We start from the raw sequence: 72089 nt of genomic DNA on the forward strand, positions 1-72089 counted from the left end.
CATGCGATCCTTCTCATCGTGCAACAACTGCTTTAGTTTGTTCATCACAATCTTCTTTGCTTGAAGCTATCAATTTTATTATGATGAATCAAAGATTACAATCTCAAGAACAGTTGAATCTTCTGTACAAGTGTGAGGAATATACAAGGGCAAACAAGAATATTTCTCCCCAAGCAGTTGCTGTAATTAAACAAAAGATCAAGTACGCAACAAATACTCTTTACAGAACAGATCGACAATGAAGTCAGTGAATTTGTCTGGAGTAGTCATACAGATGCAAGGTTTTTCAAACTACTGTGGGACACGCTGTATTAACAATGCCATATCATTGAAGTTAAGCTGTCCTACAGGCACAGAAACCTTGAGTGCGTTCAACTTCATGCAGAAATTGTACAACATACCAGTGATGAGAATGTAGTTCATCATTGCAAGATGCTGACCAATTCAGCTGTTCCATGTTTCATCATTAGGCTTTGCTACAAAGAACACTGGGTCACTTTAAAAACAGATGAGAATGGTAGTTTTTACCTCATGGACAGCCACCATTAGTGAAACTCATGAGTGCATGCAGATGAAGATAGTTCTTACATCAAGGAAGTGTAAATAGCCCAGGAGCTGTTTTTCAGGTGCTGGGTCTTTCAAGAGCAAGTGTTGTGGTAGGTTGGACAATACAATACCATATACATCATAGCATAAACCCCTGGTTTGGCAATGCAAATCTTTAATTATATTGAAAAAACAGTTTAAAGGCCTGTGTTGGCACCAGATTGTCTCGTCAGAAAATTTACCCACAAGATTACAATTTTAATAGAAAACAAAAGGCTATCCACCTCCATAATCCTCTTACAGACTTGAACAAAGGCGATCCCAGTGCCTTTAAGATAAACACCTGGCCAGTACAATGTTTGATTTCTATAAACATTAATTACACAAACTGATCTCAACCTTTTGCTAATCCTGCAAACGAAGGTTATACAAGTGTTTGATTGACAGTCGGTTCATATAGCCAACAGTCATTTATTCCCAACCATCAATACTCGAATTTCCTAAAAAATACCGTCAAGGACAGTGTGCTAACATTTGGTTTGAATTGGTAAATTCAAGAAATATTTAAATCAGAAAAACAAGAATGACAAAAGCAAATATGGTCTGCAACTTAGGCACTGGGGGTCATCTTTAGAAACATGCATATCAACTTCTATAGCAATGGGACAAGCAGATCCTGCATGCATAAGCAAATGTCAACAAAAAAAATTAGCAAGAGAAGCTTAACAATAAGAAAAGGAGGGGGGGGGGAAGTGGGGGAAAAATAAAGAGTGGGAAAAAATTTTCAAGGGATGTGGTAAAAAGTAATGCTACCTCATCAATCTTCTAGCCCCTACCCCCTCCTGAATATCAAATGTTCCACCCCTTACATAAGACCAGCTGGCAGGAAATGTATTTACAACCTTGGGGATGTTTTAATTAATGCTATGAGTGCTATCATTTGAATGTAAACAACACTTAAATTAGTTACAGATAGTGAAATGCCTTCCACTGTGGGGGGATTACGACATCTGGAATTATTCTGGATCCAAATTTCTCAGTTAATTCTTGTGTGTCTTACATGCAAAAGTTGCAAAAGTTGGTTCGCAATGAAAAAATTTACCTCAACTTTGTTCTCTGGATCAAATTTTACTACAAATTGATACATTAAATATGACAAAATTATGTTCACAGCCTTCGAAACTCTCACAACATATCCTGGGTTGGTGTAGGTCATTTAAGGTCACAAACTGAGAAAATTACCTAAATTATACAAATTTGGGGGGTTTCCCAACACTTTGAGCAGAAAATTTATCTAATAACATCCCTCAGGACTTTTGTACCAAATTACAAAGCTATCAGACAAGTAATTTTGAGAACAAGTTTTCTTGACCAAAAATGACAAAATTGTCTTAAAAATACAAATTTGTATATTTCAGGACAATTTTCACATATCTAACCATTGTCATCCCTGGACATCTGTACACCAAACATAAAAGCTGTCTGTCCAGGGGCTTTAAAAAGAAAATATTTTTTACGACTTTTTTACCCATAATGACAAAAATTGCCCCAAAACAGTAATATTTCAAATTTATCGTAATTTCAACAGTTAGAAGGGTAACACCCTTGCAAACATCCAATCCAAATTTGAGAGCAATTGGGTCAACGGTTTCAGAAAAGAAAAAAAATTACTTAAAAATGAAAAAAATAACCAAAAATTTCAGCAAAAATACAAAATTCAAGATATCTTCACAATATTCATAAAACTGATTTTGATCAACCTGAGGAACCTGTATACCAAATATCAAAGCTATCAGATTAGTAGTTTTTGAATAAAAAAATTTTTGACCAAAAAAATCGGAAAATTGCCCCAAACTTACAAATAAGAAAATTTCAATTCAATTTGTGTAAACTTGACTGAGGTCATCCTGAGGAACATGTATACTAACTTTCAAAGCAATCAGATGAGTGGTTTCAGCGAAAAACATTTTTTGACTAAAAACTGAAAAAATTACCTGAAAAATAGAAACATGCAAATTTCATCCAAAATTTTAAAGAACTAATTTAGAATACCTAAAGGAACCTGCACACCAAGTTTCAACCCAACCTAACCAACGGTTACAGAGTTTTAGCAATTTGCAGTGTTTTTTCTTTTTTCCCCTCATTTGTATATTTTTTACACTGACAAGTTCATTTGAACAAATTCACATCTCCATCCCTAGGTGCAACTGTACACCAAATACTAAGACAGTAGGTGCTACAGTTTAGGTGTTTTTGATGTGGACGGACGGACATACATATACATACACAGAGTTCGCGTTTACGCAAAAATCGTGCGTATTTATGCACTGAAATTGACTCTCTACGCATTTTTTTCATCGTTATGCGTTTTCTATACGCAAAGGATAACACCGAAAGCACTCCCCACGACTGAGCTTAGGCGACAACCAGACGAAATTTGTTGCAACACATTTCTGTCAATCACTCATTTTGTGTGGAAGGTTTTGGATTCTCTGGGCGTTGTCTGAAAAATCGGAATCGTAGTCCACACGTTATCACGTTAGGCACGTTATCATGTCAGCTGTGCCTATGAATTACGTTGCTAATTTTCAGGCGAGCGATAGTTTCTGAAAGTGAGTGACTGACGGAAATGTTGCGACAAATTATATAAATGCCAACCGTGCACGATTATCGCGTCTCGCTGTTCCCAAATTTTGATCAAGAACACATGCAGCATGGCGTCGAAGCAGACAAATCTGTTTTCTTTCAACTTTGCTCTACGAGTCCCTGAAAAAAATGATTCATTGGTAGAGCTCGTCGGAATCCCGATAAATTTTGAACACTGCAGAAGTGTCTGGATGGTAACCGGTCATTCAGGCACCAAGTTGTTTCGGCCCAAGTCATTTCAGCCTCTCAATTTCCGGCCCCAAGTCACTTCGGCACCGCAACCCAAGACGTTTCGGCATCTGTGTTTCGATTTTTTTGCAAACTATTTAGTAATTGACTGATCCGTCATATTTGTAAGCGTGACCTTTGCGTTCTGAGCAGTACTTTATGTGCATTTTGTGTGAATTTTGCCGTGCTGTTTCGTCACCACTTTCAAACTTTAATTTTGCCGTGTCGGCGGCTTTTGATATCGATAAACTTGTGTCACAGATTTGAAAATGATATGAAGTTTTTTCTTACGGTCTCTTCCCATGTTCTCACTAAGATTAAAGCATGTACGTGAATGTTAGTTGACACTATACTTTTTAGTACTTTACTTTGATTTGTAACATTACGTTCCAGCACTACCGTACTCGTCCGAGTATAAGCCCCTGCTCGTGTATAAGCCCCCTACTGATTTCAGAGCATTTTGGAAAATGTATTGCATCCGTGTATAAGCCCCTACCCTAGTGTAACTCAAATACAGAAAGGGTAGGAGAGTATATTTGGTCATTTAACTTGGTAAAATTACTTTAAGATAATAAAGAAACTATTAAAAGATGTTAAAACAATGGGAAACTGGAGTTCCCTTGACAGCATCGTAAGGAAAATGACACGTTTTCCCAGTACTAGCTTGATTCTTTGACCCTGCTCACCCCCATAGCCTAAATACAATAGTCTCGCTCACGTCCGCCATTGTTTATTTTCATTCACGGCCACGATGTTTTCATGCTCGAAACATGTAGTTTCTTTTGTTTGAAGCAATTATCCTTTCATTTGTGAAGACTTTTCCTGGTGACTATTACAATTTTCACTGCTATGTTGTTGTTTTCACAAGATTTAGACAGTTTGATACTGGAATATTGAGTTGCCTTTCCCATGGATGTAAAAAATAGATGCCTTTCCGTAGGCAATGCATGCCTGTTCACATTACTGTTGATCAGCAGCATAAGTGAAGTCTTTGTTTCAAGTTTGGGGTTTTTTTTCGACGCTGAAATTTCACCAAAATGTCACTTCTGTATTCAGAGATTGTACAATCAATTTCTTTGGATGTGTAAGTCGATTTTGAAAGCGATAGAAAGATCGAGTGGTGTTGAAAAAAATCGTGCATAAAATTAGCATAAATTAGGCGTCCATGGCAGATAACATGGGGTTGCTCTAGTATAAGCCCCTCCCCTAGTTTTACCGCTGTTTAGTGTTGCCGAACCGGGGGCTTATACTCGGACGAGTATGGTAGTTCCCACAGATAGCCTTCAGCGGTGCCGAAACGTCTTGGGTTGCGGTGCGGTGCGCATGTATACCCTTCACTGTTACGTTTCAACATTGTTCAAGTTGTTCGTTAAACTGTTTTCATTAAAATAATGTTACATCGTACAATCCAAATATGTAGTGTAGGTTTATTCAACGGCACATTGTATTTTGCAGTCAGTTTTTTCATCAATCGAGTGCGGAAGTGAAATTACGCACTCAAATCCAGCCATTACGCAATTTTAGCAGACTAATGCGTATGCCGTACGCGAGGATAAAAAAGTCACTGCGAACACTGCATACATACATGCACACATACATACGTACGTACATACATGTAAATCGGATGCAAATGAACTGATTCAGCTTATACGATAACCTCACATTGGTATACCAAATGTGAGCTAAAAATTGTATACTAAAAATACTTTGATACAGATGGTGCTCAATAGCCAAGAATGAGTTCCGTGATGAAAACGTAAAACCAATGTAGGCCACCATCCTTAAGTTCATTAAATGAGTCAACTAGGAAATAATCAACAGGATGTTGCAAAACATTTTTGCATACTATCCTACATGCAACCAGTTTTCAACGATTTTTTCATGTGCAGAGTCATAACTCAGACATGTTTCAACCGATTTTATTCAAAGTTGACACAAGGACATTGACCAATGTCATAGATATGCACATTGATTTGTTTTGCCATACAATCTAATATGGCCGCTCAGTGGCCATTTTTTTACAATTTTTTCATGTACAGAGCCATAACTCAGACATGTATTAGGCAAATTTATTCAAAGTTTATGCAAGGTGATTGACTAATGTAATATATATGCACATTAATTTGTTTTGTGATACGATCCAATATGGCCGCCAGGCAGCCATTTTATTACGATTTTTTCATGTACAGAGAGAGCCATAACTCAGACATATCTCAACCGATTTCATTCAAAGTTGGTAAATGGACATTGACTTATGTCATACATATACCTGTTGATTTTTTAAAAAGTAAGATCAAATATTGCTGCATGGCGGTGATTTTGTTACAATTTTCTTATGTACAGAGCCTTAACTCAGACATTTCCACCAGAATCATTCAAAGTTGGTACAAGGACATTGATCTATTTCAGATGTATGTTCTTCAATTTGTTTCACGTTATGTAGCAGTATCATGTCAATTATTGTATTGTTATTATATTGTTTGTAATTAGGCTGATATGTCAAGGAATACTGTATCAAATTTCATGAAACTTGGTACAGATGTCAGGCTCAACTTTCCCAATTAGAGTGATATATCCACAAATACAACGTCCAAATTGATGAAACTTGATACAGATGTTGATCTTATAGTGTTGTAAATAGTGCATAAAACTTTATGAAATATGGTACCGGTGATTATCTGTTAGCGTTAGCAGCCATATTTGATTGTATCACAAAACAAATAAGCATATCTATGACATTGGTCAATGTCGTTTTACTAACTTTGAATAAAATCGGTTGAAACATGTCTGAGTTATGGCTCTGTACATGAAAAAATCGTAATAAAATGGCCGCCTAGTGGCCATATTGGATCATATCACAAAACAAATTGACATGCATATGTATGACATACATCAATGTCCTTGTATCAACTTTGAATACAATCGGTTGAAATATGCCTGAGTTATGGCTCTGTACATGAAAAAATCATTAAAAAAACAGCCGCCTGGCAGCCATATTGGATCGTATCACAAAACAAATTGACGTGCATATGTATGACATATGAAGTAATATTTGTACCAAGTTTGAATGAAATAGCTCCAGGCATCTCTGAGATATCTGCATGAACGGACGGACGCATGCACACACGCAGGCATGGACATGACCAAACCTATAAGTCCCCCTGGACAGTGTCCGTGGGGACTAAAAAGAATGTTGATAAAAATTATCAGTTCAATTTCATTTCAAAATGAAAAAATGCTGTTATCAAAATTCAGAATTTTTATCAATTGTCCCACATTTCATATCATTGATGAATGAATGTTTCATTTCAGTGTCGGGCCAAGATGCGTATTTCTTATAAAGCTTATACAAGAAATATACAGGTAAAATTTGGTTAGAAAATGGTTTTGAATGTATCTTACCAATATGTACAGTGTCATGCAAAAACTTCGACATGTATGTGTTCACATTTGTTCAAATTATGCTGAAATTTGCATATTTGTATTTTTAAGGCAATTTTTGTTGTTTTTAGGTCAATAATTTTTTTAAAATCTTCAAAATTAGAGGTCTGATAGCTTTGATATTTGGTACATAGGTCCGTAGAGATGACCTGTTTTAGATCTGTTCAAATTGTGCAAAAATATGCAAATTTGTATTTTTAAGGCAATTTTTGTCATTTTTGGTATTAAAGTTTGTTTCATCGAAACTGCTTGTCTGATAGCTTTGATATTTGGTATATACAGGTTTATAAGGATGAGCAAAATGTGATATATTCAAATTATGATGAAATCTACCATTTCGTATTTTTTTGGCAATTTTTGTGATTTTTGGTCAAAATGTATGTTTCTCAAAATTACTGATAAGTTTGAAATTTGACATTCAGATTTCTACAGATGAATTAAATGAATACATTGAAATTATGGTGATATCTGCAATATTTGGGGACGGGCAATATTTGTTAATTTTGGTCAAAAGATGTGTTTTTCCAAAACTACTTATCTGGTAGCTTCAAAATTTGGTATGCAGGTTGCTACAGATGAACTTAATGATGTATATTGAAATTATGATAAAATCTACAATTTTGAATTTTTGTGGTAATTTTTGCCATTTTTGGTCAAAAAATTTGTTTCTCAAAAAACTGCATATCTGATAGCTTTGATATTTGGTATACAGGTTCCAAGGGATTATTTAATATGATACATTGAAATTATGATGAAATCTGCAATTTTTAGTTGCTAGGGTAAATTTAGTCAATTTTGGTCAAAAAACTACTCGTCAGATAGCTTTTATGTCATGTTATCAAGGCCAATATTTGAACTCAATATTTTGGATTCGAACTCTACATTTGGGATTCATATTCCCAATTTTCAACTATTGAACTCAATATTTTGGATTCGTAATCAACATTCTGGATTCGAATTCATATTCCCATGATTCATATTCCCCATTTTCAACTATCGAACTCATCGGTTCCCCTAGAGCACTAGCCAGCAAACACAAGCCAAAATGAGCATACGAATAGTCAAATGCAACTTACAAAAATCGTCGGTGTAATTTTACATGAAACTATACTTAGGGAGTCCTAAACACGTAGTGATCTTGCAGTTAATTTTGAACATGGACGACACAGAGTTCATTCGTGACCACATCAATGATATATATTTTATTGTCTAGGCTGCTACATGACCTTGACCAGCCTGACAGATGGGGAGATGTGTCACGTAGGTGTGAGAATCATGTTAGACTTTTGTCACAGTTAAGTGCCATTGGAATGTGTGGGGGGCGTATTGTCCAGTAAATGCAATGAGACCGCTCAACGTGAAATACCATCCATAGTGATCATGGAGGTGAATCATATCAGCCTGGGGTGTTGAATGAAAGTAGAAGAGGTAGGCCTTAATTCCTTTACATACCTGAAAACCAACTTAAGATTTTAGTTGGAATGGGATGACTGCTCCCAAGATAGCAAGTATGTTAAATGTGGGTGAACGCACAGTACGCCGCTGAGTGAAAATGTACGGAATAGTTATTGGTGAGACCTACACTAATGTAACTGACAAGGAGTTGGACAAGCACGTTCAGGAAATCCTTGCTGATTTTCCCAACTGTGGTTACAGGACAATGGGTGGATTTCTGCTTCACCGTAATTTGCATGTACATACAACAAAGCAGGATTGGACATTCTCTTTCTAGAGTTGATGTGCATGGCATTCTGATGCATGCTCTTGAGCTGAGGCGGATTTGTAGGACACCCTACAATGTCCACTCGCCGCTGGCCTTATGGCACATTGATGGCATCACAAGCTTATAAAGTATGTTGGTTTATTTTTGGTATATTTTCAACGTTGTAGGGAGACGTTCAAAGAGTTACATCTCTTTATGGTGTTACTTTTAAATTGCAAAGCTGCCACAACTACATATAATGGTATGTCCAAAACTGACACCAAGTTAAACCAGCATTGCAGTGACGTAGACAAATAGGGAAGTTTCCAAACAAAAACGTATAGCAAGAAACCTGAAGCATCAGATATGTACATCTGTTTTAAAGCTATTCTAACAGACTTTCAAAGCATCAAACCAGGGATTTGTGTAGAAGCCATTACTTGACTTACAATATGACAATGGGAAAAAAAATCCTTTCAAATAAAAATTGGAACATTTTTTCACACAAAATTGTCATATTTATATCAACAGTTGTAAGAGTTTGTAACTAATACCCTGACCTTGTTGGATTAAGCAGCAAAGTTTACTGACTATTGTTACGACCACAGGAAGTCGGCAAGGCAAATGCAAATGGCCGTCTAAAATTGTCTTTAGCAAAGTGGTACAATCCCAAGCAGCCCGCTGGCCGCAACAAAAGATGGTCAAATAAATGAAGCTACACGCAAGTTATTGAGAACATTTCCTTATTCTTATTGAAGAACGTCACGTAGTGACAGCAAGAAAAAAACTTTACAATATTGAAATTATCTCTACTCTAAGCGTGACCAAATAACAAACGTATTAGTTTTAGCTTTTAAATAAATAACAGAAAGTGTCCTCAGGCGCGAAGACGAGAGCTCTCTAAACAAAATACCGTCAAGGACACTATGTGCTCACATTCGGTTTGAATTGGTCCATTCAAGAAATATTTAAACCAGAAAAACAAGAATTACAAAAGCAAATAAGGTCTCCAACTTAGGTACTGGAGGTCATCTTTAGGAACATGCATATCAACTTCTATAGCAATGGGAGAAGCAGATCCTAAATACATAAGTGAGCAAATGTCAACAACAAAAAACAGAGAAGGCTTGATAAAAAAAGAAAAGGTGGGAGTGGGCAAAAATGCACAAGGGATCTGGTAAAAAAGTAATGCTGCATCATCGATCTTCTAGACCCTACCCCCTCCTGAATATCAAATGTTCCACCCCTTGGTATTACATAAGACCAAATGACAGGAAGTACATTTACAACCTTGGAGATTTTTAATTAATGCTATGAGTGTTATCATTCTAATGTAAACAGCACTTAAGTTAGTTACACATAGTGAAATGCCTTCCACTGCGGGCGGTGATTACAACATCTGGAATTATCCTGGATCCAAATTTCTCATCAGTTCTTGTATGTCTTACATAGAAAAGTTGCAAAAATTGGTCCAAAATGAAAAAAATCACCTCAGCTTTGTTTTCTGGATCAAATTTTCCAACAAATTGGTACCAAATATGACAAAATTATGTTCACAGCCTTCAAAATTGTCTCACAACATATCCTGGGTTGGTGTAGGTCATTTAAGGTCACAAACTGAGAAAATTACCTAAAATATACAAATTTTGGGGTTTCCCAACACTTTGAGCAGAAAATTTATGTAATAACATCTTTCGGGACTTTATACCAAATTACAAAGCTATCAAACAAGGGACTTTATACCAAATTACAAAGCTATCAAAGAAGTAATTTTGAGATAAAGTTTTCTTGACCAAAAATGACAATATTGTCTTAAAAATACAATTTTTAGCTACTATAGACTATAGTCTATAGAAGCTATTGGGATGGGTATCCGTCCGGCGTCCGTCGTCAGTCTGTATGTATGTATGTATGTATGTATGTATGTATGTCCGTTTGTGAGGCGTCCGTCGACTCAAATATCTTGAGAACCGCAGTACTTACTGATTCGATATTTGTTGTGTAGATTAAAAATATGATTTTGAGAAACTAGTTTTTTTAATTTTTTGATATTGTTGAAAATAGGCAAATTAATGCCAAAAAAGGTGTTTTTGATAAAAAATCTTCTTCTTCATAACCGCTGGTCAGACAGCTTTGTTATTTGGTATACAGGTCCCTAGGGGTAATCCAACTTAGATTTGTTCAAATTGTGATGAAATATGCAAATGTGTATTTTTAACGAATTTTTTTGTTATTTTTGGTCAAAATTTGACTTGCATTGTATGTAATTCTTGTACTGTATAAACCCTATCAATTCACCCAGAAAAAAATAATTAATATGATTTTAAATAATTGAATTAATTAGGAAATCATCAAAGCCAAAATAATTTTATGTAGAATTATCAGAAAGTTCAACCTTTTTTGACAGTTCATAGTGAAATGCTTACCATCTTGGAGGATTAAAACATGTAAAGGCAACTTTCCTGAATCCCAACTTTGACATATTCTGAACCGTCATTTATTGTGCCCTGTATGTTATCTAAAAGAAATTGCTCAAAATAGTCAATAGAGATAGAGATAGAGAAAGTTCTAATTTCCATTTATGGTTGACTTGGCAAGGATAAAATAAAATTACTTTTTGAGGAAAAAAATAGAGTGGTCAATTAAAAGAGTGGTCAAAGTGATAGGGTTTTTATGGTAAAGCTTGGCTGTAAGATTCCTCATGTGCTATTTATAGCAATCTGTGCAATCTGTGTAAACAGTGCAATGAAAGTTACATGATTCCTTATAATGCTTTTGATGACCTTGAACTTCTTAAGTTTCAAACATTTGTCTCTTCAGTGTGCTTTCTCTGAGTATGTACAGTCTCAACTTATTCAACAGAACTCACTTACAATGTTAATGAAAGATATCCACCTTCTTCATCAATACATGTGTCACAAAAGGTTATTCTCTACATATTACACAGCAGAGCTCTGTCAACTGTTGAGTTGCTTGTTTTTTCAAAACCGCTGGTCAGACAGCTTTAACATTTGGTTTACAAGTCCCTAGGATGACCTATTAAAGTGAGATAATTTCATACAGTCAGGAAATACTTAATTTTGTATCCATGTCTATTGTAGCTTCAGGGACTTTGGCCCTATGTTTTATATTTCAGGACAATTTCCACATATCTAACTATTGTCATCTCTGTACGTCTGTGTACCAGATATGAAAGCTGTCTGTCCAGTGGTTTTAAAAAGGAAATACTGTCTAAGATTTTTTGACCAAAAGTGACAAAATTGCACAAAAATAGTAATTTTCCCAATTTTGTCATAATTTCAACAAATTAGAAGAGTAACACCCTTGCAAAGAGACAACCAAAATTTGAGAGCGATTGGGCTGGCGGTTTCAGAGAAGAAGAACTTTTACTGAAAATGAGAAAAATCACAAAAAAATTCAGCAAAAATACAAAATTAAGGATATCTGCACAATATTCATAAAACTGTATAAGGTTCACCTAAGGTACTTGCACACAAATTTTCAAAACAATCAAAAAAGCGGTTCTTGAGTTATTAATTCTTAACCATTTTCACATTTTGTAAGCTCATTTGCATAATTTTGGCAATGCAGACTTCATTTGAACAAAATCCCATCTATAGCCCAGGATGCATCCACACACCAAATACCAAGCTGAAACGTGCAGCGGTTTGCGTGTTTTTGATGTTGACGGACATACTGTACATACATACATACATACATACATACATACACACATACATACAGACGCCATCGACTTCAGCCTATACGATAAACTCACATTGGTAAAACCAAATGTGAGCTAATAAAACACGCTGGTCCACAGTGCCAACTCCGTCCGGACGCATCAGTCCAACGAGAACAGCCATGTAGCAGCTCGACGCTCAAGTACAACCATCTTCGTAGAAAGTCATAGCATGAAACTCCCACCACTAGGATGTTTCCAAATAACTGTAATGTACTCACAGGAACTCTGGAATCAGAACTTCCTCAAGCGTCAACAGGCGCACAAAGTTTCTAGACTGCAATCACAATTTTGGCACCAGCGGGAAAAAGTCCGTAAAGTCGGCCTCGGTCTTCAAAACTGGGAAACTCAGTGGACGTGGATTTCCGACGATCCCAGCACTTGCGGAAAGTCAAAGTGACGTGGCAATGAATACGTTTATATACGATAAAAATACATTATTCACAAGTCATTGACAATGACATAGTCCCCACTTGTAATAGGAGTATTAGTTTGATGGGGCAGGGAAATGTGGTCATTAAGAAGTATCACTGGAGTGTATATGTTGAGATCTATGGGCACATAGGTCTATTTCGTTGTTCCCAATTTGAAACACATGAGGCATGTCTATGTTATGGTTCTAAATTGGGGAAAAAGATCAGACCTCTAGCTGTATTGGCCAGCCAAGAAATATAGATGCGCATAATAAATGAGGTACAAGATGTGACATTTTAAGGTCAATATCCTATCAAAATTGAAGGGTATAGAACTTGTGGTTACTGAGTTATGCATATATATGTATAATCAAGGTCAAAGGTCGAGGTCACATGACATTTTGAAAAAAAAAATGTATTGCTAATTAATCCCTATATGCCAGAAAATCAGATCTCTAGCTCTATTCGCTTGCCAAGAATAAGATATGTGCATAATTAATGAGGTGAAGTGTGTGTTGTCATAAGGTCTCCCATCCTACTAAATATAAAGGATATAGAACTTGTGGTTACTTATGTATTGACATAAACGTATATTTTAGGTAAAAGGTCATCGAGGTCACATGACATTTTGTCAAAAAATTTCTATCCTATAGTTATGCCTATATTCCAAAAATCAGACATCCAGCTCTATTGGCTTGCTCAGAATTAGATATGTGCATAATTAATGAGGTACAGTATGTGACGTCATAAGGTCTCCAATCATTCTAAATATGAAGGGTGTACCACTTGTGGTTACTGAGTTATGGACCAATATGTATATTTGAGGTCAAAGGTCATCTAGGTCACGTGACATTTTGTCAAACAAAATTGTATTGGTTATTCCTATATACCAAAAATCAGACCTCTAGCTCTATAGGCTCGCTCAAAATTAGACATGCACACAATTAATAAGGTACAATATGTGGCGTCACAAGGTGTCCCATCATACCATACATGAAGAGTGTAGCACTTGTGGTTACTGAGTTATGGACAAATATGTATATTTGAGGTCAAAGGTCACCAAGGTCATGTGACATTCTGTCAAAAAAATTGTATTGCTAAGTTATCCCTATATACCAAAAGTCAGACCTCCAGCTCTATTGGCTTGCTCAAAATTAGATATGTGCATAATTAATGAGGTACAATATGTGGCGTCATAAGGTGGTCCCATCATACCAAATATGAAGGGTGTAGCACTTGTGGTTACTGAGTTATGGACAAATATGTATATTTGAGGTCAAAGGTCACCGGGGTCACGTGACGTTTTGTCATGGACACACAAATGGACAACGAACGGACATGACCCAATCTATAAGCCCCTGGACTTCATCTGTGGGGACTAAAAACTGTCACTGCATCCTTTTTGCAATATGAATACGATGAGAAACTAAATTTTTATTTTTCTTGGCCTTATACATGGGAGTCTATGGAGTTGCCTTATACATGGGAGTCTATGGAGTTGCCTTATACGTGGGAGTCTATGGAGTTGCCTTATACATGGGAGTCTATGGAGTTGCCTTATACATGGGAGTCTATGGAGCTGCCTTATACATGGGAGTCTATGGAGTTGCCTTATACGTGGGAGTCTATGGAGTTGCCTTATACATGGGAGTCTATGGAGTTGCCTTATACATGGGAGTCTATGGACTGCCTTATACATGGGAGTCTATGGAGTTGAAAATTAAAAGTCCTCTAACATGGCCAAATTTGATCGCATTGTGAAACAAATGGACGTGCACCTGTATGGGGTAGGGTACTATCCTTGTGCAAAGTTTGAAAGAAATTGACTGAGGCATGTCTGAGATATCTGCGTGAACCGACGGACACACGCACGGACGGACGCACGGACGGACGGATGGACATGACCCAATCTATATAAACACCTGGTCACGCAAATAAGCAGACGAAAACAAAAGGGATTCAAACTATGTTACCTGGTCACTAGAAAAATGATAGATGGCGTTTCCCTCGTAACACTATACAGACGACACTTATCATATACTTATATATTATCCTGCGTCTTGAAAATGAAAGACTGGTTGTATTCAAGATCTGCATACCATAACTTCTTTTCGATTCACTCATAGCGACTTCCTTGCAACACTTTTTGTACATTTTGGCTGCTGCTTTGCCAAGATAATCTCACCAATGTTTATTCACAAAGTTTTCACTTTTGTTGCTCAGTAGCATTTTAGAAACCCTAACTTCATTTGAACAAGTCATTGTCAATAACATAGTCCCCACTTGTTCAAGGGTACTTTGATACTTTGAGAGGATATAAGAGTCCTGTTCAAAAGGTGGGTCTAGATTAAAATCACTGTGATACAGATTGGGGTTGCAGACAACTTAACAAAGTATAATGTCTTTGTTTTGAAGTTGTTTCTTTATCAGTTTCAGCAAAGGTTATGCATATATATGTATAATAAAGGTCAAAGGTCACTAAGGTCACGTGACATTTTTAAAAAAAATTGTAACGCTAATTAATCCCTATATGCCAAAATTCAGACCTCTAGCTCTTTTGGCTTGCCCAGAATTAGATATGTGCACAATTAATGAGGTAAAGCATGTGTTATAATAAGGTCTCCCATGCTACTAAATATTAAGGACACAGCACTTGTGGTTACTTATTTATTGACATAAAAGTATATTTTAGGTAAATTGTTATCAAGGTCACATGACATTTTGTCAAAAAAATTCTATCCTATAGTTATCAATATACCAAAAATCAGACATCCAGCTCTATTGGCTTGCTCAGAATTAGATATGTGCATAATTAATGAAGTACAATAAGTGGCATCATAAGGTGTTCCATCATACCAAATATGAAGGGTGTAGCACTTGTGATTACTGAGTTACGGACAAATATGTATATTTGAGGTCAAAGGTCATGAAGGTCACATGACATTTTGTAAAAAAAATTGTATTGCTAAGTTATCCCTATATACCAAAATTCAGACCTCTAGCTCTATTGGCTCGCTCAAAATTAGATATGTGCATAATTAATGAGGTACAATATTTGGCGCCATACGGTGTCCCATCATACCATATATGAAAGGTGTAGCACTTGTGGTTACTGAGTTATGGACAAATATGTATATACGTGTTGATGAAGGAGGAAATCTTTGACAGCCCACTTCAGGTCAGCCAGACCTAAAAAAAAGGATACCAACTTTCAAAGCAATCGGACAAGCTGTTTCAAAAAACAATACTTTTTTACTAAAATCTGAAAAAATTACCCAAAAATACAAACACACAAATATCATCCACAGTTGTACACACCTCTATGATAAGGTCTCTTTAGTATACAAAATGAGAGTTAAACATGGAAATCCATGAGTTAACATTTACTATTGGCTGGCCATACAGATATCAGCTTTTCGCCGTCTATATGCAGCCTCAAAGAGAGAGCTTTGTTGGGTGACTTGCATCCCCTCTTGGAGACAGTTGCAGTTATTAGTTTTGTGCATCTCACTGAATGTATCATATAATTAAACGTACAAATTAACATCTTTCTGATACATTTTATGAGGTGTACATTATGCGAAGATGATTTCCAGTGCAGTTATCAGAACTCAGCTTTAAGTTATTCACTGTTACTATTTGGTATGTGAACAAGAACTTGTTTTCCTTTTTTTTTAGAGTTCACTGGATGTTGTTGTTGATAGCTAGAACAACATCACAGTCACCATGGCAAGTTTTGCTTAAGGCAAAGTTGCAAAGAACAACAATGCCATTTCCCTTTGGCAAGTTTTGATTTATAATTTGCTTTAATATTCGCATAAAATGCAGCGTTTAGATCCCTAGTGCTGCCATTCATCACCTTAGTGCTTGTAACATTCTCTTGATTGGTACAGTCTCTCTGATAAAGTCCAGGAGACATGCTTTGACTGATAGCAGAATTCCATACAATTCCATACAATACCATTATATAAAAAATAGCGCCAATGGCACTTGATCACAACTGGCACATTGTGAAACTACTCTATCTCTGGGTACACCTGTACATGAAATACTGAATGGGTAGGTGCTGCGGGTTTGGAGTTTGTCAGTAAATGCACACACAAAACAAAGTCCCGAAGTAGCGAATTCCAGCCATTTTCAAACCACACTGTTTGTCAGTGGGGTAAGCAATATTCACAAAAATCACATTTCCAGGCTAATAGACTATGTTTTACGTAATCACACGTCCTTATCACAAAATAAAACGATCTTTGTCTTTAAATCAATGCGCCAGTAAACAGGTCCAGCAGCTAGTTATGTCATCAAGTCTGTAATGTTAAAGGTCATAACAAATGTGAGAAATCTAAAACATTAAATATGTTGTTTTTTATCAATTTTATTACCAAAAGCGCATGAAATCTCTGATACTTTGAATCAGCCATCCTGCATATTTCTAACATTCATCAAAACCTCATTTCTGTTCCACAACTCATTAAATAGTCCATAATGCAGGATTGGTGTACATTCCAAAACTACATATATGAAAGACCCCTAAAATCAATTAGTTAAAGGGGGGTTAGAAATTTCCCAAAACTATCTAACCCCTGCTCCGTTTGGCTCCATTTTTCGGAATCGGAACTTGGGAACCAGTCTGAATATCTGTACCAAATATCAATGCAGTCTGTTCAGCGGTTTTTGACTTTTTGTCGTTTACGGAAAATGGACACTGAGTCTGTCTGACACCGGTTGAAGCTAACCCTATATCACAACTTCCAGATGTGATAATGACCTATGGTCATTATGTTAAAGAATACCGCCAATGGCGCTTGGACATAATGACCGCCTAGTATTATCGGCATTTATCAACAACCACACTCACTGTGAATTAGACAGACCACGAAGTCAATGAGCAACATATAGCTGAAAGACTATTTTTCACATTGCGATTTTAAGCTCATTTTTATGAGAAAAGAGACATGTATATGTATATGGAGAAATAGCAGAAGACATATTTGTAAATTGTTTGTTAAGTGACAATCATATATGCATCTCTTGAAATTTTGTGGTTATAAGGTATAACACTAGTGTAAGAATAATGAGGTTAGAATAAGTTAGTAAAGCTAAGTTGACAGTAATTAAGATTACAAAATTATACACTAAGCTGGGGAAATCTGATTGAAATAAATGTTGAAAAGTAGCAAAGTCATGGTCATCTTTTGTCTAATACCTTGTGTAAGTTCATGAACTTTACATAAATCTTGCTGTAGATTTGTTGCTAATGGGCAATAACTGTGTTTCAGATCATTTGAGAGCAATCCATCCATGACAGGTTTAAATTGTAATATACTTCTATTTAAAGGAGAGAAACTTCTCAAATAATTTTTTTCCCTGTAATTTGCTGTGAGAACACATGGACAGATGCTCAGGACTCTATGCTGGTGCTACCTTGATAACTACATGTAACCTACAACTTGTAACGTCATTGTCTAACCTGTTCACCCCAATTTCCTGTAGACAGGTCCACACTCTCCATTGATAACAATGGGTTTGGGCCATACCATTGTAGTGAAAGACTGTAACATGTGAGGTTGTGGACACTTAATCTCTGGAATGTCAAAGTCTGTATATTGACTCAAGGATGTTTACTTAACAAATGCCTACTAGTAGGGTCATCTCAAAAGTGAGAATGTAAACTATGAAATATGTTTTTTTTTAATGCTTTTGATGCCCAAAAGAGCATAGAAATCTCTTATACTTCGAATCAGTCATCCTGCATATTTCTAACATTCATCAAAACCTCATTTCTGTTCCACAACTCATAAAACAGTCTACAATGCAGGATTGGTGTACATTCCAAAACTACATATATGAAAGACCCCTAAAATCAATTAGATAAAAAGGGGGGTTACAAATTTCCCAAAACTATCTAACCGCCACTCCGTTTGGCTCCATTTTTCGGAATTGGAACCTTGGAACCAGTCTATGTATCGGTATCAAATATCAACGCAGTCTGTTCAGCAGTTTTTGACTTTTTGTCGTTTACGGAAATGGACGACATCAAACACCGGTTGAAACCACCTCTATATCACAACTTCCAGTTGTGATAAAAATAATGTTGACGTAATCTTGTTTTATGAAATGTTCCAGCCCTTGATTTGACCTGTTCACCCCCAATTCCCTGTAAACAGGTCCATGATCACCATTGATAACAATGGGTTTGGGCTAAACCATGGTGGTGAAAGGGTTAATACTTTATTGTCATTCATTTCCTACCATTTTCCATGATTGCTTTTTCCCACCATACATGCCAATTTTATGTATATAAGCAATATGACATGTGTGTATGGAACTTTTTTTATTATTTTTCAGGATCCTTGAGTGTATGGACAGTATGTGCAACAGTGCAGATCCAACAAAATATACTCAGTTTGCACGGAAACTCACAAAATCTGATAATATATGTGGTGTACAGGCTCAGGTAAGATATTGCAAAGCTTGTACCGTTATATTGTATTGTACCTCACAAGAACGATGACAAGCTTTCAAAATTGGGAGCTCATTTACTTAACTAACACACTGATGAAAGACCTCTAAAGATACATGTGTCATGATTGCATAGCATGTGATGTTTGTCAATGTAACAAATGTTTTTCAGAATCAGACAAGTAATTTTCTCCAGAAGCATACCAGTGGCACAGCGAGTAAAATTGTTATATGCTATTCTTTACCTTAAAAAGTTCATGAATTAAGACACAAATTCTGAATATTTCTACACTTTAATTGTGGTCAGTAATAAGTAAAAATATCAGGGGTACATGCAAGAAGTTTTTCCATGTTATGCTACATTGTCTTTGGTGTGTTTTTAGCAGTCAGCTCTTTTGGACTGTATATGACATTCGACTTACATCAAGTAATTTCAAGCAAAGCATATCAATAAAATGTTGAAGATTTCATTTATTCAAAATGAATTCTGTGCTGTATTCTATAAAAGTGCTTAAAACACTTATGATTTCAAGTTCATGAATCATTGGTTTCTGAAAACAGATTCTTATGAAAGCTGATAATGTTTTCTTATAAATATGTTTTAATGATATGTAATAAGGTATTTGCTTTCTCTGTTCCAGAGCAGACCAATGGATATGATTGTTGCATTCATGTTTGTATGAATATACTGAATATCGCATCATGGATAACTTCATTCAGGTAATAATCCTAATTGATTACCTTATTTGATCATTTCAGTCACTGATTGCCCTGTATATAGACAAGCTCAGTAAGTGATGTATTGAACGTTGCCATACGAGATTCAAATACATCACTCACTGAGGCTAAGTTCATACATGCTCTGTAGTATTTTGGTTACAACACTATTATTATACATCTTTCTTCATTAAACACCTAATTTTACATTAACTTTGTAAGACAAAAGGGACATGCCCACCGGCGATGGTTTGTGGCTTGAAAAGCAGGGCATGGTGACTAAATAGAACTTTCTTTAAGATACGTAAATCCGTGTCACCTATATCGTGACTCTGCATACTGTACAAATATGAAGAGTTGAAGGACAATAGGATGCCATATTTTACAGCAACATAGGTACATAATAATATTGGTATTGGTATTTTATTCTCATTCCCAGATTCTTGCTAAAGCAGGTGATCATGCTCAAGAGGTGAAATTGGATATGAAATACAGAAATGCAGCTGTATTCCAGGCAGTTGTCAGGGATATGCTGTATTATTGCCAGTCCTAACAAGCTCTAACGTTTGACTAGTTTACAGGTTTTTCATCCTGGGCTTGTGCAGTTTATCATGTGCAGTTTCTCAATTGATCCATGCAGCATCGATGTAATAATATCCATGAGTATTGTAACTTCTCATCACAGTACGCAGCTGCTTATTGTCAGCGTGGTAATGTGAAATACTTATTATGAAAATGTAATCTAAAAATTATTTGTGAGTATTCAAGAATGTCATGTTATGTCCAGGGGACTCTGATTTACTTGTGTGAATTTAGAAAAGTCAATGTTCACTCCTAGGTTGGGAAGAGCATAAAAAATAAAATACCTTGCTCAATGAAATACATGTTGCACTGTACGATAATTTTCCCACAACGCACTGTGATTTGTCCTCACGCAGGTTGAGTTGCGCAGATAATAATAAAAAATAGCGTCAATGACACTGTAGCTCCCATCCTGGACTATTTAGTGTTTGTTCTCTGGTCAGATATTTGAACATGTGTGAAAGGGATAAAGTGCATGAAGTGAAAATACTTATATGAAATGTACTGGAGACAGTGAAATATGTTTAATGTAATTATTCAGAATATAAAATGGAAAAAATACAGAATGAGATATATCGAATACTGTGATACAAACATTAACTCAACAAGTCATTTACAATGACATAGTCCCCACTTGTAATAGGAGTATTAGTCTTGATGGGGCAGGAAAATATGGTCATTAAGAAGTATCACTGGAGTGTATATGTTGAGATCTATGGGCACATAGGTCTATGTCGTTGTTCCCAATTTGAAACACATGTGGCATGTCTAAGTTATGGTTCTAAATCGGGAAAAAGATCAGACCTCTAGCAGTATTGGCCAGCCAAGAAATACATATGTGCATTATAAATGAGGTACAAGATGTGACATCTTAAGGTCTAATATCCTATCAAAATTGGAGGGTATAGAACTTGTGGTTACTGAAATATGCATATATATGTATAATCAAGGTCAAAGGTCATCGAGGTCACATGACATTTTGAAAAAAAAAATTGTATTGCTAATTAATCCCTATATGCCAAAAAATCAGATCTCTAGCTCTATTCGCTTACCCAGAATTAGATGTGTACATAATTAATGAGGTAAAGCGTGTGTGGTCATAAGGTCTCCCATCCTACTAAATACAAAGGACATAACACTTATTTATTGACATAAACATATATTTTAGGTAAAAGGTCATCGAGGTCACATGACATTTGGTCAAATAATTTCTCTCCTATAGTTATCCCTATATACCAAAAATCAGACATCCAGCTCTATTGGCTCGCTCAGAATGAGATATGCGCATAATTATTAAGGTACAGAATGAGGCGTCATAAGGTGTCCAATCATACCAAACATGAAGGGTGTAGCACTTGTGGTTACCGAGTTATGAAAGGTCACCGAGGTCACGTGACATTTTGTCAAAAAAAATTGTTTTGCTAAGTTATCCCTACATACCAAAAATCAGACCTCTAGCTCTATTGGCTCGCTCAAAATTAGATATGTGCATAATTAATGAGGTACAATATGTTGCGTCATAAGCTGTCCCATCATACCATACATGAAGGGTGTAGCACTTGTGGTTACTGAGTTATGGACAAATATGTGTATTTGAGGTCAAAGGTCATCCAGGTCACGTGACATTTTGTCAAAAAAATTGTATTGCTAAGTTATCCCTATTTACCAAAAATCAGACCTCTAGCTCTATTGGCTCGCTCAAAATTAGATATGCGCATAATTAATGAGGTACGATATGTGGCGTCATAAGGTGTCCCATCATACCATACATGAAGGCTGTAGCACTTGTGGTTACTGAGTTATGGACAAATATGTATATTTGAGATCAAAGGTCATCAAGGTCACATGACATTTTGTCAAAATATCCGAGATATATGAGTGAACGGATGGACTTACGGATGGACGAACAGACGGACATGACCCAATCTATAAGCTCACTGGACTTCATCTGTGGGGACTAAAAATTGTGTCACTGCATCCTTTTTGCAATATGAATACGATGAGAAACTAAATTTTTATTTTTCGTGTGCCTTATACATGGGAGTCTATGGAGATCTGCCTTATACATGGGAGTCTATGGACGTGTAAACTAAAAATATGCAAATTTCACCACGATTTGCCCAATTTGGGAAAGGTCACTCCTATGCACTTCCATACCAAGTTTCAAATCAATCGGACTTGTGGTTTCAGAGCAGGAGATTTTTTGACCAAAAATGGGAGAAAATTACAAAAAAATTCATGAAAAATAGCAAGTCCAAGATACTGACCCAAGATGTGCACAATCATTTCATGTCAGCCAAAAGTACTTATATGCTAATTTTTCATGTAATCTGCTCAGTGGTTATTGAGTTTTTTCAATTTTGACTATTTTTACATTTTTTCACTTAATTTGCATATTTTTGGCAATGACAACTTCATTTGAACAAAATCTCATCTACAGCCCATCATCCATGTACACACCAAATATCAAGATGAAATGTACAGCGGTTTTGGAGTTTTTGATGTTGACGGACAGACATACAGACATACAGACATACAGACATACAAACGTACAGACATACAGACATACATACATACAGACATTTCCCTAGCCTATAAGAATAGCTTCCATTGCCATATATACATATGGCTATGGGAGCTAAAAATGACCCCGTCTGCGCATAGGCTCAGTGCATGCGAGCGAAGTGAAGGGAAGAGTCGTACATTGTGTTGTCGTGATCACGCGAGTGCTCAGCAGCTCAAAATCCTCAAAATTATTGAATTATTCTTGAAGTTTCGACATTTGCTACGTAACTGTGTATTTTCCAAACTAGTGGTATTGCCACTCACAAAACAGAACGTTTTCAGTCTGAACTGCATGAGTTCAACTCAAGTACGATCGGTATCACGATAAATTGACCTGGCTTTCCGACTTTTGAATTTGATTTTGCGGCATTGTTTCAGTGAAATATAGACAGAATTCACAAATTTTCTTAAAAAAATAATTTCAATACAAGTTTTTACAATGTGTAGTACTTTGTTTCCAAAAGACGACTCAATTTTTATGCACAACAGCCACTGATCAGGAATAGCAAGTACGCGTATGCTACAGTGGAATTTGATTGAGTGTCCGGTTTGCCTTGCAGAGCTCGACCAGTCTACATGTTGCTTATCATTAGAAAAGTAAACATTTGCAACAAATTCAGTCTTCGTCTTTGGTTGGTGTTAGATTACAGCGCGCAGCAAACGTTTCCAATACACTGTCTCGTCACGATCACTGCAGTCGTTTCAGCATGTCACTCACAACAAACATAACACTGCACTACATGCACATCACCAGTTTTCTTTTAGGTGTTTACTTTTAAATTGGGAACTTTATGAAGAAACAAGTAAATTCTTTTTTTAAAACTTTCTTCTTCTCTCGATGTCAGCAATCACGGCAACAGTTCCTTCAGCATGCAGTCTGTAGCATTGCCAGTGCAGTCTACTCTATCAACAAGTTTGACACCATACAACACTGAATATTGTCAACCAGAAAATGCTAAACACTCCTAAATGAAACTTTAATCCCGCTTTCTCTTTTGTCTCAGCTAAATGAAACTTTCTCAGTTGACACTTCTCTCTGAATTGACACTTCTCTGAGCTACAAAATAGACTTGAAGAAAAGTGTTGATTTTGCACAGGCAAGTGCAATTCAATCAACACGGTACATTTTGTGCCATTGAATAATACACCAAGTGTTTCTGAAATAATTCACCGTATTTTGGCACTTAATTTCCCGCACGGCATCATACACGGCAACGGGTTAGCATGGAGGGGACGATGATATCTCTCTGCCTTCAAAATATTCTTTACCTTGCTGAAAAAATACAATGTTTCACTGTAATAAAACGCCGAGAGTCAGTCCGGTTGATGTTGAGGACTTTCCTCGAGATATAGATCCGACACTCGAAAAATATGTCAGTGAGTTTTGTCTGAGTTATATTTCCCAAATCAAAGTACACAAAGCTGTAGCTGAAAGAAAACTTTGATGATGTGCTATAGCTATAGTGCGGTGTCAAGCTTGTTGTGCATGAGTGGCATGCTGAAACGACTGTCATTATTGTAGACGAGACAGTGTCTGGGAAACGTTCGCCGCGTGCGCTGTAATCTAACACCAAATACTCAATTTGTTGCAAATGTTTACTTTTCTAATGATAAGGAACATGTAGACTTGTCGAGCTCTGCAAGGCAAAACGGACACTCGATCAAATTCCACTGTAAAGCAGGGAAAGTAACTGAAGACAAAGTGCAGGGAAACCAAAGGACAGCTGAAAACAAAGAGAGAGAAAACATACAGGATAAATTGAATGAGATTGGTCAGGTAATTGGTTGTTGGCATGGAGTTGTTGGTAAATAGTTGATGATGTAGGGGCATTAGGTGGGATATGGACCCAAAGAACCCAAAAGATGATTAAATACATCAATCAAAAAAATTCTAAGCTACAGTATAAACTGCCTAAAGATAGTTCAATGTGAAAAAAAAAGTTAAATAATTCAGAAATAAGAATTAACAGTCCAAAATAGTAATGACGCACTTCCCTACTGACCTGAGTGCATGTGAAATACACAACGTGGCATCTGTAAATTAAATGTATACCAAGTGATCATTTCCAGTCACTTTTAACTGTTTTTAATGGATTTTCCAAAGAGTCCTGTGGAAATGATGAAAAACGCTTATCTGGTCTTGTGTTTGTAAAACCTCATGGCTGATAATTGTCATAGTATTGAAAAAAAATTGAAAGTGAAGAAATTACTGTTTTTAATAGGCATATTTTCCTTGAAATACATGACCGTGTAAAGAATATATGCTAAAAGTGTTTAAGAGTAAATTTCTTTTCAAAAAATAATTTAATCTGTGACCCAAGGATTTTTATTCTTTGAGTTTACAAATTCAAACATTGCAATTTGTTCAATCATCTTGTTCAGTGCAAAATTTATAAAATGACTGAAAAATAAAAAAAAATGGCAGAATTACAGTCTTTGTGATGTAAAATTATGGGTTGACATCACGATAATTGTTAATCTGTTCAAAGTACTACTATACTATAATTTAAAAAAGAAAAGTTCATGCAGAAACGGTAACATATATTGTCCGCAATGTAGTGTTAATTTTGACTTAACATCAAAATATGCCTTTGCTGGATACCAAATATATAGGGCGAAATATTAAAATCAGCCATGTTCAGCAAAATCCACACAACAGCATTGATCCTTTTCTAATTTGATTTGCTTTGCTTATGTTATCCTTGTATGACAGTCAGTACAATATTGAACTTGAACACAACACAGTGAATAAGTATGCTGTAAATGAAATGGTGTGGCTGCATCCACATGCAGCAATAGGAGTGCCTTTGTCTCTCACCCCTCATTTCCAACCTGTCCCATCCCTGAAAAAATAGTTTGGTCTTATATTTATAATATTAATAATTTCTGTATTTGTTAAAATGTGCGCATCTCAAAAAACTTTTGATCATAAACATTTTCATTGTTTTTTATGGCTGACCAGTCAGTTAACCTGTTTATTTTGAATATTTGCCCATTTTTCCTCAGTATTTGACATTTTCAGAATACCTTCTTATTCAATTTGTCATTTTCTAAAAGTTAAAATGCTCCATTGTGTGGTCAAGCTTTCCACAAGCATCAAATGTGGTACTTCATATAGGAAGGTCTGCCTCTAGAGGGCGGGCATCATGAACAGTGTTTGTTAGTTATTTCCTCCACATAAACTTCTGATTGTACTGTAAACATTGAACATGGCCGACGTCCGATTTTCCTGTCTAAAACTTTCACTCATTTTCGTTCATATGACTCTGAAACTCCAGGAAACGATTGGGAAGAAAGAGTTATCTTGAAATATTGAGGTACTCGCCGATATTTTGCAAAATTTAATGAGAAAAAATGCAAGGAAAATGCCGACAGGCTTACACAATGATGGTTGTCAGACTCAGAGGCATATGATCATCTGCAGATTATGCAACAGGCCCATATCATGTGAGGCCATGAGGGATATCCACGCAACTCAGTACCAAACACTAGCGCACACAGAGTGAGCAAACACAAAGTGAGTACCCCTAACGTCAGCTCAGTAGTCTGTAATAGATCGTAGTCAACTAAGAACCTTGGAGAAAGGCTTAACACTGTGGCTATGCCGCTAAGTCCCTTTTGATTTTTGTCACAGCTCAAAATCGTTCTCCTGCACCTCAACCTGAACCATGAACACCCCCACCAGTTTATGATATGACCCATCACAATGGCATGACGTCAACGGATCTTGACAGACGGAAGTATTGACAGACGGAAGTAGTTGACACCAGCATACTGGTTTTTCAACTCTAATACCTTCTCTGTCTATAAATAGACACGAGAAGGTAAAAACTAAACAAACAGTACAATTCAAGTATTGAAGACTTTCACCAACTTTGTGAAATGTTTGATCAAATATCAAAACAATGGCTGCGTTGCATAACAGCACATCTTCCACATGTCACACCCACACATTACATGCACTTTGTTGCCCATCATGGTAAATAGCTTCTGCAGAGAGATGGGGGGATCAACATTCATAGCAGCTAAGGGATTGAGATGGCTCATCAGCGCATGAAAATGGACGTAAGAAGACATTTGGGGGGGAGGTCACTGGGCCAAAACACTGCTAGGAAGATGGCTGATGAGGACAGACAAGGAAATTTTAAAAAATACTCCCATTGTTCAGTAGGTAATGGGTGATTATGGCTTTGCTATAATCATTGTTAACGTCTGGAGGGACACGGGGAGAAGGGTTTAGACCTTGCTAAGTATGGGTCACCATGCACCACTACTTCTACTGCTTGCTGGATGCACTGGAGACGTAACCTTATCTACCAACCACCTTCAAATTTACCGTTATCTAAACAACTTGCGTCACCCTTGCCACGTCATTATCCATGCGCATATCAGTATGATCAAAGCCACAGATCGTCCATTTCAACTTCTGCCACGCTCAAGTTCACACCACAAAATTCACCATGCCAAAACCGAAGAAAAGCAGGGGCCGCGCACAGGCGGCCACCCGTACATCGGCGAGGGCGAAGAGACGCCCAGCGCACCTCGGCAAATACCTAGTACCCCAGTCAGTACCGACGGAAACCACACCAACCAACCCTGCCAGCGGCGTGCTGACAACCGCCACAGCGGCAGCCAATCCAGGTATGTCAGACCACGTCGCCAACTAATAGAAACCGGCATCGCAAGCGCCATTGATTCAATCCGACGGGAACTACGGCAGCCAACTACAAACTCTACGGCACCGGCGCCTATCCCGACGCCCAACCTGCAAGTCCAGCCAACTGATACAGTCGTTGGTGCACTATCACCTGCTTCACTCATCGCCGCCGGGCCGACGACGCTCGCCGCTCCGTCCAGCTCGGTGCTTACTCAAGCCCAACCAAGTAATCATCTCGCTAATCGTAATGGATATCAACTCGCCATTACAGCTGCCCCACCCGAATCGACCACCAGTGGTGGCGCTGCGCACATCACCCTACCGATGGCGGCGCACCTCATAACAACAACCTGGACAATATGGCTGCGCCCTACGCTCAACCCGCCCAGCCAGCCGGTCACAATGCACCACCATGGCGCCCACCACCTAGTGCCGGGCCAACGGGCAAATCCTCTGCAGCAATACCCCCAGCCGACATGCTACTGCCATACGTCGATCAATCAACACTCAAAGCCTTGGCTAACCTCGGTAAGTTCATCGAATTTGGTGACTTACACCCGGATGCCCTAGATCCCAACTCAACCCAGGCTACCAAGACACAAGTAGCTTTTGATCCAGACAACCGTGGCGTAGCCACATTCACAACCGAGGTGAAGCGGAAAACTATCGACGACTTTGACACCTGGTTACAGTGCTTCCTCGTCTTTTTCTTATATCGAACATTCTACTACCCACATTTGGCGATCCCCATGACCACCTACCTTCGTTTCATCGCCTCCAAAGCTGCCGCCTACAAGCCGGAGGCCTGGCTCACGTACGACAATTCTGCCCGTTACCCAGACAGGGCCAACTGGAGCAAGCCAAACCCAGACCTCAATTTCCAGCACTTCCCCAACCAGCCAAACCCCCTGCGCCCTTCCTGCTTCGCCTGTGGCCAACATGGTCATGTGAAGACCTACTGCCCAAACCTACGCAGCAGTGATACCAACCCATACTACTGGGAGAGCTCAGCGAACAAGAAACAGTACGACGAACCTCAGGTATGTCGATCTCTCAACCGAGGCTCATGCAAGACCCCCTGCCAATATGGCAGGCTACACAAGTGCTCCGTGTGTAACGCGACTGACCGTAATGCTTTGCAACACCACCAAGGCACCAGACAAGAGACCCCCCAGCACTTTCGAGGGAGCGACCATCCACACAGCGACAATCGCAATGCTACAGCCGACGACACCAATCAACCTCACTAAGCTTCCAGCTGCCCTGCACGACCACCAGCATAAACAATTCACAGCCAGCCTCATCCACGACCTCACCCATGGTGCCGACATCAGCTCCAGTGGAAACCAAACACCGCGCTACACCCGCAACGCCAGTCAGCAACGATCAACCCGGATACCGTCTCCACCGCAATAACAAACGAACTGCACCTGGCCCACACAATTGGCCCATTCGCCGTGCCACCTCTGCCATGGGATGGCAAGAGAATGGAAAGAGATGTACCCAATATTAGTTGCCTGTTCAATTTGGGGACACGGCTTCCGCGGTGGTGCCGCCACAACCACCGCTGATGCCGGCTTACCTGGCTGGCTCATAAAGACACTGGGCAGATGGAGGAGTGACGCGTACCAGATCTACATCACGACACCATAGGAGACCCTCGACGTAGTACCGAAGGTACTCGCAACTTGCCAACAATTTGACGTAGGACTCTGTTCTCGGTGGACAATACCAACGATGTAGGAACAATGAACCAATGAACATACACTATGAGAAATCTCCCAATGACGCATGGTCACCACGGGGGGGCGGCTGCTTTACTGCCGCACCGCAGTCATGCATGCCAGCGGTTTGGTCATAATTTGGGGGGTACTGTCATGGGTCTGCTGCGGGCGACTGGTAGCACGTTGCCCGATGCACGGTACCAATAACCTGGTACCGCCATCCAGGCCGCTATGACGCCTCGTTGCCCCCGCCATGGCAGTACATGCATAACCCCGGATTTCAGCCAAACACTTGTCTCCGTGTCGTTCCTTTGCGTTAATGGGTGATTATGGCTTTGCTATAATCATTGTTAACGTCTGGAGGTACACGGGGAGAAGGGTTTAGACCTTGCTAAGTATGGGTCACCATGCACCACTACTTCTACTGCTTGCTGGATGCACTGGAGACGTAACCTTATCTACCAACCGCCTTCAAATTTACCGTTATCTAAACAACTTGCGTCACCCTTGCCACGTCATTATCCATGTGCATATCAGTATGATCAAAGCCACAGATCGTCCATTTCAACTTCTGCCACGCTCAAGTTCACACCACAAAATTCCCACCCACCCTCCACTAGAAAAAAAAAAAAAAAGGCTAGCAGCTCACAATAAAAGATACTGTATGTCTCTATATCGCTAACTTTACATAATAAAGTTCCAGGGGGGTACTGTCATGGGTCTGCTGCGGGCGACTGGTAGCACGTTGCCCGATGCACGGTACCAATAACCCGGTACCGCCATCCAGGCCGATATGACGCCTCGTTGCCCCCGCCATGGCAGTACATGCATAACCCCGGATTTCGGCCAAACACTTGTCTCCGTGTCGTTCCTTTGCGTTAAAAAGTAATAACATTCAAAAAATCACCTGACAAATGAAAATTAAAAGTAAATTGGCAGTCTCATACGGAGGTCTGAAAAAAAAGAGAAATGGAATTAAACTAGATCAAGCAGTCGTATGTTTGGGTCCCTGTGAGGTTCTTGGTAATTGTTACTTGTCGTTATTTTTGTTTTGAGGAAGTTTTCAAAACTGAGACGCTGCAGCAAATGGATTGCAATCTTACATACAATTGTACAGAACTAAGCAGTGTACTTCACTTTAATCAAAGTTACTGTTACCAAAGAAAATGTACCCATGAGTCCCCTTAACATTTATGCAAATTAGGCACTGTTGCACCCCTTGGATTTTATTAGACTTTTAGTATGTTATTTCTAGGATCTTTCCCAAATGCATGGTAGAGAAATAATTTCTGTTGCAACTAGTCCCAGGATGACCCCTTTTTTGGCTTAGATTGTTAAACAGGTACTGGTCAGTACATACAGAAAATGAAACATTTTTGCCAAAACCTGTCAATCAAACATTTAAACTATGTTCTATGGTCTTCTCAAGTTGCATAACATATAAATGTGGTTTTCACATCTGTGATGCAGTGGCATAGCCTGTTAAGTGTAAACTGATATAGAAAGCAAAGGTGACCCATCACTGAAGTTCATATCAGGCTAATCAGGACTCAATGTAGGTTACCATTTCTTTGTTTTGGTAGCCCTATAGAGATGTTGGTAGTCTGTTGACACAGGAATACCACTAATTCAAGCCCTAAAATGGGTGAAAGCAAAGTGTTCTCCCCATAATTTTTTTTTCCTGAGTGGGCTTATTTGCATAAAATAAGAATTTAATTTACATATTGTTTGCATGTGACTGTCATATTGAGTTCAAAGCTATGGAAATAGTGTGACATGATGTTTACTTTGTTATTGTTATTTGCAATGTGTACTGGACATGACTGGTGATGTCTTAAAATTTCATCAAGGTTACTTCAAACAAATGTGTGTCTCCCCGTGTTCAAAGGCTTTTTAGCAGTTGTCATCAGCTGCTAGGATTTTCTGACATTTTATCTTTACATTTTAACCACTTCCTACTTTGACTTAGTGTTACAGCTTTGAACTGGAGGTTAATGTGGGACAGGTGTGACATTTAATTTTGACATGTCACATTTGTCATACTATAATGGTAGTTTGACCATATGTACATATACAGGTATATTTCTTTTTAAACATTGAATTGGGTGTGTGTACAAAATGTTTGTCTATTTTATGATGTCCTCTTTTTTTGGGAAAATTTTCACTTCTGAATTTATAACGAAGATGTAGATTACGGTTTGGTTTAATCTTTTTACTGAATGATATCCAATATATTTTTAGTATTGATGCAACAGAAGAACCATACAGTCGGAGGTCCCCGGCTAGGGAGGTTAGTAAACCACGAGCGGAAAAATCCAAATTCTAAGATGAAACCTTTGCTGATTAAAGGTCGCCCACATCTTGTTCTGTTTGCACTAAGAGCAGGTATGTAGGAGTATCTCAAACCATATACTCTGAGTTCCAAAACCAAGTCAGACTTGCAAGTCTGTTGCATACTCCGAGTAACACTGCTTAGTCGGACTTGTATACACTAGTACATGGCCTATACTCCGAGTACATGGCCTACTTAGACTTGTATACTCCGACTACATGGCCTACTTGGACTTGAATATACGCCAAGTAATACGTGTTCCTAGAAATGCATATTTTGCTATGCTGGACAAGAAACGATCTGTCGAAAAAAAGTATATAAATTATTACTCACAGTTTACGGCTAACACGGATTGATATGTTGAAAATCTGCTCTTTTAAAAAAAATTCATTTTCACGATGTCTTGAAATCTGTTGCGCCATGTATATTTAACCACGGTCCCTCCACAAGGAGAGACTGTGATTTTACCCTCAGAAGATAGCTGCTGCCACGGCCAGCGGCAAAGTTTTTTGAAAGATGACTCAGACGTAACATTTACAGTAAAACCAATAAACTTTAGCAAATCCTGCCAGTAACTCAGTCCGATGATTTGCACAATTGTTCAATTAGAAAAATTAATGCATGACATCACAGGTCAAGTCATGTCATTATTAAGGTAGTGACTCAGGTTCCTTTGTAAATTTTAGCGATTTTGTGATTATTTCATATTCTGAACCCCTGAAATATGATCTTTTTATTAGAGAAAACTGTGAGGTAACATTGTACTGGAAAATGTCTTAAATTTTAATGAAAACATGGCCTTCTAACCACTGCGCGAGTTATTATTTTCTTTTTGTTTTAACGGTCCGGATTACTGTCAGCTTTATCGTTATACCTTGAGGAGATTATGTAAATTTTTACGCACCATGTTGCGCATGCGCGCACGTCTTCATAAGAGACGCTATCCAACATGGCTGATGACTGCCGGCAGTATAAGCAGTGTAGAAAACGCAAACGGGGGCCGAAGAAGCAAAATGGAAAGCTGATGGACGCGATGTTGTGTGTTGGCCGCTACAGCTAACACACAGCATCGTACGCAGGGCTAGCGAGAGAGTTGCCGACATCGACGGTTATTTACGAAAAGTGAATAAAAGACTGGCATTTTTGGAAGCGATCTATCCTTGCGTACGATGCTGTGTGTTCCGCTACAGCTAATAGCCCCGCTCACCACACTATTAGCTGTAGCGGAACACACAGCATCGTACGCAGGGCTAGAAGCGATCGAGTAGCTGAGGTAGGCAGGGAGACGACTTGGGCCCAAGAACGCTGAATTTCGACAGTAATTTGGCTTTTTACGTCAAGTCCCAAAATGGATTTGAAGTCACCGACCCTATGTACGCGTACGGGTCTTTGCAGGGCTGTGGTGAGTGGGGCGATTAGCTGTAGCGGAACACAGCATCGTACGCCGGGCTATAGATTACACTGCCGTCCAAAGAGAATCTATTTAATCTTCAATGGAAAATATGGTTCTATAACAGCAGCCCATATCTTGGACTTAGTTTGTCCATGGATGTAGGAAGCATGGTTTGTCCAATTTGTCAATCCGACACTGTTATGTCGGTCTAGAGCACAGCACAGCAACGTACGCGAAACGTCGCTTCACGATCGTTGCCGGTCAATTTCTATCTGTGGTCAAGAGAGTGTCGCTGGGTGTCGCGATATGTCGCCGTTTCAATTTTACAATGAGTGAATCTGTCGAGTATCGCCTCAGTCGTTTATTTTAAGTCATGAAGAATCGCTTTTACGTGTAGGCCCTAACTGAAGTTGATTTTGGTTTCATACCCGAGGCCATATTAGTACATGTCACCATGGAGGTAGTAGAGAAAAGTGAAGTTACAAGGAATTTAAGTTTTTCATTCTCAAAATCTTGGTAATTTTAACGTCGTTTTTTATATACTTTACATTCGATCGCAGGAACCTTTCCTTGTTAGAATGAAAGTTCTGATCACGAACTTTTCAATCATGTACTGAGTATGGTGCAGCGGACTGCAGCACTGCCGTGAGCGTGGGTTAAACTTGTAGCGTTTCCCGGGTGTTTATGACGCGACGCCAGCGACGCCATAGGCGACGCTTTGTTTCAATGCATCGTACGTGTTGTTTTTATATCGCGACCATTCATAAAAGTCATGGATGAAGCAGTGAAAAGCTATGCTTTCTTATTTAACCTTATCATTAATGCCAGTACAACATGATAAAACACGGCAAGAACCAAGAACTGGATTTGGAAAAAGTTGGCGTGTTAACAATGCTGGTCTACGATGTTTGGCATTTTTTGTGATCGCAAGCTATCATCAACTCAGTCTTCGCGCCTTTGCAGATACAAAAGCTCCCTTCCTCAATTATCTGTTCCTCGACCTCTTTAACATCGTGTACATCAAAATCAGTGGAATGACTCGAACTTCCCGACGCGACGCTGGGACACGTGACGCCATGTTTGAAGATCTGTCAACTGCCGAGGGACGGCCGAAACACCCGAACGACCCCGAACGAACTTAATCTTGTTTACTAAATCCGAGAAAACGCATTCGCAAGTCCCGTTGGTGCTAATGGAGTAGTTTGTAAGGCAAACAGCGGCAAAACACATGGTCCCTTTGATCTCCGCCTAGTTGTGACTCCTTCTCTACTACCTCCATGATGTCACAGTGGAAAGCGAAATAGCGCACGAAAACCCGGTCATTTTTTATGGTGAGCAAAAGGACTGCAGCAGATCACATGTGAAAACCACAAAAACAAGTGCGACTTTCCCGCATTCCTTGAACTTCTCAACTACAGATTTTTTTAGAGCATCGAGAGTTGGTCGTCTCATCTTCGAAAGCAAGCAAGCAAGCAAGTGACGTCTTGTACTATAGGCACAAAAATCGGCACTAAAATGAACTGGGCAACCATTTCACACTTGGTACGTGCATAAATTACGGGCTGTGAGACCGGAAGTCGAGCGCTTGCGAGAGAGCGAGCGCGCGTCGTCGGCAGAACGCAGACCTGTAAACCATTCCGGCTGTATGATTTTTTAAAACTTTTCTCGTCTTGTAACCAGACTCTAACCGTTACCAAACAGTGTACAGTTAATATATTGAAAGCTAGATACGTATTTGACAAACAGATTATGCCCTGAATTATCTTTCTAGTGTTTATCGTGTAAATAGTACCCACCGCTTACGCTGACCAGCCTCACGTTTCTATGCACAATTTTCATCATTTTTAGGCGAACTAATGTTTAGGACTTGTCAGAAATTCTCTAACCTGATGCCCAATATTTAACCTAGACCCAGATCGAATGATTTTTTTTTGAAACGCACAAAAATCCGACTTTTTTGGCGATTTTGTGTGAAAAATGGGACGTTTACACAAATCGTCGATTTTCTCAGTTCCGATTTTTGCTATGTATGCACACCTTCAAATGAGTGTAAGTCGGCGACGCGTGGGCGGATTTCCCCGATTTTTCGCATGCTAACACTTCATGAATAGACCTGAAAAACCGTGTCTTAGATTTTTGATAAACCCCCCTGAAGTGACGATAACTTGACAAACGTGAACAAAAGCCGATAATTTATGCGAAAATCCGACAGTTCACACTTCGAAGGCTCACTGTGCAGAAACAAAAGCGAATTTCAAAAATCCAAAACACGGTTTTTCCCCCTGTATATCCAGCTGTCTAGTGCCGTTAACAGATCACTTAGGGGTGCTGCCAATTCTTACTTATACTCTTTTAAGTGAAAAAATTCAAAATCACATGTTTTAGACTTAAACAAACATACCAATGCATGTTTTGACAACTAAACAAAATTTTTACCTTCTTCAAATATAGACCTATTAGAAAATGTACCACATGTTGGGTGTGAGACCCTGTTTTCTATGTGAAACTTTTGATTGAAAATATGTGTCAACGAAACTGAGTCACTACCTTAAAACCAAGTGGTCAACTTGCACTTGGTTCATACCATACACGAGGGCACTGTGCTCATTTTATTTTGAAAAATAAGTCAATCCTCGCACGTTCGTCTCAATGCTTCTGCGCGAATTTTTTAGTGAAGTCAGAGCGCAAACTTTGTAAAACTTGGTGTCCGCGCCATAACATTGCGAACGTCGGAGGATTGCTCAAAGTCAAGTGTTCAAAGGTCACGGGGTCAAGTGAGATTGTATGCAACGTTATTTCAAAATGACCGGTGTAGGTAGCAAGTGTCCAGATGAAGAGCCAAGATATTTTGAGGTCTAGATGTGTTATTAATTCCCGTTTTCCAGGTAGCAAAGTCGTTCATTAAATGTCGGGGGACTAAAGCCATCAATCGATGTCATTTATTTGGTCACTTTTAAAGACTTTGACTGTTTTATCACGGCAAACAACTTTCCCAGAGGGGCGAGCATGTCTTGCCTTCCCTTTCTACTATTGACTATGCAATATCATTTCAACTATGGTGGTGCCTGTGTGCTATGCTAGCAAACCAAGGCCATGACGTCACACGTCGACAGGTCATTCCAATTATGGCGTCCGTGTTCTGATAACTCGCCATGCTGCATTGCGGTGATCATGAAACGTGGAGTACGAGTTGACATGTTGCATCTTCACTGTTCTGATTCCTACTTCCATATGGTCCATCCTGATTATGTCAAACATCCCTTTATTTATACTTTGATTGATATGTATTTAAAAATATGTCTGTGTATTTCTTTTCTAGATTACGTTAAAACACGGTAGAAGACTGATACAGGAGAAGTGAGGAAAATCGTCAAAAGTAAACTTTACAATGAAGAAAAATTAATGGAAAATGCAGAATATGAATATTAATTAATTATATTTTTCAAATGCTTAATTTAAAAATACCGTCAAGGACAGTGTGCTTACATTCAGTTTGAACTGGTCCATTCGAGAAATATTTCAACCAGGAAAAACAAGAATGACAAAAGCAAATAAGGTCTCCAACTTAGGTACTGGAGGTCATCTTTAGGAACATGCATATCAACTTCTATAGCAATGGGACAAGCAGATCCTAAATACATTAAAGCAAATGTCAACAACAAAAAATAGACAGAGGTTTGATAAAAAGAAAATGTGGGAATGGGTAAAAAAATGTACAAGGGATCTGGTAAAAAGTAATGCTACCTCATCAATCTTCTAGACCCTACCCCCTCCTGAATATAAAATGTTCCATCCCTTGGTATTACATAACGCCAGGAAATATATTTACAACCTTGGGAAGTTTTTAATTAATGCGATGAATGTTATCATTCTAATGTAAACAGCACTTAAGTTAGTTACAGATAGTGAAATGCCTTCCATCGTGGGTGGTGATTACAACATCTGGAATTATCCTGGATCCAAATTTCTCATCAGTTCTTGTATGTCTTACATAGAAAAGTTGCAAAAATTGGTCCACAATGAAAAAATTCACCTTAGCTTTGTTTTCTGGATCAAATTTCCCTACACCTGGAAAACGGCTAACAGACGAGGTCATCAATCACAGTATCAGCAATTTACAGGTGTTGATGGATTGCAGGATCTTGGGAGTGGTGACAACTGGCATTTTCGTGAGAACACCTAAAGAGCCATTCATCCAAATTATGAACATTAACCAAAACCATTGAATAACAATTTCAAACCTCAACTGCACACCAGAAACAGTAAATGTGTTCGATCTTTTTCAATACAGCGAATTATCATATCAAGTAATGAATTTTATCACCAAGCTGCATTTATATCTATGAAGTATCAGAAATAGGAAATGGTAATATATTAACATGTTTACAGTACAAAGAATTGTCATTTCAAATATGATGAATTGTATCACAATGCTGCATTTACATTACAAAGTGTCAGAATTTCAACCAGGTCACCATGCAGTCACACCTGTTATTAGCATTCCACCTGACCCCTGCCACTTTCTGATCCCGAACGTTCTGTTTTATTCTAAACTGTTGAAATTCATTCCTCTCTGTAACTCAACTGATGAATTCACATCACGTCACAATGTGCATTCTTTCTTTTGCCGTTACTTGTAAGAATTTTTTTTATGATGATTCAGCAGCCAATGGTTCCCATAATGGACTCAACCCAATTACTTTACCAACATCAAACGTCAGTCTTTTTGGACTCCCCTTTCAGGACGTCACCCCACACTACATCTCTATACATCAACATCTGTCAACACAGAATTAATCGCTTGATCTACAACACCAGTAAATCAAAAAAACATGCAATATCTCTAAAGCTGAAGGCTCTGTGCGATTTATCTCGCAACGATAACATAGTTATTAAGCTTGCTGATAAGGGAGGGGCTGTGGTAGTATGGCGTAAAGATTTGTACATTGCTGGCACAAAGGCACCTTTCTGACACATCCTTCTATAAATATCTTGACACCGACATCACAAATAAACACAATAATATCATGAAACGTACTATCAGTGACCTAGTTCATGATAACCTTCTGCCCGACAATGCAAAATCATTGATCATCCAAAATCCACGCAATTAAGTCTTGCTTTTCCTTATTACCTAAAATCCATAAAACCGGTATCCTGGTCGCCCCATTGTCTCTGCATGTTCCTGCCCCACTTAACTTATCTCAACATTTCTTGACAATATTTTCGCCGGTATCGTGAATACCCTCCAAACTTTTGTCAAACACATCTCATGCCATCAAGATCTTCAACAACTTGAAGTTTACAGGTACCCATACGGCACTGGAATACAAGGTCGGCAACACATTTTTCATGCAGTCAGATGAGCTCCAAACTCATCAACATCCCATCACTTGGAGACACAAGAAGATTTATTATTGAAGACAGGTTTCATTCACAAACAAATCCACACGTCTCCTTCGTGTCCATAGTAGTCAATAGTAATCGAAAAGCACAATGCTTAAGAGGCTCATGTGCACAGTTGATTAGCACCCAAATATTTTACAATTACCTCATGGATTTTTATCATTAATGAAGCAATCGTCAAGAAACAGTATCAGTTGTTAAGCCAAGATGGTTATGAAGTAAAGAGGGGATTGTACCACAGTTTGGAAAAAATCACCATGTATAGATTTTGTAATGTTTATATATACTACATTATGGCTATTTCATAAAGGGATTCTGTCATTGGAACTGTGCTCAAAAGTCGCATATGACCCAGACAATCAGTGTAAACACTTTATCTGAGGGACCCTGGTGATTGGCTGAATGCGAGAATAGAATTTGAAAAGCACAGACTAGAGGCTCATGTGTGCAGAAGATCACATATTTTACAATTACCTCATGGATTTTTATCATTAATAAAGCAATTGTCAAGAAACAGTTAATTGTTATGCCAAGATGGTTATGAAGTAAAGAGGGGATTGTACCATAAGTTGGAAAAAATCATGTATAGGTTTTTGTGATGTCTATATTACTGTAACTAAACCCATTGATACTACATTATGGCGATTTTTTAAAGGGATTGGGTCATTTGAACTGTGCTCAAAAGTCGTACCGGACCTATACAACCAATGTTACTACACTTTATCTGAGGGACCCTGGTGATTGATGAAAGTTGAAACATGTCTGTCATAACCTACATCATAAAATATCTATGTTGCAGCTATGATGATGAAATGCATCTAGATATCTTGCAAGAAATACATTGTTTGAAAACAAGAAACTAGCATAGACGCAGTTCTGATGACAATGTCCTTTTAAGATGTGAGTTTTGTGTAGCCTTTGTGGCTACTGAGTTATTGAGAAATATGTATATTTGAGATCAAAGGTCACTCGGGTCACGTGACGTGTCAAAAAAAATTGTATCCCATAGTTATCCCTATTTACCAAAAATCAGACCTCCAGCTCTATTGGCTTGCCCAAAATTAGATATGTGCATAATTAATGAGGTACAGGTTGTGGTGCCATAAGGTCTCCAATCATACCAAATATGAAGGGTGTAGCCCTTTTGGTCACTGATTTATGGACTTATGTATATTTTGGGTCAAAGGTCATCAAGGTCACATGATATTTCAGTGTAAAAAAAAATTGTATCCCATAGTTATCCCTACGTACCAAAAATCAGACCTCTGGCTCTATTATTAAGCCCAGAATTAGGTATGTGCATAATTAACACAGGTGGCTGGTCATGTGACATTTTGTCGAAAAACTTTGCTCCCATAACTATCCCTATGTACCAAAAACACATTAGAGTTGACAGCCAGTTAATGGGCCCCCACCATTTTATCACATAACACATGGACATACTAATGGAAGTTAATTGGCCAAGTCTTGACAGAAGGAAGTAAACGTTGACGCCACAATACTGGTTTTCAATTCTAATAGCTTCTCAGTATATAAAACTGAGGAGCTAAAAAACCCAAATGTGTAATAAGAAAATGCAACATAACAGAAGGCTATACATGGCAATTTTTGCCTGTCGATATATATACATGGAGGATTGGAATATGATTATGGTATCCATGAACTGCCTTTGGAAACTAAGTAAAAAATGTTAAAAGAAAACAAAGGCTTAATATGGAAGGTGAAGAATGCATGGCAAAGAAGAGACAGAGGCAGACGAACAGTAATTTTCCAGATGATACAAGAGAAACAGAAATTAAACAAAAACAAAAGTGTGATATAGATGGGGATATATTTAGGAAGAAACAGGATGACCCTATTACTGCTGTTTTCAGACAATTTGTGACTTTGCTACTGTAAAGTAAGTATCAGAGGGAGAGATTGATTTACTCAAGGCAATACTGTGATAGATGGCGACACATTTAGGAAGAAAGCGGGTTGTCCTGTTACAGCTGTTTTCCTCACAATTGTTGGTGATTCAGACAGATGAAACAGAAAAAGAAACATTTACTGAAAGCAATAGAAGTTTAAGAATTCAGGAAGAAACGGGATGACACTGTTACTGCTGTTTTCAAGACAATTGGTGACGAAGATTCCGATACTGTACACACATTTACAGAAAGCGATAAATTGATAGATGATGACAAATTTGTGAAGAAACAGGATGACATGGTTAACTGCTGTTTTCTGGAGAAGTGAGACTGTACTCATATAGAGGATAATGGGACACTGGTAAACAGAGATTCTGGTACAAAGAAGATATGCAAAGACAAGAGTATGTTTCTGATTCAGAAAGTGATGATGACGACAATAATTGACTTGTATCATGCACTGACCTCAAAAAAAAAATAACTCGTCAATTCTTACACTCCTTACACAGATGTCATATAAAGATGACTGCGTATAAAATCAGACCCTCAGCCTAGCAAGAAGGCAGATGACAGATTACAGTCACCCATTTGGTAAATTTTAGCATTAAGAGTCATGTCACTTCAGGGTTTTTCAGGTTATAGGTTAACAAGCCGGGATGCTGCTGTGGACAAAAGTTCACTTACTTCCTCTAGGCCTGAAGTATCTGTTCCTGAACCAGGCAGCAGCAACATATAGGCATCAGTTGATGAGAATTTTGCCCCTTTAGTCAAATCATCGTTCGGCTCATTTATTGCAAATTTACAAAGTTATTACTATAGACATTTTGCTGTTATTTTGCTCTAACTTCTTATTTCCATTAACTTGTATTTGTATTATTTCATTAAAATACTAACCTATGAGTTTCCTTACTTTATTTTATTTTTTATTACATTGTCCTTTATATTATTTTTTATTACATTGTCCTTTATATTATTTCTTATTACATTGTCACAAAGTTTTGAATTTATAATGAATAGCAAATTAAAAATAGAAATTCACACAATTCAGTTTCTTCCGATTACTGCATATGTTATCAGCGCTAGCGATGACATCTGAAGGTGGGTGCACCGGTAATTTTGATTTCAAATCTAGATTTTTCAATGGTCTGCAAGGTAAAGTTGTCACATTAGGTGAAGACAAGACATGGTGACAGTGAACTTCCCATACAATAGACGATCAGCCACACTGTCAAGGCATGTATTTTACATCTACTGTGAACAGAAGCATATTCGGTCACAGCAGCAACCAGAAAGCAGTTCCACCTTAAATTGGAATTACGACCGCCCATCGTTCTCAAGGTATAACTCTTGATAGGGTTAAAGTAGACTGCAAGGAGCAAGAAAGGTCTCTGTGTGATCAACTTTGATCCTAGTCTAGTGTCGCCTCAGCCATCATTCATTGCCCTTGCCCTTGTCTTCTATTTCCACAGTATTATAATAGGACCTTGTGTGGATGGTGATTACAATAGGTCAATAGATGCCAAAGATGACGGTGTACATTATTTTATATTTTATTTTTTGGTGAAATCAAAATTTGTACCAAAAAAGTGGTTTGGTTCTCTAGACCACAGATCTGTTTGCAAGAACTTAAAAGTGTGGAAATGATCTTCGAATTTTGGGGTCATGTACCATTTGGTGTGGAAATGCCCAGGTGCTACAATTGCCTTTTGCTTAAATAATACACATTTCTTTTTTACATCTTTTGTAGATGTTGATCTTTTGTAGATGTTGATCTGATTGAGATATACGCCCCTGCCAGAGCTCTGTTGACTGTTTTAAGCGTGTTTTAAAGACTCACTTTTTTTAAAAGCATTATCACTAACGTATTGGAAGGGTCACCATTTTACAGTAACCGTTGATGCATAATTTGTTAATATCGTTTTTCCAATTCTCATCATATCATCCACATCTGTGATAATATATATACTTTAGTCACTTTAACATCTGAATTGATTTCACCTTACTGCGGAAATTTGTAGCAGTACCTTCTACAAACTTGATTTTGCTAAAAATAACTGTATACAATAACAACTGGTTAACTTTTAAATACTCACAGATACCAAGTCAGGAGAACCTCAACACCTACAACTACACGTCAATTGACCCAGTTCCTGATGAGTTATCCGATGATTCTGATAGTGATACAAGGTAGACAAATGGATACATACAAACGTTGACCTCCCTGGCTAAAACACAAGAGTGTGGAGCTCCACAATGCCTGGGAGTCATTGGAGACAATGACAGGTACGTGTATACACCCTGAAGAAGCCCCAAGCATTATAAAGAAACCTGGCATACTGCGGGCTTAAATATAATTATAATAATGTCATAATATAGTTCTCCCCTAAGCCTTGTGGATAAGAACTTGCCATTAATATGCAGGGATGTGATCCACACTTATAGACCACGATTGGAGTCAACAAGGGGTTTTTCTTTGTTGTGTGGCGTGGGCCAAAGGGAAAAAGAAATGCTTGTTGCACAGGTGTAGGTGACGATGAGAAACACACAGACCGTGTGTTTTATTAGAGCTTGATTATGAAGCTTAAAGACAACTAATTTGTGTTTATTGTGATGATTGCATATGGGGAGCAACAGATCATAGTAATATGTTCGTGACAGTAAATTTTCAATTAAACAATTATTTAATTCTGGTGGCTGCAGCCTCGTTGTGAACAAATTTTGTTGCACAGCATCTTATTCAATAGATCACAATGACGAGTTCTGGTGACAGCAACAAGTGTGGGTATATTGTACAAGTGAGCCCGCTGAAAACATTGGCGAGAAATTACAAATACTTTAACGGTGTCTTGCAGACCGAGAGGGAAAGTTACCAGGATGTGGTATGTTTTTCACCAGAAAAACATGATGTATTCAAGTCTGTTATGAAGGCGCGCAGTCCAGTCAGACCTGACCAAGTTACCTTCATGCCTGGCAGAGCCGAAATTGGAACAAGCAATATTCAAATATCGAAAAGATCATTCAGTAAATGCCTGTTCGAAAAATTTACTGTTTTCAGTTAAATTACCGGATGGGCCAGGAGTCACTATGGTTGTTGAAGTTTGTGACTAGAATAGAATAGAATACCCCTACATCCTTACTTTAAAGGGTAAAACAAAGATTTGCAAAATGACACAGTTCTGTGAACAAGGAGCTTCTACAACTTTAGTTCTGTTGCGTCCAAAAACTAAGCATCAGATTATCGGGAAGTCAAAACTTCAGGTGGGATATTGGCGAATTCAGGGGGCGTCTCCCAGACAATTACAACTTATCAAAGCAAGATGAATACCTAAAGACAGCTGCTAATCTTCTACGTGCATAGATGAGCTATATGACCTTTGGCTGACACATGCACCGTGGGTATTTTATGTGGAGGAAAGAGGAGTCACAAAGGTGTGCTTTTTTGACCATGTTGTTAACGCTGGAGTTATTGCAGTGTATGTTTGGTGTGAAAGTGTCCAAAGAAATGTTATAAGGAACACAGAAAACCATCAAAAGGGCAAGGAAGTGCCAAAACCATTCCGCCAGCACTTATTAAAGATATTTGTACAAGATGGTAAGATTTTATTTCTGTTTATTTAGATCCAATTATAAATTTAACTAACTTGCCTGATATTCAGACCAAATAAACAGCTTTGAGATGTAGGAAGTGGAAGACTGATGAAGTGAACTTCTATATTAAGCTTATTTGATCAAAAAGTGTTATCATGATCAAGGCATGGCAATATGAAAAAAATATACATTGGATGTTTTCAATATTATTGAATATTCCCTTACGAAAATAGTCTGTAGATATTCTATTGAACTCTGATATTCTATAGAAATTCTGTATATTTTATGGAAATCTGATGGAAATATGCTTCCATTGAAATTCAATTGAAAATTTTCAATACAATTCTGTAGAAAAATTTAAATTTTATAGAATTTTAATGTGTATAGAAACTTTAAATTCTATTGAAGTTTGCTGACAATTTTCTGTAGAAATCTGCAGAAATTAAACATATTTTTTATGGAATTTTTCAGTTCCATAGCTTTTGTGGAAATTTTTTTTCTGTTTTTTTCCCTCACAGTTTACACTGTTTCAGACTTAAGTTCATGTTTTTGCATGTTGGCATGAGCTTTGATAAGAACTCAGTGACTATATATAGCTGGTTTCAATATGGAAAAGGTAGTGACATATACCTATGGAGAGTTCTAAGCACATTCTCGTGTACCCTTTAATTCTGAAGAGTTATTTTCATTTACACACACGTGCCAGGAAAATGTATACAGTTTCAATTGTACCATTTCTTTTGTACATTTCATGACTGTACACAGACCAACCTGACTCTCTTTGTTAGATCCTAGGTCAAGTGAGCTGACCTGTGCCTTTGCTTTGTTATGCAAATAGTTTCCTGCCTTTACAATGGGCTGATTACATAATAGTGTAGCCACGCATTATTCATTTGAACTTGAGGCAGTCCACAGTGCACATGGCTCTTATGAAAAGTACTAAAGTTCAACTCCAAATTCCATGGAAAATTAGGATCCAAGGTCCATTAGCAAGATTCTAACAGTGTTATGGAGAAGGGAGCTCACTAATATGTCACAACTGTAAGGATCCACATTGCAGCATCAACTGAAAATTACGTGAGTTAAGATACACAACACTTTAATTATGCACTTGGCTGAGTTGACAACTCAAAACGCTAGACTGGAGAGGTAGGCCTTGCATTCATATGTGTAGGTTGCTTTATATTTTGTAGTCCCTGTATGTTTCATCAAGTTTCGAACGATTGTTAATCATAATTCTTTTAGAAATAAACTACATGTTTATAATTTACTTGCTGCCTGATTTTTTGTGAGTTTTGCAGTAATTCATTGCTTTTGTATCTATGGCAATATCATAAGGTGGTACTCCTTACTTAATAAAAGTTTAACACATATTGTTGTCATACTTTCTAAGAGATTGAACTCGTATAAGACAAACAAACTTCTGTAAAAGAGTGCAGAAATTAAATATAGTTCTACAGAAATTCTACATAAAAATTCTGTAGAATGTGGTATAAATTCAATATAGTGCTACAGATATTCTGTAGAATGTGTATCGAATTTACATAGAAATTCTGTAAATTCTACAGAAATGATACAGAAATTCTGTTGAATTTCTACAGAAAAAGGGGGCCAAAACTCCATTAAACTCCGTTAATTTCCATAAAGGTTCAGTAGAATTTCTGTAGAAATTCTGTATCACTTTAATTGAATTTTGTCATCAATTTCAATAGAATTTCTACAGAAAATTTTCATAAGGGTTGTTATATTGTATGGAGTTTGCTTTCAAAATATTGTTCATAGCTTATACAGTTTTATGGTGCCAATGAAATATGGGGTGTTGAGCGTAGCAGATGCATACAATAGGTTCATCAAGTTCCATCCAAACATCACAAAGGACAATTTTGGTAAGTACATGTATGTGATGTCCACATTCCCAGGGACGGTGAAAACAAGGAGGAGGATGAATGGTGTACGACAATATCCTTTTTTATTCGTTCAACATCTACAAAAAATATACAATACTCATGTCTCGGCAAGAATGGTGGGAGTACTCACTATGCAGAGACTGTTGAGAAAAACATGTTTCATTAATCAATTCTCTAATCAGTGTGTAACCAGAACTTGTAAGTTTTGAGAAATTGATGTGTGCAATGGTGCAGTCTGATGCAATCAGAAAAGTGTTTTCCATTTGTTTTTTACTGAGTGAAACTGTTACGCCACCACAACGGGGAGAGTATGGATGGGTTGTGTCCCCCATCTTGCATCGAAAATTTTGAGAGGTGTTTTCAATTTTATGTTTACTGCGTGAAACTGTTAGAACACTGCAAGGGAGACAAGTACAGGAGGGGGTGCCCCCCTCTGGCACCGAAAATTTTGAGATTTTGAGCAAATCGACGCTATCACCTTGGCCTTGACCACGATCTTCGCTGTCGTCATCGCTGGTACATGTGTGTTGGTCGGCAAGCTCTGCAAAGGTTGGTGAAGTTCTTTCAGGTAATAACAAATCGCTCGACTTGACGCAAGCTCCCATACGCTTTTTATGTTCATAGTAGCCAGACTTTGAAAGGCTTGTCTTACAATAATGACATATTTTCGTAGCATATTTCCTGACGCTGTCAGCCGCCATGTTGACAAGTCATCGTTGATGACACAGTCCCCGCTTGTCCATTTTGTTATAATCTTTGGTGTCTAGGTAGCTGTGGTCTAGGTAGCTGTGGAATGACATTGATGCAACGGGTGCATCAGGCCTGTGACTTGCATAATAAAGTAATCTGAGGAACGTTCAATAAATGACTCATCTCTGCCGGTAATGACCACTCAAGAAACTTTTGATTACATCACAGATAACGATGCCTTTACTGCCTCCAGTGTCATGATGGCACATACTATACACATAATTTGGTGGAATTTTTGAAATGGTATGGGATCGGGTATATTGTTGTAATCAGCCATTTCGGATCATACAATGAAAGAAATTAATGTGCACAAAAATGCAGCCATAGTATTTTATCTTCGTATCACGTTTGAACAAAATCAGTCCATTGAGGGACAGTGACCTACCGGTATGTTTATGTTTCAAAGACATAAAAAAATCACACCAAAATTTAAATCAAATGGCTGTCTATTGACCATATGGATCATAGCACAAAATTAGTAGACATGCATATGTATGCCATAGTACTTTATCTTTGTACCAAGTCTCAACAACATTGGTTAAAGAATACTTGCATATTATGATTAAGCCTCAAAGACATGAAAAAATCCAAAAATGACCATCTGACAGCGATATTGGAAAAAAATGACAATCTGGCAGCCATATTGGAACATGTCACGAAGTAAATTGACATGTATGTATGCCATAGTGCTTGATCTTTGTGCCAAGTTTGGACAAAATGGGTGTAATGACCTTTGAATTACGATTCAAAGACATGTACAATTCCAACAAAATGGCAGTTCTGCAGCCATATTGGATCCTATCACAAGCTTAATTGATACATGCATATGTATGCCATAGTGCTTTGCCTTTGTACCAAGTTTGAACCAAATCGGTTCAAGGATGTTTGAGTTATGGTTCAAAGACATGAAAAATCGCAACAAAATGGCCGCCTCACGCCCATATTGGATCGTATCGTAATATAATTCAACATGCATATGTAGGACATAATATTATGCCTTTGTGTCAAGTTTGAACAGAATCGGTTCAAGGATCTTTGAGTTATGGTTCAAAGACACGAAAAATCGCAAACAAAATGGCCGCCTCGTGGCCATATTGGATTGTATCACAAAATAATTTGACATGCATATGTAGGCCATAGTGTTATACCTTTGTGGCAAGTTTGAACAGAATCTGTTCAAGGATGTCTGAGTTATGGTCCAACCCTTACAAAAAAGTCCTACAGGATCCCTGTAGGACCCAAGGATCCCTGCAGGAGTCCTATAGGGCTACCTCCATCCTATAGCACTCGTCCTATAGGACAACGCCTGTGCTGTAGGATTTATGTGTCATGTCTTATGGGTTCGTACTAGTCCTATAGGCTCATATTTGTGCCCTATAGGACACCCTACAAGATGATTCTGCCTGACTTTTAGGACTGTAAAACTGAACAAGTAATGTTTGAGTAATGTTTATAATTATAATTATTCCCTTACGAAAATAGTCTGTAGAATTTTACACATTCTCATATACCCTTTCTCAAAAGCTATTTCTATTTACACACACATGCCAGGAACATACCATATTCCTTTTGCCGTTTGTACATGTCATGGCTGTACACAGACAAAGACTCTATTTGTTAGATCCAAGGTCAAGTCAGCTGACCTGTGCCTTTGCTTTGTTATGTAAATAGTTTCCTGCATTTACAATGGACTGATTACATAATAGTACAGCCACGCATTATTCATTTGCACTTGAGGCAGTGCACCAGTGAACATGCATGGCTCTTAAGTACTAAGTTCAACTCCAAATTGCATGGAACATTAGGATCCAAGGTCCATTACCAAGATTGTAACAGTGTTATGGAGAAGGGAGCTCACTAATATGTCACAACTGTAAGAATCGACATTGCAGCATCAACTGAACTGACCTCTTAATTACGTGAGTTAAGATACACATCTATTCAGTTAATAATGCACTTGGCTGAGGTGACAAGTCAAAGGTAGGCCTTGCATTCATATGTGTAGGTTGCTTTATATTTTGTAGTCCCTGTATGTTGCATTGATTTCTGTTCTGATTGATTGTTAATCTTAATTCCTTTAGAAATAAACTACATGTTTATAATTACTTGTTTTGTAAGTTGACTGACTTTTTGTGAGTTTTGCAGTTATTCATTGCATTTGGTACCAATAGCAAAATCAGAAGGAGTTATTCCTTACTTAACAAAATTTCTGCACTCTTTTACAGAAGTTTGTTTGCCTTGTGCAGTTCAATCCTTAGAAAGTATGATAACAATATGTAAAGCATATTCTGTACCCTATAGGGCTGCCTACAAGACCCCCTATAGGGTTCCCTATAAGATCCCCTATAGGGCTGCCTACATGACCCCTATAGGGCTCCCTGTAAGACCACTATAGGGTTCCCTATAAGACCCCTATAGGGCTGCCTACATGACATCCTATAGGGCTCCCTGTAAGACCACTATAGGGTTCCCTATAAGACCCCCTATAGGGCCCCTATAAGACCCCCTATAGGGTTCCCTATAAGACCCCCTATAGGGCTCCCTATAGGGTTCCCTGTAAGACTGCGTTCCAAAATCCTGTAAGACTACTACTGCCTGATGTCCTATAAGACCCTACATGCCTCTACCCTATAGGACTGGTATAGGATATTTTTGTAAGGGAAACACATGAAATATCGCAACAAAATGGCCGCCACACGACCATATTGAAACATATCGCGATATTATTTGACATGGATATGACAGCCATAGTGTTATGCCTTTGTGCCAAGTTTGAGCAGAATGTGCTCAAGGATGTCTGAGTTATGGTCCAAACACATGAAAAATCGCAACAAAATGGCCGCCACGCGCCCATATTGAAACATATCGCGAAATAATTTGACATGGATATGAAAGCCATAATGTTATGCCTTTGTGCCAAGTTTGAACAGAATGTGCTCAAGGATGTCTGAGTTATGGTCCGAAGACATGACAAATCACAATAAAATGGCCGCCTCGCGCCCATATTGGATCGTATCACAAAATAAATCGACGTGCATCTGTAGGTCATAGTGCTATGCCTTTGTGCCAAGTTTGAACAAAATCAGTTTAGCAGTGTCTGAGAAACTGTTGATGACGGACGGACGGACGGACGGGACCCAATCTATAAGTCCCCGCCGGACTTCGTCCGCGGGGACTAAAAAGTCAAACCCATGATTCATTTTGTACTGGCATGTAATGGTGCTTACATGAACTACACAGGGCGCAGGGGTCATTGCACAGAACTCTGTAATAGCAAATTTTTTCAGCGATCAACGATCTCTACCACAGCTACAGTTGTCAACAGTCAAAAGAGCACCCCGGCAAGCACGTGCCTACGCCATAACAATGTATTTCTGGTAACCCATGGCCCCTAAGGGTAATAAACTAGCAACAGTTGATTAAAATTGCAAGGAATACAATAACAGTTCAAGAAATCAAAAGGAGATGTGGTCAAACTGAGTCTCTTCCTGCCATCTCACTCCTGGGAATACTTCATCTAGGAAATTTAAGGCCCCAAACATGAACTTTCAGACTTCTTGAAAGAGACTGGTATACAGTGTACACAAAGAAGTTGTATTTAAAGTGTCTTTACCATTTATTTCAGAGAACAATGGAAAGATACTTCTCAGTTTGTTTATCTGTGACATATATGATATGACATCTATGCATGAGTTCATGAGATGAACACCTTTTTTGTTGAAACAATTATGCTACATTGCCATTAGGTTGTAACTGTTACAAAAGCTGCTATATAGACCTACATAAACACATACAGCACTGTGTATTTCTGACATGATTACATGAACAGTTACTAAACACATTATGGCACCGTTCATTTCTGATGTGATTATATGAAAAGTTACATAAACACATAGTAATTACGGCATTGTTTATTTCTGATGTGATTATATGAAGTTACATAAACACATATGGCACTGTTTATTTCTGATGTGATTGTATGAACAGTTACATAAACACATATGGCATTGTTTATTTCTGATGTGATTATATGAACAGTGAGCGTATAGGTTTATCAGTTTACCCGTTGCTGGTTTATCAGTTATCACTTGCAATTATCATTAATTTAAAAATGCTTTTTTTTTCATTTTTAAATAAATTGCAGGTACTCATAAAATCATTTGCTTTTGTTTCAGGTGATGTAGACATGATGGTATAAAGCGATATAAAGGAACTATTTGTAAAGTTGGTGCCTGTTGACACCATAGCTGAAGAACACAGGCAGACAACTGATAATTCTGCAAGGCTACACGGTGAACTGGATGCCACCAGGTACAATTCAGAGACTCTATTTGCATCTTTTGCTGTACCTTTCCAATAATCAAAAGGTAATTTAGCAAAACATCTGCTCCCATCCATTTTTCAGCAATGCTTGGAAATTTTTATTTGATTCAAGGATTATAGTAGACAGCTAGTCACTTCAATAATACTTATGCATGTCATCTTGTAATTCTTTTGTTTTGTATTTCATTTTTATGCCAATATCACGTATGTGTACACAGCTAAGTAAATAAAATAAATAAATACATGCTTATACAGTGAATCTCAAAATACCACTTATTGTTGGAATGATGACAGATGATGACAGATGATGGCAAGTCATTCAAATATGAATGGTTTATTAATATTTGCTAATTTTTTTACATAGAACATATTTACAAATATATCATTTTGTTTAATATTCAGAACAACTCTACACCAACTAGCAGCAGCATCAGCAGAATATCATTCAATATCACTTGATCTTGTTACCCATGGTTTTGCCATCCCTATAATCAAATTTTTGGTGCAAGTTTTTGACGACATCTGTAAGGCTGAAGAAAATAATAAGTATTACTGTTTGTGACATAGGGAATAGCATATTGGTAATCAGTTTTCAAGGCGCATGAAGTTTGAAAAAATGGATGCTTACTGAATCACAGGATGGAGGTCTTTTGCATGTAGGTCCTGCACTTTCGCAGAAATAATGTTGCAACTACCTCATATAAACCAGCTAATTTGTTGTTGGTGAATGATCAACTAAAAATTCAAAAGTGTCATTTTAGTAACACACCTTTTTATCAAAGTTTCACCACTTGAACAGTCAATGGAATTCATGTTTAGCAGTTTCTCTGAAATGCTCTATTGTTTTTGACAGATGTCTGTTAATATGCAAACATGGGTCAAACGTGTGTTAAACTCATTCAACTAATTTTATTTAACTATAGAATGACAAATATGGCATAAAATGCCATAACTTTTAATTTCATTTGTTATTAGCAGACACGCTACACTATTACAGTCGTATCAAACAACAAATTTAAACCAAGAAAGTTAAGACTGCCTTAAAGGTTTCTGATAAACTGCATCATGAAATGTCTCAATTATTCCTTTTTCTAGTCTCTGCTTCTTTTATTCCAGCATTCCTTTTTTTATTCAAGTATTCCTTCTTTTCTTCCAGTATTCGTAACAGAAAATTCTGGGCAAAGAAACACCAAAGATGAACATTAAATGAAAGAAGCTATGGAGATGAGAGGAGCTCAGTTACAAAGAGACAATGAAGTTATTGCCCTAATAAGTCAGACACTAGGAAAACAATCACCTTTACCTGACAGTGAACAGGGCAGGTACCAGGACTAGCAAACATTCTTCTGAGACTACTAAACCAGCTGGAACAACATCTACATGTAGAAAACCAATCCAACCATCATCAAGTATCCAGATGTACTTCAGTACTCAAGATAAACCTCCTACTGCAGTGAAATGGGCAGTTCCCATGAAATAACACTGGGCATGGGGGCACCGACGTCCTTTGTACCTCCTTACTGTTTATTATTTGCCATAATAGTCTGTGGGCCAAAACCTTGAAAAAGGCTCTAGAAATAGCATTCAGTTATTTATGGTCTTTGAAATACTTGGCGTGAGCTTCAAATATTTGTTAATAATGTGTGTTTAGAGAAAAGAGAAATTTTTCCCAAAAATATTTGGTAACAAGTGAGATTTTTGACCAAAAATATGATTTTTCACATATTTTCACTGAAAAGAGGGAGATCCATGCAAGTGTTTCATCCTTGATACGTAATGAAACTTTTTCTGAATATTGTTTTCTAGATATCAACAAATTATTTTGAGGAATGTGAAATATTGACAAAAAGACTAATTTTTTAACAAAAACTTGAAATTTCAGTGTTTTTTCCCCAAATTGTAGATATCAGCACAAGTGCATTGCCTTTCACTCAATTACCAATGTTTTATACTGCAATATCAAATCTACTCATTGGCAATGTAAATCTAGATGACACATTTTATAATTTTGTACTAAAAACTATTTATTTCTTGGTTTTTACCCCAAAATTAAGATACATGTGCCAATGCATTGTGAGCAATGTAATTGAAAGATATTTTTGAATGGTCTATTCAAAGTTGTTAGCAGGTGATTTTCTTTTCAGGAAATTATGTATTATGTACATGTATTATGAAATTATGTACATGTATTTTTGACCAAAAATTGATTTTCTTTCTCAATTAGTTAAAGTTAAGATGGTCATGCCAATGCATTCTGTTGTGATGCTCATTGAAGGATTTCCCATACCCGTCCCGGTATACAAAATTAAAAATAAGTTCTTTACTGTGCAAAATATATGAAATTTTCATTATTTTTTTCTTATAAAGAGTTTTTTCCTCTTCACTTGCTGGATAATGACCATACAATTTTACTAGTTTACATTAATTGAAGATCATTAAAGATGATAAAATTAGTACTGATTGTGGTTTCATCTTTCAAAGGCAATCTGTCAGTTCATTCACTGTCACTGTCAATGTCTGAAGCGCTGTCATCTCCTAGTCCACTTTCCTCATCGTTCTCTAAAGTTTGAACATGAAACACATTGACATAACTCTGTGCATAGCAGGTCCTCCTCTCTACAAGAACATCTTGACGAGCATCCAGACTTCTTGCATTTACAGCTCACAAAGTTGATAACAGAATCTGGTGCAGTGGGAAGTGTCATCCACTGGATTGATACATCTGAGTCTTGCACTATCCATCCATGTCCATGTGGGCTTGGTGCATCCATTTTGGCCTGCAAACATCTCCTATTGATTGCTGTTTGGTAATTTGCACGCTGTGTATGCAATTTCAGACTATCTCTGTTAGGAGGGAGGGCACCATCACTTTGTAGGCCAAGACGAAAGCAATTGCATCTTGCTTCATTTACATCACTGCACCTAATCTGGCTGTACACATCACACACAAATGATTCTATTTGTGTGAACAGTTCATCAAGAAGTGTCCATGCTGCCCCTAGTTCTTAGCATATAGTTGTATAGGTATCATCAGCCAGCAACATATTTGCCATCTTCTTCTTTCCCTTGCCTATGAAAGCACGTACACTGTCACAACCTGAGAACACAAGAAGTCCAACAAGAGCCTGTGCAGTTCTGTCTCCCAATGCATCTGTTATTCTGTTGATTGTATTATCTGACCATACTTGTAGGTTTGATGTAGAATCAGCTGGCTCTATAATTGATGAGCACAACTCACAGCTAACATGAAGACATCTGTATCAGGACTGCGAATGACAATGTTGTCTACCTCCCCAATGTATGATGCATGTTCAGAGTCAAGTAATAGTCTTGTGTCAGCCTCTTCATGGTCACATTGCAATTCTGGTACTTCAGTTACATCCATGACACCATTTGCTGAACACAATCTGTAGCATAACTCACCCTTGGTAACATACATGGTGATACCCTGCAGGCATTCTGATTCATATTCTTTCCATGATTCAAACAGAAAGAGTAGGAGAGATTCTTTATTTACCAGAGGCAAGATACTTTTTTAATTGCCTTGGCATGTTCAGGGATGGACATGTGATGCGAATCTCATTAACCCTTTTCCTGCCGAGCGCCCCTGTCCGTTATCCTGCCAAGTCGGTCAAAACCGGCCCCCTTTTCCGTGTCTACAGAAGATAGGCTCTCCTGCACGCTTTCCTGCCAGGCATTTGGCGGGAAAATACCGCATTTTCGGGGTACGATTACCGACCATATACGTGTTAGACTTCAAAAATTTTTGCATGCCCGTATAGAGGGGCAACCGCTGATGAGGTTGTGTCCAGAAAATAACGAGGTCACGGGCGTTGTTTGCCCCGGGGGACGTGCACTTTTATGCCCTTTTCTAGCTTACTTTCGCGGAAGTAAAGCTCGTTCGCCGGCACGCACGGCCACACCGGGGAAACGTCACCTCTCTCGTGGGTTAGTAGAAGACCCAGGGGTTAGTGCTATGGGTGCGGGAGCACCCTCAAACCTGTCCTGTTTCCCCTGGGTTGTGTCACTTGGCCACGTACTTTGAACGACTTGGAAGAGTCGCACAGTGCAGTCTGCTTTGACGTAGTGTCAACGACATAGTTCCGCCATTGAAGGAAGGCGTGTACGTAGTTTGGCCAGTTCAGTGAACACTTAGCTCGTTAGTGTTACCGTTTCCTAACACGTTAGTTGTGCAGTTGTTACTAAGGTGCAGTTTTGTACCACCTTAGCTCTGGACAGTGCAACTGCTCTATGCACTAACCCCAACGACAGATGGTTGGTACAACGTCTACGTCGCACGAGCACAGCCTCCGTTGGGCTGTGCCCCTCCCACGTGATACAACGCACGTTCATCCATTACTATAGTGTCCTTACGGATCTGCCAAAAACGAAAGTGGGGGTAAAAACAAAACAAACGAAAATATGCGATCCATAGAAAGTATTTTATTCGGGAATAATTTACATTATGCCGAACAATAAATCTCGGAGTCTGTCTCGACGTCCGAGTGCATGGTCCGTGTTTCAAAAATTACAATCGGGGTGGCAGATCCGTGTTTCAAAAATATAATAGGGGGAATTGTACAAAATAATCCGTCTAAACAAAACAAACGAAAATATGCGATCCATAGATAATTTTATTCGGGAATAATTTACATTATGCCGAATAATAAATCTCAGAGTCTGTCTCGACGTCCGAGTACATGGTCCGTGTTACAAGATTACAATCGGGGATTGTACAAAATAATCCGTGTTTCAATTTACAATCAGCGGGATCGTAAAGCACAAACAAACGGCACAACCGTGCTCAAAATGTGATCATGGTCCGTGTTCAGAATACAGTCAAGCCACTGTTAGGCGAAGCTGTCCCCTGTCCGTTATTTACGTCGGGTTCTCTTGCTGATGGGTGTCGTCGGGGCTGTGTGAGTAGAGGTCTGCACGCCAATGCTCCTCTTACCTCGTAGCATCATGCGATGATGAAAAGCCGCAAAACACTCGCCCTCGTGAAGATGAACCCCGCACAGACTACATCCTTTGGACGTCTCAGACAGTCGTCCGCTCGCAGTGGTCTTACCCTCTCTGCTACATACTTTACAGCATTTCTGCCGCCCCTCCAAACGGCTGACAACGTGCATCGGCTGATTTTGTGGATTGATGTACGAGGCAAGAGAAACAGTGGCCTCGACCTCTCTCACACTGGGCTGCGATCGCCCACAATAACCGCCAATGAGTTGTTTCCCGACACGCAGATGAAACATCTTATGGGTCAGCTTACTATCAGGGTGTACATGCTTGAAGCATATATATGCATTTACCAGGGCAACATCAATCAGGTAACATGCCAGATATGTCCACCATCTGTGGTTCTTGCGCCCAGTGTGAAAGTACTTGCGCTTCTGGTTGGCTCGGTCGACGCCTCCCATGTACCGGCGATAATTATACAGCGACAGAGGCACTTGTCGCCGCTCGTCTCCCTCCCCCACTGGCACGCACTCCAAGGGTGGATAGACCGTATTCAAGATCAGCACCTGAGCGTTACTATCCTGATAAGCAGTGATGTTAGACGAGAGTCCGTTCTGGTCGTGGCTTTCATATCCCCAACAGACAGAGGAAGGCGCTTCCTCTTACCCGGCGGAATTAATTGAGGGGGCATGGTGCGACGATTACGGCGGTTTAAAACACCCGCCCATGTAGATCCCGGTCTCCATCAGCTCTCTAGCAGTAACGACCGTGCTAAACAGGCTATCACAGAATAGGCTGTGATTATATCCACAGAATGGCTGGACCAGCTCCATCGTAATTCTTTTCACCACACCTCGCTCCTGCCGTCTCCCATCAGTCCGATCCCGATATTTCACACCTAGGTACGGTGCAAAGTTAGCTATGTATGCAGTGGTGGAGTCGCACAGCTGCCATATCTTGAAACCGTCTCGATCAGGCTTATGCGGTAATCTCTGCTTAAATTAGAACGGCCCTTAAATCGCACCATGCCCTCGTCGATGGAGATCTCTCTACCCATCTTATAATTATTTACGCACCGGTCAACTATGGGCTCCATCCATGGATTGATTTTATACAGGGGATCCTCCTGACACCGACGTCGGCGGCGTGCCTCATCAGGATCACGACGTGGATCGTTCTCTGGGTCTGCCAGATGAAAGTATCGCATAAGCTGCTGAAAGCGACTGCGGGTAATCACAGTAGAAATACCCTGGTTTCTCAGAAAGGGATCGCTAGACCAATAATCCTCCACTGATGATTTACGGTCGATACCCATACAGACTAAGACGCCAATGAACGCCTGCACCTCTCGGTAGTCAGCGTTACGCCAGTATTTATCTATTTTCCTAGCGATATGTCGCTGGTGGAATTTGGCGTATTTATTAGTCTCGTCCTTGGCCAATCTGATCAGTGTAGCTGGAATAAACTTAAAAAAGTAATCGAGCTCACGGGCGTGGCTGGCAAGGTGAAAGTCGGTCCTCTCTCATGGTCAAAATCGGTCTCCTCAAATATATTAGCATCGGTAGTCTCCGACATACGCCAGACAGGAGGGGTGTCGTCCTCCGCCAACACAGCAGCAACGTCATCATCGTCGTCAGAGCTTGCCTCACCTACATACTGCCTGTCATAAAAGTCATCGTCCTCTGCCGCATCCTCGTCAACCTCCGAGTCGGACTCAGCGGTGATATCACCGTCGTCTGGGCGTCTGGCCTGAACTCGCCCGTAGCGGCATCAAGGATCATATCTGGCTCAAAATCAGGTGGGCTATCCTGATAACGAACCCTCCGCACTATCTTTTTCGGCGGGGACATCGCAGCACACGAAACTATGGCAGGAGCGGGCTCGGCAGCCTCTGCTGATGACGAGGACTCAAGCTCTTTCGCACTGGGCACAGGAACCTCTCCTGACGCAGGATGAGGGCTCATAGTAGCAACAGGTGGTGTCTCTCCCGGAGCAGCCGGGGGAGAACCAATGGCATCAGCCGTCTCATTACTCACTGTCTCACTAGCAGCAGCAGACGTAGTCTGTGCAGGTGAAGTATCTCCCACAAGAGCAGATGTAGTCTCTGCAGGTGAAGTAGTCTCTCCCGGAGCAGCCGGGTGAGAACCACTGGCAACCGGTGACCCGTCATCATCCTCATCGGCAGAACGATCGGTCTTACGTTTACGCTTACCACTAGGTTTTTCAGCCGGAGATGGCTTCGCCTTACGGGAGCGTTTCTTGCCCGACTTCTTAGAACGTTTACTAGGGACATCACAACGATCGCTACCACTACCGCCCGGAGACTCTGCATCTTTGAGCTTCAGTCGTCTGCTCGCCTTCAGAAAACTTTTGCGGTCCGTCAAGCTCATGTCTGGAACAGTGTCGACAGACTAGCAGGTCCCTCCCTTTTAAAGCCACAGAAAAAAAAGCCCTGGACATGATTGGACGCAGGGGTGTTAATATATGCATCCACCTGTTATTATAATGGACCTACGGCAATCAGTCCACCAACCGGCGCTGACATTCCTACCCGTCATGTAAATTGCCTGTCCGCACCATTTGATATGCTAATAATACTCATTTGCGATGCAAATCCCTCGAGCACTTAGCATAACATAGTCAATGTCATTAGCATCTCAACTTGACATTCCGTCCAGCTGGGTACGTGGCATGCGCACCTGCCACCCAAGGACGTTGGCCCAAGCCCATGTTTAGTACGGGTGGGAAACCCGTATCTTTAACCTCATGTCCCTTCTAAGTACGCCTGCGCAGGGCGTATTGTCATCCAAGTCGGTGACAAGCCAACCCGACAGATTGCCCATTAAGCAGTAATGGACTGGCCGTCTCGTTCTTGTACGGCAACGAACAGTGCTTCAGCGGCTTGTTTAGGTCATAACCGTCGCCTGCCGAGCGGCTTACCCAACTAAGGCGGTCAAAGATGAAGGATGCCAAAATTGTCAACGGCTGTCTCGGCCTCGTCCGTTGGGCAAACATGGCTCCTTCAAATAACGTGGCCAGCACGTCTACGTCATCAGCGGTGATGACGACCCGTCATTGACGCCCCGAGTGCGTAAAACTCGGAATATACCGACAGGTACCTCTACCTGAGTCGGTCATACTACGGTATAAACCAAACACAGGTCTGCCAACTCCCGTTAGACTCGGCCGTTAGCCGAACTTCACAGGGACAACATAGGCGTAACAAGTCGGTGAACAACGGTTCACGCACCTAACCGCAGCCGCCAAGTCGGTGAACAATGGTATCAAATTTTGAGGCCATGTTCCTGAATGGCAAGGCTGAGGCGGTGTGTTTCGTTGCACGGCTTGAACGTCTAGAGCCAAGTGCAGCCGACAACGTCCGACATCTGAGTGGGTAGTCTTTTCGAGAAGGTAACAAGTCGGTTAAAAGCGGTGGTTACCCTTCACAAATGTCGCTCAAGTCTGTTCGGATCAGTTCCATGTCAGGGACTAATCAAGCCGAGTCCGTCAAATCCGTCCGCACTTCCCGTCAATCAGGACCAAGTCCGTGATTTTCGTCTCGCACCATTGGCAAAAAATTGCACCGCCAGCTGAGGCGGTCTTAGGCGGTTGCCTTAGAGAAAGCCGAGTCCGTCAAATCTGTCCGCACTTCCCGTCAATCAGGACCAAGTCCGTGATTTTCGTCTCGCACCATTGGCAAAACATAGGGCCAAAGTCCCTGAAGCTACTATAGACATGGATACAAAATTAAGTATTTCCTTACTGTATTAAATTATCTCACTAAGGTCATCCTACGGACAAGTAAACTAAATATTAAAGCTGTCTGACCAGCGGTTTTGAAAGAACAAGCAACTCAACAGTTGACAGAGCTCTGTTGAGTTATGTAGAGAATAACCTTTTGTGACACATGTATTGATGAAGAAGGTGGATATCTTTGATTAACATTGTGAGTTCTGTTTAAAAAGTTGAGACTGTACATACTCAGAGAAAGCACACTGAAGAGACAAAGGTTTGAAACTTAAGAAGTTCAAGGTCATCAAAAGCATTATAAGGAATCATGTTACACTTTCATTGCACTGTTTACACAGATTGCATAATTGCTATAAATAGCACATGAGGAATCTTTATACAGCCCAGCTTTACCATAAAAACCCTATCACTTTGACCACTCTTTTAATTGACCACTCTATTTTTTTCCTCAAAAAGTAATAATATTTTATTTTATCCTTACCAAGTCAACCATAAATGGAAATTAGAACTTTCTCTATCTCTATCTCTATCTCTATTGACTATTTTGAGCAATTTCTTTTAGATAACATACAGGGCACAATAAATGACGGTTCAGAATATGTCAAAGTTGGGATTCAGGAAAGTTGCCTTTACATGTTTGAATCCTCCAAGATGGTAAGCATTTCACTATGAACTGTCAAAAAAAGTTGAACTTTCTGATAATTCTACACTAAAATTATTTTGGCTTTGATGATTTCCTAATTAATTCAATTATTTAAAATCATATTAATTATTTTTTTCTGGATGAATTGATAGCGTTTATACAGTACAAGAATTACATACAATGTAAGTCAAATTTTGACCAAAAATGACAAAAAAATTCCTTAAAAATACAGATTTGCATATTTCATCACAATTTGAACAAGTCTAAGTTGGGTTACCCCTAGGGACCTGTATACCAAATAACAAAGCTGTCTGACCAGCGGTTATGAAGAAGAAGATTTTTTACCAAAAACACCTTTTTTGGCATTAATTTGCCTATTTTCAACAATATCAAAAAATTAAAAAAAATTGTTTCTCAAAATCGTATTTTTCATCTACACAACAAATATCAAATCAGTAAGTACTGCGGTTCTCAAGATATTTGAGTGGACGGACGCCTCACAAACGGACATACATACATACATACATACATACATACATACATACATACATACAGACTGACGACGGACGCCGGACGGATACCCATCCCAATAGCTTCTATAGACTATAGTCTATAGTAGCTAAAAATTGCACCGCCAGCTGAGGCGGTCTTAGGCGGTTGCCTTACAGATTAGCGTTGCCGAGACGGTCAATTTCGGCCGCAATCTATGTAGTGCCTCAGAGCCAAGTTAACCCAAACTCCGCTAGAATACGTCAACGTGCTAACCTGCCAAGTACGCTACTTGTCCCCAAAAAAAAAACCAATCCCCCACCGGGGTGGGGGACTGGCTGGGTAGCTTCCGCACCTTTCCCTGTCGTTGGACTCTCTGTGAACCCATTTCGAGAGCAAACGCCGTTCCTCGCCCAAAACCTGTCCTCGAAAGACCCCTAGCGCGAGCAAGGGTTTGCTACACGTAGTTCCGTCGACTAGGCAGGAAAGGGGGTACCAAAAAGTAGCCCGATTTCCACCGCCTTGGCAGGATAACGGCCGTGGCTGCTCAGATTCTAGCTACACCGAATTTCAAGCGGATTTTCACCGACTTGGCAGGAAAAGGGTTAAAGGTACCTGTATTTGCTCGACGCTTTCTTCCTCCATTCTTTATGGATGGTTTGATGTACTAATTGTCGATGTCTATTCATGTGGCGCCATACTTTGACGAAATTGCTCTCAACTGGTAAAATATGCCGGCTGCAAATTGTCCAAAAGTAGCCTTCACTTTATTTCTTTGCGTCTGTATTAAGGCCATGGCATCGAACAGAACAGCACACTTTCTTTTGAGATTGTGATCCACAACTGCATCTGGAAAGGTGGATTGAAGATGATTAACCAGGACAGCCTTGTTTGTCTTCGTCACTGTTTCATCAAAGTTGGCTAACATATGGCCAAGGGTATAAGTCATGACCTCACGAAGAACAAGGTGATGCACTTCTGCAATGACCAGCATCCTCCCAAGAAGATTAAGGTTTTCTTTCAGTGATAGCGAACTCATGGTAACTTTGGGTTTTGCTTTCTTGGCAAGATCTGTGAATGTCTTACCCCTTAGGACAGATATTTTGTCAAACAAATCTTTTGATCCTTGTGTTACACGCTCTTTATTAAATTGTTGGTAAGCCTCTTCACCTTTGAAATATGCAGTGGTGAGATTTGTATTGATTTCTTCACCGGCCAATGTACCAGCTGTAAGATGTACAAGCAGGTCAACACTATCACCAGCAAATGGTGACCCCATCGACAGCAATGTTGATAGCACCTCTTGTACATCAGACTCATCTTTCTTCTTTCTAGACTGTGTCAGGTCTTTATAGTCTGACTGCTTGTCTGTCTTACCAGATTGGATGAAGCAACCTGTTGCAATAGCAAAATGTGCTGGATGTGCTGGATGACCGAGAATCCATCGGTGGAGGAATTGGCTGAAGAAAAAATGCTTAATGACTTTGATTAATGTTGTATCATAGTATCTTTAATGTATAAGGCAAGTTTCATCAACTTTGGTCCAGGCAATTCAAATATATATCCCTAATAAGCAAAGTCAATTAAATATGTAAATGAGGAATTGGCTGAATTCAAAATGCTTATCGATTTTCAATAATGTTGTATCATAGTATCTCCAATACATGTAGCAAGTTTTCACAACTTTGGTCAGGTCAATTCAGATATATATCCTTAATTAGGAAAGTTAATAAAATATGCAAATTAGGAATTGGCTGTAGAGAAAATGCTTCATGACTTTCAATAATATTGTATTACAGTGTCTTTAATGTACATAGCAAGTTTCATCAATTTTGATCGAGTTAATTCAGATAAATATCCCTAATTATGAAAATTCATTTAATATGCAAATTAGGAATTGGCTGAAGTAAGTCTTTTGACTTTCAATGTTATATCACAGTATCTTTGATGTATACAGCAAGTTTCAACAACTAAAATCCAGTTAATTCAGATATATTCATTATATATTCATATATATTCATTAAATATGCAAATTTGGAATTGACAAACGTTATGAAGACCATCACAGTGTATTGTTGAAATGCCAAGGACAAAGGTGCCAGTCTGGTGATTGTGATTCACGGTCTATACCAGTCAGAGGAGTTGCTGACAGATGCTTTGACAAGCCCTATTGACACTGTCATAAGAGGCAGAAAAGCATGGAAATACGCCATAGCAATTATGGAATTGTGCATAAATCATAAGTTTGCTTAAATGCCACCACAACAGCTTGAGCAGACGTATAGAAATTTGCATAATTCAATAGGCTGCAGAGCCTCGTTCTGAATGTAAACAAGCAATATGCTGGAATACACGTCATTCGAGCGACTTGGTCGTGAAAATGGGCTCGAAAGCTCACAAATATGATTATTTAATGCGAAATTGAACAAGCTATGAGGTAATGTACACTTTTGAGAGTTATTTCATCGTATCTAGACATGATAGAAAAAATAGTGACAATGTCACTGGTCGCTCCCATATAGTTATCAAAACAAGCTAAAATCAAGCTAAAAGATTTTTTTATCACAAATAGAAACAATTCCCCCAATAAAATAAAATTATGCAAATTTCACCAGAATTTGATCAAATCTTACTGACGTCACCCGTAAAAACCTCTACACTAAGTTTCAACTCAATCGGACGTGTGGTTTCAAAGTTAAAAAAAAATTTTGATCAAAAATGAAAAAAAAAGCCAAAAAATGCAAATATGCAAATTTCACCACGATTTGCCCAGATTTGGGAAAGGTCACTCCTATACACTTCCATATCAAGTTTCAAATCAATCAGACTTGTGGTTTCAGAGAAGAAGATTTTTTGACCAAAAATAGGAGAAAATTACAAAAAAATTCATGAAAAATAGCAAGTCTAAGATACTGACCCAAGATGTGCACAATCATTTCAGGTCAGCCCAAAGTACTTACATGCTAATTTTTCATCTAATCTGCTCAGTGGCTATTGAGATTTTCAATAAAATGTAAACTTGTAAACATATATACATATGGCTATGGGAGCTAACAAGCGACCCAATGGTCGACAGAGCTCTGCTGTGTTATGTAGAGAGCAACGTTTTGTGACATATGTATGATGAAGAAGGTTGAGATCTTTGATAGCTCATTTCAGGATGGCCTGACCTAAAATGGCAAAATTAGCTGCAAAAATACAAAATTGATGATTTCATCATAATTATGTATAAAAATGTATACCAAATATCAAAGCTATCACATGAGTAACTTTGAGAAACAAATATTTTGACCAAAAACGGCAAAAACTGACCCAAAATACAAAATTGAAGATTTCATCAAATTTCACTATATCACACTAAGAGAACCCCCAGGAACCTGTATACCAAATATCAAAGGCATCAGACAAGTAGTTTTTGAGAAACACATCTTTTGACCAAAAATGGCAAAAATTGCACCAAAAATACAAAATTGCAGATTTCATCATATATTCTGTATATCATATTTAGTTTATCTGTAGGAACCTGATACCAAATATCAAAGCTGTCAGACGAGCGGTTTTGATGAAATAAATTTTTGACCAAAAATGACAAAAAAATTCCTTAAATATACAGATTTGCTTATTTCATCACAATTTGAACAAATCCAACTTGGGCTATCCCTAGGGACCTGTATACCAAATATCAAAGCTGTCAGACGAGCGGTTTTGATGAAATAAATTTTTGACCAAAAATGACAAAAAAATTCCTTAAAAATACAGATTTGCTTATTTCATCACAATTTGAACAAATCCAAGTTGGGTTATCCCTAGGGACCTGTATACCAAATATCAAAGCTGTCAGACAAGCAGTTTTGATGAAATAAATTTTTGACCAAAAATGACAAAAAAATTCCTTAAAAATACAGATTTGCATATTTCATCACAATTTGAACAAATCCAAGTTGGGTTATCCCTAGGGACCTGTATACCAAATATCAAAGCTGTCAGACAAGCGGTTTTGATGAAATAAATTTTTGACCAAAAATGACAAAAAAATTCCTTAAAAATACAGATTTGCTTATTTCATCACAATTTGAACAAATCCAAGTTGGGTTATCCCTAGGGACCTGTATACCAAATATCAAAGCTGTCAGACAAGCGGTTTTGATGAAATAAATTTTTGACCAAAAATGACAAAAAAATAGCGTCAATGACACTGTAGCTCCCATCCTGGACTATTTAGTGTTTGTTCTCTGGTCAGATATTTGAACATGTGTGAAAGGGATAAAGTGCATGAAGTCAAAATACTTAAATGTAATGTACCGGAGACAGTGAAATATGTTTAATGTATTTATTCAGAATATAAAATGGAAAAAATACAGAATTAGATATATCGAATACTGTGATACAACCATTAAGTCAACAAGTCATTTCCAATGACATAGTCCCCACTTGTAATAGGAGTATTAGTCTTGATGGGGCAGGAAAATGTGGTCATTAAGAAGTATCACTGGAGTGTATATGTTGAGATCTATGGGCACATAGGTCTATGTCGTTGTTCCCAATTTGAAACACATGAGGCATGTCTAAGTTATGGTTCTAAATCGGGAAAAAAGATCAGACCTCTAGCAGTATTGGCCAGCCAAGAAATACATATGCGCATTATAAATGAGGTACAAGATGTGACATCTTAAGGTCTAATACCCTATCAAAATTGGAGGGTATAGAACTTGTGGTTACTGAGATATGCATATATATGTATAATCAAGGTCAAAGGTCATCGAGGTCACATGACATTTTGAAAAAAAAAATTATATTGCTAATTAATCCCTATATGCCAAACAAGCGACCTAGCGGCCGATATAGCTCCGCTGTGTTTATGTAGAGAATAACTATTTTTTACACATGTTGATTAGGAAGGTGGAAATCTTTGATAGCTCAATGCAGAGGCCAGAAAAAAGTGGCTAAAATAGCTGCAAAAATACACAATTGAAGATTTCATCATACTTTGAATATATCACATCGGATCATCCCTAAGAACATGTCAACCAAAGCTATCTGATGAGTAGTTTTTTGAGAATAAAATTTTCTGACCAAAAATGGCAACATTTGCCCCAAAAAATGAAATTGCAGATTTCATCATAATTTCAAGAGATCAAATTTAGTTCATAACTTCATCTATAGAACCTGTATACCAAATTTCAAAGCTGTCAGACCAGTACTTTTTTGAGAAACACATTTTTTGTCCAAAAATGGCAAAAATTGCCCCAAAAATTCAAAATTACAGTCATCAGAAATTCATTATATATTACTGAACTCATCTGTAGAAACCTGTATACCAAATTTCAAAGCTATCAGACCACTAATTTTTGAGAAACATTTTTTTGACCAAAAATGGCAAAAATTGCCCCAAAAATACAAAATTGCAGATTTCATCACAATTTCAATAAATATCATGTAGTTTATCTGTAGGAACCTGTATACCAAATTTCAAAGCTATCAGATAAATAGTTTTGGAAATACACATTTTTTGACCAAAAATGGCGAAAATAGCCCCAAAATACAAAATTTCAGATTTCATCAGAAATTCAATATATATTACTCAGTTCATCTATAGAAACCTGTATACCAAATTTCAAAACTATTAGACCAGTACTTTTTGAGAAATACATTTTTGACCAAAAAGTGGCAAAAATTGCCTTAAAAATGCAAATTTGCATATTCTGCACAATTTGAACAAATCTGAAATAGATCATCCCTAGGGACATATGTACCAAATATCAAAGCTATCTGACTGGTAATTTTGAAGAAGAAGATTTTTAAAGATTTTTTACCAAAAATGACAAAAATTGCCTTAAAAATACAAATATGCAAATTTCACCACGATTTGAACAAATCTGACTGAAGTCACCCTAAGTAAACTGCATATTAAATTTCAAAGCAATCGGACAAGCGGTTTCAGAGAAGAAGATTTTTTTACCAAAAACACCAAAAATTGCCCCAAAAATACAAATACGCAAATTTCACCACGACTTGAACAAACTTAAGTGTAGTCACCACAAGTGAACTGCATATAAAATTTCAAAGCAATTGGACTTGCAGTTTCAGAGGAGAAGGCAATTGTTGACGGACGACGACGACGACGACGGACGACGGACGACGACGGAAAATCAACCTATTTGATAAGCTCCGCGTCGCTGACAGCGGAGCTAAAAATCAGATCTCTAGCTCTATTCGCTTGCCCAGAATTAGATGTGTACATAATTAATGACGTAAAGCATGTGTTGTCATAAGGTCTCCAATCCTACTAAATACAAAGGACATAGCACTTGTGGTTACTTATTTATTGACATAAACATATATTTTAGGTAAAAGGTCATCGAGGTCACATGACATTTGGTCAAAAAAATTTCTCTCCTATAGTTATCCTTATATACCAAAAATCAGACATCCAGCTCTATTGGCTTGCTCAGAATGAGATATGTGCATAATTATTGAGGTACAGTATGTGGTGTCATAAGGTGTCCAATCATACCAAATATGAAGGGTGTAGCACTTGTGGTTACTGAGTTATGGACAAATATGTATATTTGAGGTCAAAGGTCACCGAGGTCAATGTTTTTGGCAGAGTGGATTGTTGACAACATCACCACATCTTTACGATCTTTGTATTTCATGACCATTAGTGGACCCTTCACCATGACAAGCTTCTCACCTTTCTCCTTCAGCTTTGTCTCTTTTATTCTGGCTGGGATCCCTTTCCTGTGTCTGCTAGTACCACAGGCTAATGTATCTTCTTTGTATAGGTCATAAAATAAGATGGGTGATGTATAGTAGTTGTCAACATAGAGAACATGCCCCTTTCTCAGGTAACCATCCATCAAGCCCATTACCAGATCGTAAGTCTTGCCCTTGCCACTGGTCGTCTCGTCACTTCTAACGGTGTACAGTTCAAACTTGCAGCAGTATCCATTCGACGAATCGCATACTTCATAGGCTTTGAAGCCATACTTGTCTTGCTTATCAGGGTTGTGCACCTTGAAGTGGATGTTACCACGGAACGGCACCATTCCCTCGTCGACGCAGATGTTTTTGTTCGGCTGCCAGACATCCCGGAAGTTGCGCACGATGTTCCGGTATACTGCTCCAAGTTTGAATAGTGGATCGTAGCCGTCCCGTCCTCTTGGGATATAATTGTCGTTATTTGCGAGATGGAAAAACAACAAGACGTTGAGAAATCGATCCCGCGACATGATCGATGGAAAAAATGGAGTCGCAAGGACGAGATCGGTTGACCAGTAGTCGCTGATGTCTTCGTGGATTACCAGTCCCATAGCTAGTACCGCACCGACGAAGCGAGAATGTGGCAGTAACTGTGTACCTGACAGATAATCCCTTGCATATTTGTTGGTTTGAAGGGACATCACATCGAATGAGTCGGCCGGAATCATCAGGAAAACAAAATCTAAAAAACTGGGGTCCGCTGAAACGTCAACCTGAAAACCTGGGTTGCCAGTAAAGGGAGGTGGTTGCCGACGTTGATGATCTGCGTTGACTTGTTGCCAACCCTGTGCATTTTCGGCGTCAAAGTCATCGTCTGAGTCATCATTGACATCCGAAAACCCTAAAAATTCTTCTCTACTATCCTCGTCGTTGAAAATTTCGTGTATTTCTGGCGGAAGATTGCGCAATCTGCCGAAGTCAGGACCCGTTGCCGCCATTTTTAAATCCACCGTGACTGCTCGACCTTCAAAATCAAAACATTGCGACATTTCATCCGGGTAACATTCGAATCATGTGATCATATTTTCGCCAGACTGACCTATCACCACCAACTTTACAATACATGACACAACACGCTTAAATTTTATAAAGATGGTTTTTATTTGTCGATGTTGATAACAGTACCATGGCCCCTGCCCTGACCCGGATTATTCCGGGTTCAGTTTAGGAGTGCACCCCCAACGCCCGGAATATTCCGGGTTCAGCAGGAGAAGGGTTAATATCAATTTGTAGTAAAATTTGGTCCAGAAAACAAAGCTGTGGTGAATTTTTTCATTGCGAACCAATTTTTGCAACTTTTGCATGTAAGACACACAAGAACTGATTAGAAATTAGGATCCAGGATAATTCCAGATGTCGTAATCCCCCCACAGTGGAAGGCATTTTACTATCTGTAAATGATTTAAGTGCTGTTTACATTCAAATGATAGCACTCATAGCATTAATTAAAACATCCTCAAGGTTGTAAATACATTTCCTGCCAGCTGATCTTATGTTAGGGGTGGAACATTTGATATTCAGGAGGGGGTAGGGGCTAGAAGATTGATGAGGTAGCATTACTTTTTACCACATCCCTTGAAAATTTTTTCCCACTCTTTATTTTTTCCCCACTTTCCCCACCTTTTCTTATTGTTAAGCTTCTCTTGCTAATTTTTTTTGTAGACATTTGCTTATGTATGTAGGATCTGCTTGTCCCATTGCTATAGAAGTTGATATGCATGTTCCTAAAGATGACCTCCAGTACCTAAGTTGCAGACCTTATTTGCTTTTGTCATTCTTGTTTTTCTGGTTTAAATATTTCTTGAATTTACCAATTCAAACCGAATGTGAGCACACTGTCCTTGACGGTATTTTTTAGCTTTTGTTGACAGTAGTGATTTGTTCATCATGTACAGATTTGATGTAATTGGTAGAAGGATGTCCTGGTAATGGCTGTTGACAAAGGCAAACAACATTGGTCATAACCCTGTGTTTCACTTTTAATTCCTTTGAAGACTGATAACACTGACTTGACTGCCTTGTAAGCCACTAATACAAAGTCTGGGTTTGAAATTCCACTGCAAGGTATGCTTTTGTACATTACGATTCATGGTGTCAAAGGATTTTGAATGGGACACTTGGACATCTTCAGTGTTTCCAAACTGACATGGAATTTCATAAGGGTGACAAAAAGGGTCAACTTTGTTTTCTGTGCTGCATGACTTGCATAGACTGACACCTGGTACACCGTCTTGTATCCTGCATTGCCAAATGGGGAAGATGGAGCTATCGCCAATGCTTCACACGTTGGCTGTGGTAAAACTGGCCTGAAAAGTGCCATACCTCTGAACACTTTATTCTGTGGAGGGAAATATTTCAAAGAAGTCATCTGGTGCCAGGAGCAAAGTGTTAGACATTGGGTTTGCAGTGGATACAGAATGTAGGCACTGATATTGATAATTTCAAATCTGTGAAATGGAATTTTTTTTTTGACATAAAAAATACACCACAGCAGTCATATTTTACTACTGATGACATAAGACTTGTATCAACTGATCAATAAAAAGGTGGACAGCATGCAAATATGTAATATTTCTGACATAAATATGGTAGCATGCTGACTCAAATTGTTATGTTTTTATCTTTGTCTTAGATAAAAAGCAAATTCATATAAAATAAATTAAGTTTGGAAGAACAACTTGGTAGTTTCTACAATTACATTATGAATAGCAATGGTAACAATGATTTTTTATGCGAATAAAATGTATACAGATGAAGAGATTACTGACCGTGATTAATCTGAAGCCTTTTGACATATCTAGTTTCAGCTTCAGATAAAACCCACGTCTTGATTCCAAATCTATGTGGCTTGTTTCTGATGAATACCTTGAATGACAGATTCCCCTTGAATGGTATTATTGCGATACACCGCCATCTTTGATTTTACCCTATGTGTGTATATCATACGTGCGTTGAACTGTGATCTGTGAAGTTTGCAAACATTACGCTTATCTTATGAATGACATTTAGATCGCTTTCGTGTATAACTTGAGTGAGACTTCAAAAAAAGAAACGCTATTATGGAGCATATATTCTAATTGGGTGCATACTGTACTGGCCAACTTCTCTTGTATTCGGTCATTGTCAACTGTTAGTGTCTGTCTGTTTGGAGTCAATGCAGGATGTGGTGGTCTGACATTCCCACGTCTGATTTTACTGACCCCTCAGCCTTTCAAGATAATAATATCGTTGTAAGAGTGGATTTGAGTGACCGTGATTTGCCACAGTTTTCCTTTTCACTGGTAACGGGTAGTATATCACTGTTCAGTAGCCATGTTTCAACTCGTCAATGTTGACTGAAGTCCGATAGCGTAAAGGCGAGTTTCGCCGTATTAACTCAGTGCCATAGCGTTGTACGCTGTACACGCGTACACTGGGCTATACGATCGGCCTTGAACGGTAACAGCGCATACATGGCATCGTGAAATCATGCCGCAAATATAGGCGCACTGTCAGAAATTCACGAAACTTTTCACAAGCGTTGTTCAATAGCAAGTGGTTTGACACAACAAGTATTATTTTTGTTCAAGACCTGTATCAGCGTGTTTCGGGTCACAGTCTAAAAATAGCACACAGCTGAGAGGTGTATAAACCATCATGGCAACGTCCGAATTCAGTTGTCAATTATCATTAGTATTTATTAGCTCCCATAGCCATATGTATATATGGCAATGGAAGCTATTCTTATAGGCTAGGGAAATGTCTGTATGTATGTATGTCTGTATGTCTGTATGTCTGTGTGTCTGTATGTCTGTATGTCTGTATGTCTGTCCGTCAACATCAAAAACTCCAAAACCGCTGCACATTTCATCTTGATATTTGGTGTGTACATGGATGATGGGCTGTAGATGAGATTTTGTTCAAATGAAGTTGTCATTGCCAAAAATATGCAAATTAGTGCCAAAAAAGGCGTTTTTGGTAAAAAATCTTCTTCTTCATAACCGCTGGTCAGACAGCTTTGATATTTGGTATACAGGTCCATAGGGATAACCCAAGTTGGATTTCTTCTCAATTGTGATGAAATATGCAAATCTGTATTTTTAAGGAATTTTTTTTTCATTTTTGGTCAAAAATTTATTTCATCAAAACCGCTTGTCTGACAGCTTTGATATTTGGTATACAGGTCCCTAGGGATAACCCAACTTGGATTTGTTCAAATTGTGATGAAATATGCAAATCTGTATTTTTAAGGAATTTTTTTGTCATTTTTGGTCAAAAATTTATTTCATCAAAACCGCTTGTCTGACAGCTTTGATATTTGGTATACAGGTCCCTAGGGATAACCCAACGTGGATTTGTTCAAATTGTGATGAAATAAGCAAATCTGTATTTTTAAGGAATTTTTTTGTCATTTTTGGTCAAAAATTTATTTCATCAAAACCGCTCGTCTGACAGCTTTGATATTTGGTATAC

General features: G+C 38.6%; 1 protein-coding gene and 1 long non-coding RNA gene across 3 annotated transcripts; one reads left to right on the forward strand and one right to left on the reverse strand.

Moving 5' to 3' along the window:
• The first annotated feature begins 6251 nt into the window (after positions 1-6251).
• On the forward strand, positions 6252-51566 carry LOC139118673 (uncharacterized). Of its 2 annotated transcripts, XR_011548804.1 has the most exons (6): positions 6252-6783; positions 19067-19175; positions 19822-19900; positions 42562-42749; positions 50887-51078; positions 51437-51566. It is a non-coding gene; the product is annotated as an uncharacterized lncRNA (long non-coding RNA). The 2 variants fall into 2 exon arrangements; XR_011548787.1 differs by lacking the exons at positions 50887-51078; positions 51437-51566 and adding an exon at positions 43319-44467 and having other exon boundaries at positions 6284-6783.
• Positions 51567-67450: 15884 nt separating this feature from the next.
• LOC139149084 (piggyBac transposable element-derived protein 4-like) lies at positions 67451-68575 on the reverse strand. Its single transcript, XM_070720670.1, has one exon. The coding sequence runs from the start codon at positions 68573-68575 to the stop codon at positions 67451-67453; it is 1125 nt and encodes a 374-aa protein (XP_070576771.1).
• Between the last annotated feature and the right edge of the window lie 3514 nt (positions 68576-72089).

Source organism: Ptychodera flava, chromosome 1, assembly GCF_041260155.1.
Source record: "Ptychodera flava strain L36383 chromosome 1, AS_Pfla_20210202, whole genome shotgun sequence".
In the NCBI taxonomy this organism is placed as follows: domain Eukaryota; kingdom Metazoa; phylum Hemichordata; class Enteropneusta; family Ptychoderidae; genus Ptychodera; species Ptychodera flava.

Bases quoted from the DNA above. Each gene is read 5' to 3' on its own strand.
- LOC139149084 (XM_070720670.1), bottom strand. From the start codon at position 68,575: ATGGCGGCAACGGGTCCTGACTTCGGCAGATTGCGCAATCTTCCGCCA.